The 72089-nt window shown below is 34.3% G+C and overlaps 1 long non-coding RNA gene across 1 annotated transcript; it reads right to left on the bottom strand.

Moving 5' to 3' along the window:
• Positions 1-23390: 23390 nt before the first annotated feature.
• On the bottom strand, positions 23391-31807 carry LOC147654085 (uncharacterized). The gene is made up of 2 exons (XR_015285448.1): positions 27292-31807; positions 23391-26762 (listed from the first exon to the last, which is right to left on the bottom strand). It is a non-coding gene; the product is annotated as an uncharacterized LOC147654085 (long non-coding RNA).
• Positions 31808-72089: the final 40282 nt, after the last annotated feature.

Here is a 72089-nt window from a genome sequence, read left to right on the forward strand (position 1 = left end):
AACATAGGCTGTAAAATGCATGGAATGAAAGCTAATGGAATTTGAGAAAGCCAACAGAAAAGTAGACAAAGTGGGCGATATCAAGAGAACTTGGGCAAAAAATACACAGTGTAGGACTGTATTATCTTTTTCAGGCCTCCTACACTTGCAGCTGTTGCACCAAAGAACTGATGTCAGTAGAACTTTAATTACCTTTCAAGTACCCTGTATCTTTTTTTACAGAATGGAAAACACTTTCCATTTTGTGAAAATATGGTTCACATTGCCTTAATGAAAAAATAACCACAAACTAGATGCCACTAATTTTCCTTTCAGAATAGAGCAGATAGAAGAAACAATACTAAATAAGAAATGTCACAATCTTTAAATACTTTAGAGTATTTAAAGGTGTATTTAAAGGCCTTTAAAGACTATGTTGTATTATTAATCTTGAACACAAAATTGAGATATAATTTTCAATAGCCCTTCTGAGGTTGTTGCATCCAAGAGAATTATTATTCTAGATATATTCTAGATATTCTAGATATTATCCTAGATAGAATTATATTATTAATTCCAAATACAGCTTTTTCTAGATTAGACTATTCTCTTGTCTCCATTGGAAGTTTTTCAATTTAATTTTTCCATTCTATCTTTTTTAATGTTTTTCCTCTAATATACCTTCTTTCAGAACTATTTCATTTTATTTCCCTCCTATTTCCCCTTCAACTTCATAGGAACTTGTGGTTCACTTGCTGAAATTTTAGCATTCACATGTCCCTCTGAAATCCTTTGAACCTTGAGGGATTATTTTCCTCTCATATTCCTCCTAATTAACATCTCAATAACCTGCTGGCTTTTCTTCCAAGTACAGCCATGATGATATTTCTATAACCAGAGTAAAAACAAGAGAAGAAGTATTTTGCTTTTATTTCTGGCATTCAATGCAAAATTGCTTCAGTAAACAAGTCAACTGTACACCATCTAGTGCTGGTTGGAATATTGTTCAAGAAATCAGAATATATCTGAAGAGCATTGTTTCAAGTGGTTTTTTTCGTTCAAAGAAATATTTTTTTTATTTACAAATAACACGTATGCTCTTTTCATTTCAGTATTGTTTTCCCTACAACAAGAATTATGTACAGTTTTTAAATCTGCACAGCATACACCCTCAGAGAAGAGCTGCATGAATATATGCTACAACAGGGCAGAATAGAAAATTTGTATTCTTAGACCAAATAAGCCCATTCGAAAAGTATAAGACTGAAAAATTCACCAGGGAAGAAAGGTAGACTGTCTCCACTTAGAAGAGAAATTTCAGGTTTTTTTAGAAAGTTATTTTAGAGGTATTTTAGAGGGTTTTTTTAGAGTTTTATCTCCTAAAAAGTATAAATTTATGACCAGAAAATAATACAGAAATTTTTTCACTAGTATGTTTTAACGATTTTGTGCTCTTACATCACAATAAAGCATCCTTCAGCAAAGTTTGGCATGTTTTGCACTTTAATGAAAACTGAAAAGTAAGTGGATCCAGTGCAATATAAAGTCTAGATATGTGTTATGAATTTATGCAATATTTTATAACTTTAAAAAAAGGTCATAAGAGATCTGATTATGTGTCATAACTGAAATGGTTACCCAACCTTCAAGTGTATAGAAGTTGTGACCGTGAGTTCGTAGGATGACACAATCACAAAACCACAGCTTTATCCTCTAAATTTCACTACTTTATTTCAGATTGCCACCAACGTCACAAAAATCATTAGTAGTGGATACACCTATGATAAGTAAAATGAATATGAATTACTATATGTCAAACTTATACCAATTGCTATCAACAAACAGTAGTGTATAATCAATCAATAATATGGTATCAATCAATAATATCAATTGGTATTGTCAAACAACCAACAGCAACAGTGAATACCTAGAGGCTATTAAAAATGACTACAATTTATCATCAAGCCAACTTATCAACAATATAACAACAGATATCCCTATTATAGATTACTTTTATGACTATATAAAAACACAAAAATTAATTCAAATCGGTTTCAAAAGGAAACAAACAATCCCAAAAGTGAGTGTCAAACTTATCCCAGATCAAGAGGACTCTTGATGTGAAAAGGTAAGGATAGACCAAAACGGTAAGATAACAGACAAAGTCTCCTTTTAAAAATTATCCATGTCACAGAGTCTGGAACCAGTTAGGCATCCCACCTGGTGAGGTCTCAGAGAGAGAGAGAGAAATTCATTTTTGGAAAAAAAATTATGTCTTTTATTTTAAAAGAGCAACATAAGATACTGTAGGATGTCCCTCTTTGAGAAGCTAATGAAAGTTAAATAATTTCTATTTCTCACCCTTAACAGAGAATAAAAGATGATGTTTGCTGTTGTTCCTGAAAAAATGTATTTTTTATGAACTGTTTACCAACTCCTCAGACAGTAAGTTGTTACTAGTGCCCCGTGGTTTTGTGTTAAATGGTAGTATCTCAGGATGTCTCTGTTTCTTAGGAACCCTGTCTGCATTTCAAAGATGCCAGCTGCACTTTTCAAGGGTGTTTCAGGTTGGCAGGTCTGGCTCCCAGGCTCCCAGTTTCAGTCTTTCTCTGTTATTATTTTTAGCACACAATTTCCCCCTTCTAACCAGGCCACATCTACCACTGGTCACATCACCACATCTGACTTTTTATTTGCTGATGGAATATATTTCAGAGGTACTCAAATCTCCAATAGTCTGTTTTACCCCAGAAATATTACTTCACTGAATTTTCTTCAATGTTAGTTTTTTATCACAATAGAAAAAAAATACTTTCCTGAAAGTCTCACTTAAACAGAAGAATTTCTATAGGGAAAATAAAATGAAATAAAATAAAATAAAATATAATATAAAATAAAATAAAATAAAATAATACAAAATAAAATAAAATAAATAAAATAAAATAAAATAAAATAAAATAAAATAAAATAAAATAAAATAAAATAAAATAAAATAAAATAAAATAACGCTGAAGCTTTTTTTACCTAATTAATTACTACATCTAGTGTTATCCAAATTTTTGCTGTATCTCTAATGTTTCCCATATGGCATAGTTCAGTAAACATTAGTAACTTATGTTTTTGCTGTCCACCTTTGCTTTCATTGATAGAAATAGATGAGGACAAAGATGAGGATGATGAAATGGCCTGATGACTTTTTGTTTGTTGTAGCATCTCCAAAGTTGTTTGTAGATAATACAGCATCAGTGAATGAGAATAGTTGAGAAATCCAGTTTCAAAGGAGAAAAAAAAGGAAGGAAACAAAAAGTTATTTTTTCATGTAGAAGATGCAGGTTTGAGTTTGAGACAAGTTGCAGACCAAGGTTCACAGAGCACTCCCCTATATAAGAGAATTTTAGTGAAAATTAGATATTATTTTAGCATGTCTTTTTGAAGAAGCCCTTACTTCCTGTGGCTCTTGGACACTTAAAGAGCCCAAAAAAGGAGGAGATCAAGTCTGTTGAATGCTTCTCTTTCTACAAAGAGCCTGACATTGAGGTAAGAGAATTGTAACGTTTTCTCACATTTGTCATCTCCCTTTCCCAGGAAAGGATACTACTTTGTGGAAGCACTAGGTCACACTTGTCAGATACCAGGAAAAATTGTATCTTATATCCACAAGCATAAATACCTGGGGGAAAGATGTGAGGAAAGCTTTAGAAAACTGTCATTCTGTCAGGAGATTGAATCCTACAAGAAATGTAGTAAGCGTACAAATGTATTCTAAGTGGCAGATTCACAAGAAAAAAAATGTCCATTTAATTAAAATAGTCATACCTTCATACCTTAAATCTTAAAACATAATTAAAATTAGAGCTATTTGTTTTTTAAATGGATTAATACTCTATAAATCCCAATGAAGTTGCTTGTACACCATTCTTTACAACTACACTGAATAATGCATAGTATTTAATCTGTACTGAATAGATGGCAGGCTATAAACCAAGGTTTAGGTTCATCCTTTTTGCGGGTTAGACATGATCTAAATTTGGCTGGCTTCTCTCTGACACCTTTTGATGTATTACAGCTGAATAAGTCCAAGTTCATGTCCCATATTTCCTTCATTATCTGTATACCTACAAAAGAAGTAACTTTGAAATGAAAGCAGTTCTATTTTCACTGCAGATTAATAGTTTTGGTGGTTAAGGTGGACAACTAGTTGCAAAAAACAAGTGTATAAAGTATTCCATAAAAAAAAAATATTATTATATCTCAGAGAATTAACTATAATAGAAAATGTAAATGAACATGTTGCGTAAGGAATATCAAAAAGACCCTCTACACAGAACACCCACAGAAGCCTCCATGAGTAAGCCTTGATAGAAAATCCTTGATGCAGATACTGTATAAAAATAGGTTGAGTGAGACAGGTATTAGCATTGATGTTTCAGGGAAAACACTAAAATTTCTCAGAATTTCTCCAACAATATTGACACTCATTTTTTTTTTTTTTTTTTCATTTGGATGAATTCTATAGGTATCTATTCTGCTATTTAACTTACCTTAAGAGACAAATGGACTGGCAGAACACACTTTCCAGAAGTTTGGTAAGTTTGACCTATATAAAGTGCTTTAGATTTTCATTTAGAATTGTTTTGAAGAAGAAATTACTGAAAAAAAATAAATTATATATTTAGGCCTCTAACTGATTATTGGCTACTTGAATAAATTATCAGTAAAATTATTATATTTATGCACTAATTGTCACTGGAAATTATACTGCATCTGTGAGAACATCATCTCACTTCTGAACTGCTGAATATTGTAAGATCAGAATTCCACCAGGTCCCCAGATAATAAGTCATACAACCATGTTTCAGCATTGTCATATCTGTGATGATCTTTCATGTTCTCAGGACATTGTCTCATGGCATGATTATTTTTTCTTAGATTATTTTTATTTTATTTATGTCTTAGTGTTTTTAATTGGTAGACAGTTTTCTAAACAAAGATATTTATCAAAAATTTGATTGCTTCTAATTCTATGATGCTGCAATCACTTGAATGAACATTTAATATGCTTTGCAAATGTATTTCCTTTAGATATTAAGAACTACTTTTTGATCATCTACTAGTATCTTAAAGATAATTGACTGTAAGTTTCCAATGTGAACCTTGTTGATCAGGTCAGGTTTTCTAAAGTAAGTTGACATCTTTAAAAGTCATACTGTCAAAGTATATACATGTCATCTATTTATCTTAATCCTTTAATAAAGTGGTTAACACTGGAACTTCCTTTCACAAATAATATAATCTCAGAGCTGCTTAATGGCATTTGAATAACAGTAATAAAAGTTTGCAACTCAGCTCAGGAAGCAAAGAGTAGAAAGGACAGCCAAAACTAGTTCTAGATAGCTGGTTGCTGTATTTATAATTGTGTCCCTTTTCCCATTAAAATTCTTTACATCAGGTTTTGTATTTAGAGACAGTATTGATTGCTTACTTTTTATTTGTCCTCTGCCAAAAGTACATGTTTATTTGACCTTCTCATTCATTATTCCTGGTGATAAGAGAAGGATGACACATCCAGAAAGATATAGCACAGCTGTTCCATCTTCAATGAGAGTTTTATAAAGGAATTATTGTTATATGTGGAACAACTCAGAAAATAATATTGAAATATTTTCTCATAAAGAAATAAGTCTTACTACTCAGCTTCTTCATGAAAACTGAAAATACCTTTGAAATACAGAATAATGAATACCCAAGAATTTATTAACATCACATAAAATTAGTTTCAAAAATATCTGTCTCTCTAGTAAACATCTTTACAAAATATTGAACAGAATACATCTATTTGAACCATTTATTTAAGAGTTCTGTGAGGTTAGGATTTAAATTTATAAACAGATTGTTACAAACAGAAATTAGGGCATTTAAAAATAACAGTTAGAGTGTGCACATGCCTATTTTTATTTCTGGATTTAAGAAGTTATTCAAGTGGCAACACTGCTGAAGGCTTTTTCACCCTTTAAATGTCTATTAATTTCAATGAAATTATTGGTAGGGAAAGCACGCAGGGTGCCTTAAGGTCATGGATGTAAAAATGAAAAAATTCTTTAGAAATGCAAAATGTTTGAAATAAATTTTTAAAACAATAAAATCAAAATATCAAAATCATCATATCAAAATAATAATTTATTAAAAAATTAATCAAATGAGATACTCTTTAGGGCATAATTTGTGTTGTCATTTTAATTTAAAAATTCGTGTCAGGGAAAATCTCAAGAAATTATGCACAGTATAATGGAAAAGAAATAATTCTTTCAAAGACCAGTTAATGTAATGAAATGAAATTCATTCCAAAGGAGAGGGTTAGGACCTTGGTTGAGCAATGAATGACCTCAACATGTACCAATATTTTATACACAAGAATTAGAAACTTCATGCGAAGACTCTTGGAAATATAGCTGAAAGATGAAAAGTAAATGCAAATAAAATACGACTCATAAAATTTATATGTTTTTAAACTATAACCCTTTATTTTGTCATTTAATTTTTTTATTAATATTTCTGAACATTTTAAGATCATTTTGTTTACATCATTACTCTCACATTTTCACTATTTCTGCTCTTCGAGGACTCTCATACAAGAACCATTTATGACATTGTCACCTTTATTCCATGGTGAATATATCTTCATGAAGAAAGTATTTGCCTAAAATTGCCACTTCTAATAAGGATGATTTAATATAAAAAGGTTAATTAGATTAGCAATGCATATCATGATCATTGGTCCTCTACACCCTTACAGTTCTTGATGTCGGTAGCCTTTTCTGATCAGTCTGTCTTCAATCATTCCATCTCCCATATAGGTAATTTCCTGAATTTCACAGTAAGTCTCTCATGTTTTATTGCCCCTCAGACTATTATGCAGCCTCACTGTTTTCCCCCCAGAAAACCCAAAACAAACAAGTCCATTATAAAATTAATCTGGTATGTCTTTTCTGAGTTTTCATCTTCCATAGAGTCCTCCAGGTGGTGACTTAAAGACCTGTCTTGTCTACTGCTTCCCCTCATTAAAACTGAAATGACTGCCTTATTACTTCCAAATGCCCTCCTGTGGTTCCTTTTCCTTATGTATTACTACACAGCCAAATTTGATTCAAATTTATTTGAAGAAGCCTTTCTTTACTGGAAATATTTTTTCTCTTTACAGTATGTATTCCTCCAATTTTTCTTCTATTTCTTTATATATACATTTATACACATTATATATATATATATATAAAGATATACATATATATATGTATATATGTAAAAGTGTGTGTGTATATATATATATATATGTATATATTCATTCATTTTTTTTCTTTTTAAAGTTGTGAAGAATCACCACTAAATTTTGTATTCAAGGTAAAATTTCACATCACATTTTGCACAAACTGTTGAGTGTCTCTTCATCTTTTTGAATGTAAGAAGAGGTGATTTCTCAAATGAGTCTGAAAGAATTTTTAATATATTGAAAGAAGAGAGCTATTTGCAACAGTCACATATGTTGAATTGCTCTACCACTAAGACGTAGGTGTACTTAAATACTTTCCAGTGAAAATGTCTTGCTTAAAGACATTATTTACTGTTTCATTTCTATATTCATTTCCAGTTAAGAGTTGTACAAGTATGCATGCTCATATTAGTCTTTGTTGACTTCTAGTACTACAATTCAAATTCCCACTTGAATTGTTCTAAGAATTGTTTCATGCCTGTGACAATACAAGAAATCCAGGACTAATTTGTCAGCCCATCTATGTGATATACTTGAATGATAAACTTCCAAATTAATGTAAAAGTTATTTTTATTACTTGGTGTTATTTTTAATAGTCTTTACCGATTTTTAAGACACTATCTTAACTGGAAGTGTTTTCAGGGAACCAACAGGATGCCCAGGTAAAAGACTGAGTCACTGTATCTTCAGGCATTTAAAAGATGTGTAGATGTGGTATTCATTTAGTGACATAGTTTAGTGTTGGACTGGGTAGTGTGAGGTTAACAATTGGACTCAATGGTCTTGAAGGTCTTTTGCAATCTAAACATTGCTGTCATTGTATGAATATGTACAAGGATGTAATGTTTATTTTATTAAATGAAATTTTGAGAGGTGCCTTTTTTAGAAAACCTGAGTTTCATGAACATGACATCTTTGACTAAGTTGTGTATTTGCATATTTCAATTTGCTATTTCAAATCATCTTAACACTTTTTATTATTTCCTGCATTATAGCATATGCTGAAATCTACAGTAGCTGCTAACTAGCGTACCTATGATAGAATATTTTATGGAAACGTTTAATTATATACAGTAAATGCTCTCTAATAATAAGCTTTACCAGTAAGAAGTCCCATTCTCAAAGGAGGCTTAGTCAGTTGGAAAGCCAGTTTCTATGAAGTCAAAAATATAATTTTCAGTGTAAAAACTGAAAATTCATTTTTAACTCACTAGACTGTGAGTGACTGCACTATATGTAGTGAATATTTAATAGTAAGTGTTTAATGAGATGATCTAAAGCAAACACCAAAGTGAGTAGTCATCCACCTACACACTTGAGAGGGAAAGAAAGATCTCTGAAACTTGTACAGAGGTTTCTCCAGATTATGAAAATATAGAACATCATCCTGACTGTAAAATGTTGGAGTTTAGTTTTTTCATCTTTTTTTTTCCTTTTTGTAAATCACATGCAAACTATTTCCCTTAATTGTCCAGTACTTCATGCACTTGGAATAATTTCTTGCCAGTTTGGAGTAAATGTAACCTATTATCTGTGTCCTTCAAAGTGGATATAGCTTTACTGTCCCTTATTGTGTGGGGATCCCAGCAGGGCTCCTTTATTCTGCTCCCATCTCACATAACCATTCTGGAACATGAGCAACTGACCTGTCCATTGAGTTTCAGGTGAAGTCCAAACAATGGCACCGAGTAAGGAATTTTTTTACCTATTTCTCTGAGGAAATACAGTACAAAATCTGTTTCTCATATGACTTCATCATACTCAGTCATCCCACCAACATACTTTATCTTCAAGTCACATTGTAAATGATTTCAAGAAGGCATCTTATCCATCTGCTCCTTCTGACAAAGTGCAGCTATTGTTGTTAGGTATTTTCACTTTCTCATCTTCAAAATTTCAAAACCATCTCTTCTTCAAACAATCTGTTCTATCACATCATTACTGAAACCACCAGAAAGTGTTTCACAGTTCAAGCCTGAAGTTTCTGATTTTTATTCAGTGTAGGTTCAACGCCAAGTCTTATCTTTTGTGGATTCAAAGAAAGAGCTATTTCCTTTTGCTTTTCAGAAATACTTTATTTGTTTGAAGTCTGTGTGATTTTGTCTTAGTCTCCTATCTTTTAGGTTAGTGAACTTAAGTTTGCTTTCTCCATTATTTATTTTGTGTTTCTCTAGATGGCAAATTTCTAGACTGACAATTTTAATACAACACCTCAGCCCTTGGTGTAATAAAGCACACAAACATCCAGCTCCAGGTTTAACTATGGTAAGATATGACTTGCTTTTTACAAAAATAGCAGGTTCCTGGCTAGCATGATCTGAACTTCATTTTTCCAATGGACCTGCTGTATATGCTTGTCTTGGCATAAGAAAAATAAACATTCAAAAATCCTTTATGTATTCTTTGATTGTCGTGGAAAAGAGACAGATTACCCTACATTTGAATGTCTAAGTTTAGGACACGCAAATTTGACTGTGTGCACTCTACTTCAGATGATAAAATAGAATTTTTATCCCTGGTTATCAGCAGTCAGAGGAACCTAAGCAAAGGCAGCACAGGACTGGAGCAAACTTTCACCGGCAGTCAACAAAGAAATGTTCTTAATATCTCCACAATTTCCTTTTGAGCTCACAATAATTATGATGAAAACAACAGATATAGTTAAATCAAACAAGCTCTTAAATATGACTATTTCCTTAAACTAAGAACAAATAACAACCTTCAGAACAGTCTAAGAACATTTTGTTACATTTAACTTAGATTATTTTAATTTTTTCTTCACTGCTTAATTGATTTGACAACTGGTGATGTGAGAAGTGGGTAGAAGGTTCAAAACTGGGTTCTCAGCATGGTAACAGAAATTTTTTTTAAAAAAAGAAAACTTTTAAATGCATTGAACTTAAGTAGATGGAGTAAACTGGTGGTAGGATGATGTGTTCAAGTACTTTTATGTTGCAAACCTTATTTAAGAGGTGAATAGATTTTAGGAAGCAGATGGACCATGTTCCATTTTAATATAGAGGCACCCAGTTTTTTCCTTCTAGTCTCTGCTTTTTGATTTTTCTGTTAATCTTCTTTCTTTCACGTTTCACTATTCTCTTCCTAAATCTAGGGAAGTCTTTTCACTGGTTCCTCATGATTTTATCCACGAATGGAATAGTCATTATGCTTGTTAAGAGTACTTTTATTTAATTTTTTGCTGTGAACAAACTTTAATGAACCATGTTTCCTTTGCTAGGAAAATATTTATAACCAGAGAGTGAAGATGGTAGTATAATATCAAATACTTTGCTAAATTCATGTTGCAACATGCTCTATTCTCCATTTCCTTTGCTGTCTTCATCATGTACTTCAACAATTGCTCTAAAAGCTTAAATAAAACCCCTATCAGGTTAATGATCCTTCAGTTTTCTCAATCACATCTCCATTAAGTAAATATTGATATTCCATTTTCTATTATTTCTTGTTCAAGACAGGTTCATTAAAATATCTTGTTTCTGGATCTATAATTTCCTATACAAGTTTTTTCCAGTTTTCATATGTTAAATATCATAGGATCCCCTTTAGTCTGAGATCTTGAAACTTTGCTTTTACCTAAGAGGTATTTTTTTTTTTTTCACATATTAATTCCATGAGTTAACCTGCCTTTTTCATGCTGTGTCATGCCTTCAGTCTTACTGAAAGGGGAGAGAGGCATTCTTTTAAGTTTTAGATAATACACAGATTATTTTTAATCTCTACTATATTTTGGCCTCATTTGTCTTGTATGCTTGTTCTCTTTTTATTTATATAGCAAAGAACTTTTATTATTTCTATTAATTTTCTCTTTGTGCTTTAATTTTATAGCAATACTCTTGATTTGATAGCAGTACTCATTTTATCCCTATGTCTAGGACTGCAGTTTGGTTTTCTGGTCAATGTTGCATTCTATTCCACACAGGCTTTTTATTTGCTCTTAATACCACATCCAACTGCTGGGCTGACCCTGCCTGGATGCCAGATACCCACCTGTCCTGTTCCAGTGTTGGGAACTGCGAGGAGTTCTTTTAATAATGGATGGTTGGTAAAGAAATTAAACCAAATGAGGCAAGCGCTGTGTCTGAGAGCCGTTTATTGGTAACGAAAAGACAGAATAAAAGGAGTTACTCTAGTAAAGGGGGCTAGAGAAGACAGAGCTAAAGGAAGACAAATGGGAGGGAGAAGAGGGAGAGGGGAGGCAGAGGGAAAAGAGGGCTTTAGCAGCAGAGGCCAGGGAGTGCGGTCAATGTCCAGGAGGCAGGGCTGTGCATGCTGCCTGCCTGGACACAAGGTGATGGAGGATTCGGCAGGAGGTCCAGGCTGGGCAGGGTCATGGCGAGGATCACAGTGGTGGGCAGGGTTGGAGGCGGGGGACTCAGGCAGGGAAGCACAGATGGAGCAGGAAGGGTGTTGGTCAGGAAGAGAGGGAGGCAGGCGAGCAAGAGACAGCAAGGGGAAGAGAGCCAAAAGGCAAGACTCCAAAAACAAGTTGGAAAAGCCCCCAAAGAGTGTCAAAAGGCAAAGGGCAGAACAGCCCCTGAAGCTTGGGGTACGGTTAATTTTTGTGCCCCTGGCTGCCCCCAAGCCTGCCTGCTGACAGGAGACTGACTACTGGCCCCATCCAATGTCCCAGTACATCCATTGCTGCAGACCTTCTCCCATCTGACTGGAGAGTGTCCCTGGTGTCCCCTGCTGGCTGCCTGTCCCACATGAAACATGAAATGGTGGCAGGCAAAGTCTTCCCATAGACAAAGCTTTCCTCCATCCTCCCCTGGCTGCCTCCTGGACATGGCACATGTGCAACCCCTCCCCCAGGTGCCTCTGACAACCATTGCTGAGGCATAACAAAACTGAACTGGCTCCTCACACCGCCATAACCATCCTATCCTGTCCCTCTTCAGCTAGACAAGGGAAAGAAAATATAACAAATATTAAAACTAGGTTGAGATAAGGACAGGGAGAGATTACACACAAGTTTCTGTCACAGGCAAAGCAGACTTGACTTGGGGAAATTAAACTAATTTATTACCAGTCAAATCAGAGCAGGATAATAAGAAATAAAACCCAAATCCAAAAAATATCGTACCCCTTCCCTTTTTTCCAGGCTTAATTTCACTCTGTTTTTATTACCTCCATCCTCCAGTGGTGCAGGGAGGAGTTTGGAGAATGGGGCTGTGCTCATGTTGTCTCTGTTGCTCCTTTCTTTTCAAGGAAAGAACTCCTCACACTCTTCTCCTTATCCAGTGTAGGGTGCATTCCATGAGAGACAGTCCTCAGTGAATTTCTCCAGCATGAGTTCTTTGTACAGGCTGCAGTTCTGCAAGATCTCCTCCAGCATGGGTCCCTCTCAGGGGTGTAGTCTTTCAGGAACAGTCTGCTCCTGTGTGGGTCTCCCATAGGGTCATATGTCCTGCCAGGAGCCTTTTCCATTGTGGGCTCCCTTCTCTGTGGGTCAACACTTCCTGTCAGGAGCGTGTTCCAATGTGGGCTTCCCAAAGGACCACAGCCTCCTTAGGCAGCCACCTGCTCCCTTGTGGGGTCCTCCACAGGCTGCAGATGGGTATTGACTGCACAGTGAACCTCCATGGGCTGGGGGTCACAGCTGCCTTCACCACAGGCTGCTGGGGAATATCTGCTCTGTCACCTGGAGCATCCACTCCCTCTTCTTCCTCACTGGCTCTGGTGTCTGCAGAGTTGTTTCCCTCATATATTCTCTGTCCAATCGCTGGTTGCAGTTGCTGTTGCACTGTAAATCCCTGCTAAAAACCTCCTTCTTATGTCTGCTGTCCCTGAGGTGCTGCCACCATCACTAATGGGCTCAGCCTTGGCCAGTGGCATGTCTGTCTTGGACCTGGCTGGCATTGACTTTTTGTTGGATATGGGGGAAACTTCTATCAGCTACTCATGGAAGTCATCCCTTTCACCCTACTGTATCAGAACACTGACACACAATCACATTACAGAGCCATTATTAAAAATTTGCTTGCTTCTCCGGCAACACCAGCCTAAAACTGTTTTAATTCTATATACTTTATCTCATTTTTAATTAAAATATCAAGGGCAAAAATAAGTTCAATTAAGTTTTAACACTAAGGCTCAGGAAGTGGACTCCTAAAACTGAGGTAATGCAAATGTGGTGGAAAGTTCTCATTTGATAGTTTCCTGCATCTGCTTTTTGCAATCATCAAGTAAAAGGGAAAAGCACTGAAAATTCTGTCTTTACAATTTTAGCTTGCACTGCTGCTCATCCTGGGCCTTCTATTACCAATAGTTTGCATTGAACCTGTCACCTTAGTAAAGGTAACTGAAATAAAACCAGATCAGGAATAAGGTGTTCCTGTGGTATGTATTTGTTCCATGAAACTTATTGGTCCATAGAGGTGAAAAATAGACATAGGCTTTACTCCACAGGGATGAAAAGCTCATCATTCTCTTACCACTTAAATAGTTCTAGCAAAATCAAACTGACAGACCAAACACAGATTTCAGAAGAGCAGTGAGTTACAATTTTATCTCCCAAAAGGTGTAGTTTTGCCAGAGTCATATTATGAGCTTACTGGTTAGAAATTGAGTGAAATATGGAGTGAAGGCTGTTGCTATGGGTTAAATTTTCTTTATAAGGGTGATATTTTGCGTGTTCATCAGCTTCTTCATTGCTGTTATTTACCTTTATGAGAAAGAAAAGAGAATATCTCCTTCCTCCCTTGTGTTTCCCTCAGTTAGTAATATTGCCTCCCACAACCCACAATAAATAAATTTCATGGGAAAGAGCAACTTCTTAAGAATGCAAGAAATGTTAATTGCATTAACCTTGGTCTGACTGATTACCTGGCTCAGTTATCACAATGAACATATAGCAAAAACCTAGAATAATTATTTCTGAAGTTGCCTGTAACTGCACTTCTAACTGCAGTAGTTAATGTGGGTAATTGTACAAATAATTATTTCTAATAACAACTAGATAAAAATTACAGGTGAGGTCTGGAGCAGTAATTGCTATCTGAACATAACAATATAATTTTATTTTTTTTTTTATATTTTGGGAGAGGTAGTTTTATTGAAAGTGGAGAAGAGAAACAGATCTCATTCAAATTATCGAAACTGAGTATTCTTGTTTTCTGGGTTCAGTTAGGCATCTTATTTGCATCCTGTCTGTTGGTAGGAAACTTGACAACTTTGTTAATGTTACTACACACACATACAAACCAACAAATTCATGTTTCTCAATGCTCAAATTTTCACTAAAAGCAACCTTAGGTGCGCAATAGATGACAAGCTCAGGTAATGTTCAGTCTTGATGAACAGGTGAAACAACGTGGAGTGTAACATATAGTAGACTTTCCTCAAAGTTGAAACAATGCCAAAACCCATAGATCTGCATATTGGGACACAGGGATACGGAAAGTTCTGAAATTTCACAATTGTGATAAAATTATTAAATTTGAGGTTCTTGATTCAAGATAATGGTAGAGTCAAATTTAACCTGTTTTGAGTGCTTGAAGAAATAGATATTCTGCTATAAAGTTTGGGGTGTTTTGCCTAAAATTTTTTGTAAGTTTACACTGAAATTAGTATTCACTTAGTAATTTTCTTTGTGACAGTACACACTCTGTGGTAATGCTAATAGCTCTTAAAATTAATCATAAATGTTTTAATAACGAGTACTGAAAATAACCATAAAATAAGAGCTACATTCTTTGCATTTAAATTAACTGACATTTTCTTTAAAAGCACTGTTTTTTAATTTATAAATTTTCCCTCAATATGTCTTTGTTCTAAAATATGTAGAAGATGTTTCTTTTCAACTAAATTTCAATTAAATATTTGGTCTTTGGGAACATGTTTATAGATTGACAAAATCATTCTTAATTTGCACCATTTTGAATGCATAATTTAGCATGACATTTTTTGATTAAACTTTTGGTGATGACAAAAAATAAATTAATATTTTCCATATTCCTCTTCAAAAAGGTAGATAATCACTTTATTTTTCTCCTTTTTTTCCCCATTTAAATCAAAGTCATTATTGTTCTCCCATTAATCTCTAGTAGCTAAAAGTTTGGATTTTTTTTTTTTTCTTTATGCATGAGGTAATAGAGTTTGAAGGGATAGTGAAATATAATACTGTTGCCCCCCAGGGAAGATTATAAACAAAATGGAAGAGCTCAATTACTTTGTATCAGCCATTTTTCTTAAGGTGCTAATTTGCCAAAGCATTTCTGAATTATTTCATATACTTTGAGTATTGTATTCTGGTATTGGATAAGCTTTTATGAAGAGCTTTAAATATATCACTAGTAAATGTTTACTCAGTGTTTTGTGTTTGATCTTTTTGGTACAATCCTTATACCAAAGCTGGAATTTATTTTCAATGACTACATATAAATGCAACACACGCTCTGTGTCCTAACAGATGCCATCTGTAAAAGCATTTACTTTAAATTAGTGGAATAAGTAATCAAAAGGGCTTTGTACTTAATGCAGAACTTTTGGTGACTATTAAATACTCATTAGAGGGTGTTTTTGCTGTATGACTGTCAAAATCAGCAGGACATTTATGTTAGATTTCCTGAGTGGGTCAAGATTGAATATGATTTTACAACTTAAATAACATAAATGAATGCAGGTTATTTCAGAATCTCCAGATGTTCCTTAAACTCCCTGCCCCTAAGCAAAACTTACAACCAATTTAAATTTTGCAGCAATATTACAGTGCAGATTTTTGCTTAAAACACTTAACAATTCTCTTGTTACATTCTGATGCCTTAACCATCACAAATGAAAAAGATGAATGCTATTATATTGGGAGTTTCTCTCTTTAAAACTTGTATTAATAGATTGTTCAGATCAGTCTATCAAAAAAAAAAGCTTTTAGTGGGATAAAAGTTCTGTTCAAAAGTTCCTTATAAAATCTTCATACACATTCCCAACAAAATCAGGTTGACTTTCCATATTTCAGATGTCTTGGCTAGTCTTAACAGAACTTAATTTAAAAAATAGGTGACTGCTGAAAGCATGCTCTAAAGGTAAATAGAAGCTTGTAAGTTAGCTGTACAGGCATAAGAATTTTCAATACCGTAATACATTATTATATAAAATCTATGATACAATGATTTTTTTTTTCAGTAGAAGATACATCTACTTGTTATTTTTTGGGGTTTTTTTTTACATTGTTGATACATATCTTAATTTCAACCTTTAAAAATGGCAACATCTGTTAGTAAGAAAGCAATAAACATGGATCAAGACCCATCTTAGAAAGTGTAGTAAAACCTGCTTAAAAACAGCCTTTAATCAAGACACTTTTCTTAATAAACTTTCACTGGAATAAAAACAATTCAGAGGTTTTGCAATGGTAAGATAAGATAGCCTGATCAAAATTATCTTTTAATACCCAAGCTCCAGTAAAAAAACTTCACAACATTAGAGCTTTTTATACTAAAAGCAATTTTTAATAATTCAGCTCCAAGACAAGATGAAGAATTCATGACAAGAAGAAAATAAGCTAGAGAGAGAATACCATAGACCATTAACCCTCTCTCCTGCTTCAGGTGTTGGGTCCCAGATCAGGACCTGCAGGAACAGCTCCCACAACTTTAAGTATCACTGTGTAAGATATGTAAGAAATCTTACAACTAGATATTCAAGAGATTCAATCGTTAAGTTAAAATATGGTTTCTTTTAACTAGTGAATGAAAAGAATAATTGTCTGTGGAAATGATGAAGACAAGTCAGTTTACTCTAATTTCTGTCTACATATTTTAAGATAGTCAATGTCCACATTTGTATCTCTTCGTTAGGAACCTAGGATAATTCATTTTGGAGACAACTTCCAGCATGGTTAGCCCAGATCCTGTGGACTTTAGCCAAATATCTAAGGCTAAGATATCTAAGGACAGAAAATATCTAAGGACAGAACCAATATGACCTCTCGTGGCAGCGTGTCTTTTACTTAACTGTTGCGAAAAAGCTTGTCCTATCCAGCCTAAACCTCTTTGGTTTCAATTTATCTCTGTTGTCCCTCATCCTGTCACAATGAACCACTGTGAGGAGTGAAATTGTCCTCACAGTTACCTTCCTCCTTCAGGAGAGTGTCTGTGAGGTGCTCCAAAGCCACTGGGGCACCAGGCTGTACAAACCTCCCTCTCCCAGCCTCCCCTTGTGGGGCAGCTACTCCAGTCTTATCTTGGTGTTTTTCCACTGAACTTACTGCAGAATGGTACTTCCAAACTGGACATAGCATGTGTGAGAGCTAGATGAGGCAGGTAAAAATTTTCATTGCTCCTGCTGATGCAGCCCCAGATGTTTTTTTCCTGCCAGGGTTTGCTGAAGGTTCCTGTGTGGCTCACTGTACCCGGTGCCCATTCCCCAGATCTGTTCTTCCCTCAGTACATCCCAATCCTGATTCTTCTTCAAAGCTCTGTGAGTTCTAATTTAAACAATCAAAAGTATCTCAATCTTTCTACAAAATAATCCAAACCTAAGAGAAGACATAGAAAACATAGAAGAAACCTACAATCTTAACCATTTGCTGTATAAACCATGGATGGATACATTCTTCTATTCTAGAAAAATCCATACTAGATTCTAACCAGGTTATCCAGCTGACTAGAAATAGAGAACATGCAACACTCATTTTTAAGGCACTCAGACCGATCCCTACATTTAAAAAAAGAGTCCTAGAGGCACTGGATTATTTTTACTTTTGTTTCCAGGACATTTGTTACTAAAGGACGTAAACTTTGTAGCTAAGTCTTTCTTAAGTTTAAAAGGTAATGAAGGAATTTATGAGAAATCAAATAAGAAGTTTGTCCCAGGGGCAGACTCGGAGTGTGTCTCTAAAACTAGAACCACAAAAGTTCATTTCATCTGATTTAGCTACTTCAAGTTGCTCAGATTTCAACTATGTATTACAGCTGCACATATGCCTATTGCTGAACAAAATATCAGCAACAAACACCTTTAATCAAATAAAAATTATTTATTTTTGATACAATTAAAAGCAAATGAAACACAGAATCAATTTCAATTAGTCTCAGTTGTAGGAGATTTTACACCAGCTCCTAACTGCATTCTAAATGTCTGTCCTAACTATCAAATTATAGGATATTATGTGGAAAACATTTAAAAACCATCAGTATCCAGCATGGATACTGATACTAGCTGGTTAATTGAAATAGGTTGTGGAAGATTATAATTTTTTCATTCCCTGTGAAACAGATATTTGAAATGGAGAGTAAGGTCATCCTGTTGCTGTATTTTTTTTCCCTCTATTCCTCCAACAGTCCTTTCTTGCCTCTCAATATTTGTTCTGTAAAAAATAAAAGGAACCAACAAGAATACACTTCCTTAAATATTTATGATTGCTTAGGCCACATATTAAGCCATTTTAGCTCAACTTAAAGGTAATTGTTTCTCTCTCTCATGAGGCCGCTAAGTATTACAGGCTCTATTTCTTTGGTTTTTATCGTTAATGCTGGAGTCTGAAGAAAAACCATCCTCAGTAAACCAAGAAAATAACAAATTAATGCCTTTTAAGTTACTAGTCACTGCCCAGACAGGTCAGACTTGAAGTATGTCATTGAAGTACCCTTTAGAAAGCGGAAAGAATACCTCCATAAATAGGGACAGGAGCTCTCTGTGGAATATACAAGGAGATATTACATAATTTGATGTAAAAGGACCTTTTATGAAAAGTGGGAATTTTAATTCCTTTAAGTTCATCTGCGACTCAGACTTGACTAGCCCTAAATATACTTAAAGCTCAAAATACAAGAAAATAATTGTTATAAGTAGTACATAAAACCTAAACCGTGTGGTGATGGTGGTGGTTTTGATTTTCTTACCATTTATTTTTCTTTTTTCTAATTAAAATTATTTTGGAAATCAAATATTTTTGCAGTCAATATAATATAGTGTTAAGAAAACCCAATTCTTAAAATTGTTTGTCAAGGACTCCACTGCTAAGTAGACAGTTTAAAGTTCTCCACTCTTCAAATAAAATATGGTTTTAATATATGGAGGAATAACAAAAATTAATTTGCTTTATCCAAGAACTGTAATTCACTGCCTTGTTGAACTGACTTTTCCGTCTTACATTAGTTAAAATCAAGCTTGGTCTGTGCACTAATTAGTACCTGTTTACCTGAATATTTCAAATGATATTTTAAAAATTCTACAACTACTTGTATATGTATGTTTATTTCAATATAAGAGTGATTTGTTGAAAAGGAATTTTATTTGAGCTCCTGTAAAGAAGGGTCAAAGAAACTGAAATAAATAAATTATGAAATAGAAGACACCTTTCTGTACAGATTTTAGCACCAAGTTACTATGATTGACATATTTATTTGTGTGTAGATAATGCCTTTCGAAATGGCATGATGCAAATATTTTGCACTAAGTAAATATTGTTTCATTTGAATATAGAAGAAACATACAGTCAACAGGAAAACATGCTGGATGTAAAGAAATAAGGGAAAACTGAAAGCAAACACCTTTTTTTTTGCATAAATTTTCTTCATATTAAGTCTATTATATTTTGTTTTGGTTTGTTTTTGTCACTTCTTCAGAGCTAGCATGTAAGTTTGAATAAATGTTTTTGGGCTATGTCTCAGAATATATGCCATTTGAATGAGAACTTTGAAAGAAAAACAACTTTTATGTTTCTAAACTGGCCACGCATGTGGCCACACGTGTTTTATTATTAGTTATTGTTATTTTTTACCTGCTTTAACATTATTAGGTTATTTTCTGAAATATAAATGATGCCCTAATCAATTTGTGCAGCTTCAGCAAAAGTCACTGAAAAATTGAGCCCTATTATAGTCTGAATATTTTGTCAAATACAGGGTACAGGTGGCCAGTCTACACATATTTTTCAAAAGTAGACCAAGTCACTTCTGTGGAGGGCAAGTGTTTGTAGAAAGCATTTCCTTTTCCTGAAAGTGAGATTTAACTGCTAGTTGTCAAAAGTATCATGGTCAGATGAAAAACAACTTCAATAACCTCCCTCCAACTTCTCTAATCTACATTTTTTTTTAACGCTAAAATTTGTTTTTTAGGGTAATGATGAAAAAGTATGTGGAAGTGTCATGCTTGGACAGCATAAATGGAACTTTATATTTCTTTAGGTTGCAGTTTTTAGTTCAGAGAGTCCATTGAGTCCACCTATTAGAGCAAGGAAATTTACACACACAAAAAAAAAATAAAAAGATGAAGGGAATAAATTATTTAATATGCTTGTGGGATCCCTAAGATAGATGGTGATGATGATGACAATGATGATTGTATATCGTGTTTCAAGAATGCTGCTGAGCTTTGTTTTCAAGGTTTAGTAAATATTATGCACTCAGATAGTAGACACAATGAGGGCAGAAAATAAATTTCTCCGTATGAATTTAGATCTTCTCCTCTGTCTACTTGTATCTACTTCAAACTTTTTCTTTCTCAGATATTTCTTCGAAAACATATAATTTCTATTTCCTAATATTTTCATTGAATATTAAAGAGAAAGAAAAAAATATTTTTAAAGGTTATTCCAACTGTTTTAGCCAAATGTTGTCTCATACTTTAGTAACTTATACCTAGCCTTCACTACCAGTTTGCAAAACATCCTTAGATGAGTAGAATTGGCATGACTATGACTCATTTAATCCAAGTCCTTCAGGGAGAAAATTAAAGATTAGGCAGGAGGTATCAGGCCACAGAGAAGTAACAGAACACTATGATACGGGTCTGACCAAAGGTGAATAATATTATTTAAATAATTCAGTTTGAATAACTGATTTATAAAATTCTCTGAATAGCGGTTCAGTAGGCTCCTGTATCAGTAAACCAGCTTGATTAATCAAGTACAGGCTCACACAGACACACCTTTTTTTTCCTGCTGAAAGGCAAAGGGTTTCCTGGGCTGTTCTTAGTTAAATCCAAGAAAACTATTAAGTGAAATTCAAGAGGAACATTTTATTTGGTGGAATTAATTTATTAGTTCATTAGTTCTTTTATTAAGATGTTCCTTTTTTTAAAGAAACTCCTTGTAAAAATTAGTAGGTAAGTAGAAAAAGATATTAACTTTTCATTGCATCAGCTCTTGATTATTTAGGGCATTACAGTCCTCTTAAACTTCTGTTTAATGTATAATAATTGTGTCATGTATGTTACATATATTTAACAAAGTTAGTCAATTAACTTTTATCATCCAACTAGGGTTAAGATACATTTATTTAATAAGTAGGCTTTCTTTTAGTTCCTCTGGTTTTACTTTTTTCTTAAACTTTTTCAAGGATAAGAAATAGAGAAGTCAAAAGGAAATAAGTTTTTGAATTATATAATGATAAAGAACCACACAGGGTTCCTTCATGTGTAACAGTCATAGAACCATAGAATCATAAAGGTTGGAAAAAATCTCCAAAACAGTCCTACCACTGACCTGACACTGCCAAATCCAGAACTAAACCATATCCCCAAATGCCATACCTACACATCTCTTAAGTACCTCCAGGGACTCCACCTCCCTCCTGGGTAGTCTGTTCAGTACTGTCAGTACCTGACAATCCATTCAGTAAGTAATTTTTTTCCTAATATCCAGTCTGAACCTCCTCTAGTGCTACTTGAGGTTGTTTGCTCTTGTCCTTTCACTTGTGACTTGAGAGAAGAGAGTGGCCCCCAGGTGGTTACATTCTCCTTTAAGGTAACTGTAGAGAGCAATGAAGTTTCTCCTGAGCCTCCTTTACTCCAGGCTAAACAACTCCAGCTCCTTCAGCCGCTCCTCATAATGCTTGTTCTTGGTCACATGGGAGGACAAAAAGCCACAGCCCCAGAAGTCCCCCCTTCCTCCTTTTTCCCTTCTCATATGCTGACCATGGTGCCTTATGGTATAAAGTATCCCTTTGGTCAGCAGCGGCCAGCTGTCCTGTTTCTGTCCCCTGCCAGCTCCTTGGGCACCCCCAGCCTGGTCACTGCTGGGATGAGAGGCAGAAAAAGCCTTGATTCTGTGCAAGTGCTGCTCAACCAGAACTAAAATAGTTAAACAGCGCTGTTTTCATCACAAATCTAAAACACAACTCCCTACCACATACTATGAAGAAAATTTTATCCCACACAAAATCATACACTTGATCTTACCCGATTATACTGGTCTCCAGGAAAAGTAACATACACAACAGATATAAGTTATACTTCAATGGTATAGATGATATACACATATTTGTATGATGCACTGAATTTTCAATCCCTTTTTGATTAACATAACTTTTGAAATCCAGAGTAGCTATTCACGCTTGATAATTTTATATTCTCTATCTAAAAGTGCTTTCTAGTATTAGGCTAAAATTTAATGCATTTTATTTTCTTTGCATATATGTAAATTAATTTGTTCATTATGTTTTTCCTTAAGAATAAGAATGAATGGATATCAATAAAAAAATCAATCACTTCTTTCAGAATTAAGATTGAAATTAAAACATATTTCATTTTTGAACTATTCTCCTTAGGTTCTAAATATTTTCCCTGTGGCTCAGAAAAATTAATAGTCCTGAGTCACAAAACAGGTAGTTTTACCATGAAGACAAAAAAAGTGTTTAGATCTTCTGTATTCCTCTGTATTTTACATGAACACTGTTTTCAGTCTAATATTATTGGTGAGATAAAATTTTCTTCCTTTAAAAGATTCTATATGGCTACAACAACTGCTTACCTATAGTTTTATTTTCTGCTTGATTATTTGTGGATTTAATTCAATATCTGGTTTAAATCAGTTTTACTTCAAGATCCTTAGATTATATTGCCATATGACTGATACTTGAAGTCAATAGTAAAGGTTCACTGCAACGATGACAGGCATCACAGAAAAATAAATGTCGGTTTTATAACGTAGTTAGTTTAAAATGAATGATGAAGATATTGTACTTTAAAATCTCAGGTCCAAAGCTGAAGACTATATAAACAATTAGCCAAATTGGCTAATCCTCAGTTGAGTGTTGAATGGCTGCAGTTTATATGAAATATCATCATATTTCTTTTGGTAGAACAACATTCAGTTCTTCTCACAGTAAATGATACATTTGCATAATAAGCTGATCAGTAGAGCTATGAAGATGTCTCTGATATGCTTCAAGTATCATACCATTTTCTTTTTTTTAATTCAAAACTACTACATTCAGGAACAAATGGGTCATCACTTTTTTAAAGTCATGACTATAACATCAGCAAATTATTAATAGTATAATAATTGATCTGTAATCAGAAGGCTTAACCTTCTTAAGCTGATGGTGAAACAGATGTCTAGGATCATAAAAACAACTTCTTTTTTTTTTTTAATGAAACATCTGAATTTGTTATTAGGGCTTAACACAGGTGTAGATTTTAAAATACAGTGGCAAAAAAAGAAAGAAAACACTGGCTATCATATAAATCTGCACTATCTTATATTTGTTTAAATGTTGATTCATTTCTTAAAGAGAACAACCAACTATTTCCGTTGAATTGACCAGGCAGAATATTTAGGCTTCAAAAATCTGTAGCTTCATTTAGAATTTCTTTCTAAACAAAGATTTCTAAGTGTGTGTTTCAGCAGCTGTCTTGTCAGGTTTCTGAAAGAGAAAAATTAAAGCCCTACTATATTTATTCCATGTCTTCTCAGTGAGTGATCTAATATGGGAGTTAATTTTATTTTCTGTTTATCGGGAATAAGGCTTATCAAAGACGCCGTATGTAAGTAATTATGAGAAACTGTCACACAGATGGTGGATAATAATGTGTAGCTGGGGAGGATAATTTCTTCCTTTTGACAAGCAAAGAGAAATGGCATTTGACTTCTCTTCAGAAATGATAACACTCAGCTCTTGACAGAGATAGTCTGCTTCCATTTTCCTAAGCAAAGGAGGTCTAATGTTGATAATAGTCTGCTTCCATTTACCTATGGAAAGGAGACCTAATGTTGGTAATCAACATGTCTTTCAGAGAGCTGGCCGTTGCCCTTCCTCACTTTAATGTTTCATTAACTTTCAAATTCCCAAGTGGTTACTCTACCTTTGGGGTGTCTAATTGTGGAGTTGAGCCTGGCAAGGAGAAAATGGGCAGTGAACTGTGTTTACATGGTTTGCATTGAGAGGAGTTAGAGAATGAATATGGCTAAATTTATCTTTACTGTTGTTCAGATGCCTTTCTTATATACATTCCATTCTGGAATATCTGTACAACTTGCAGAACTTTTGGGATATTTAAGCATGTTGGTATTTATTTCCTGGACTTTACTGATGAAGATTAGTAAAAAGTGAAATTGTAGTCAGTGTGCATGGTCATGTGTTAAAATTAATTTTTTGATGGGAAGCTTGTATCTAGTGTCTCTGGAAGGGCATTAATCTCTCCCATGGTAAAGGCTGAGACAAACTTTTCGGTGACTATTTTATTCTCACTGACCCAAAGGTGCGTGCTCTTGCCAAGCTAAAAACAAGCTTCCTGAAAGCCAATGAGCAGGAATCATCTCTAAGGGATTTTTGCAATGTGAATCAGAAAAGGCATTTTGGGGGACAGAGACAATTTCCAGAAGAAATTGTACTGGTAACTAGAACATTTTGTCTAAGATTTTTTACGTTACTGCAATTTTGAATCTCTGCTTGATTTTGTGTTCCAGGAAGGTGGTTCTGTTTTTGAAATATATGTCCAGCTTGTTGTGAAGAATTAGTTGCCAGTGTTTGCTTTAACTTAAGTAAAGTTATGCAGACTTTCTATATATTTCTAGTTTAGAATGGCTCTGATACCTAGAGATGATTTTACTAAGTCTTTAATTTCCATTTATGATTCTTATCATCCTAAATGATTCTATGAAATCACTAAGCTATTATTTTTTGTTTCATAGTTTCATTTTCAAATACAGACTTTAGCATATATGTTCATATATCTGCATTTATATTTTATTATGTCATGATCACTTCTGTTACAGTGGTTGAGAAAAAAATATTTGAAAGAGAATGATAACATTTTGAAAACTTTTAAAGTTTGCATAAATCAGCCTTATTGCAGTGGTAAATGCTTATTCAATCAAAGGCAGTAAATTAAATGGGTTGCAAGGGTGAGAGAGAGTTAAAATGAGAATTGTTTTGGGCCCCAAGCTAAGTGTGTAGTTCTGTACATTACGTGTAAGTTCACTAGCAAGTAAAAATTGTTAAATAAGAGGAGTAGCTAGTAGAAGGAAAAGGTTATCTTCAATGAATAGTGAACATTACACATTTAAATGTCAGCCTGGGCTTCAGTGAAGCTTTTGTGCTCAGTGAGAAGGTTAACAAATCACTAACAAATACTGCTAAAAACATGAGATAAGGCATCACTTGAGAAAAATGCACAAGTAGTTTTCTTACCAAGAAGTTAAAATGGGAACATTCAAGTGATAACACTTTAATGAGAAAAAATAAACTGTCCTTCTCCATAATCTTGTTTTTATTTGTGTTCTGTCTACTTTCTCTCAAAAAGAAATCCATGTTTCACTAAGTCACTTCATTAATCTTTTGAGAGCAAGAATAGAAAACTCATAGAGCACATGCTGCTGCTTTGGATTCTCAGGTGCTTTGATAAGAGCACAAGCTAGTGTTTATTACTGATTCTCCAAAACTTGATATTTTGCAACTGTCAAAAACTGAATAGTGGAAGGACTTTACAACTCACAACACAGAGTAACATGAATTATATTGTAGATTTCTGTAGATGCAAACTACTCTATCATCATATGTGGGTGAGTCTTATGACAGTTGAACTATGGCCTTCTAAAAATTGTCATAGTGTAATTAACAAGCAGAATATCCCAAAAGACAGGAGCTATATATAAAACCAGATATTCTTGGATCTAAGATTAAATAAGTTAAGGTATTCTAGTATGTAATATAGCAGAAATTATAGAATTATAGAATATCCTGAGTTGGAAGAGTCATATAAGGATCACAGAATCAGAGATTTAATGAGGTTGGAAAAGACCTCTGAGATCATGGAATCCAACCTATGACAGAACATGATCTTGTCAACTAGACCATGGAGTGCCACTTTAGTCAATCCTTAAACACTTCTAGGGATGGTGACTCCACCACCTCCCTGAGCAGCCCATTTCAACATCTAATCACCCTTTCTGTGAAGAAATTCTTCTTAATGTCCAAACCAAACTTGCCCTGTTACAGTTTAAGACTATGTCCTCTCAATCTATTACTTGTTGCCTGGGAGAAGAGGCTAACTCCAGCCTGTCTAAAACCTACTTTCAGGCAGCTGTAGAGAGTGATAAGGCCACAGCTAAAAAAAAACCCAGGTCCCTCAGCAGCTCCTCAAAGGACTTGTGCTCCAGACCCTTCACCAACTCCATTGCCCTTATCTGGATATCCTCCAGCCAGGACCTCAATGTCTTTCCTGGATTGAGTGGCCCAGACCTGGACACAGGGATCATGCTGTGACCCCACTAGTGTTGAGTACAAGGGGACAGTCACTGTCCTGTGGTTGTTGCTGCTGGACATGCCATTGCTTGTTGGGAAGGTAGAATTAGAAAGAAATTATAAATATGACTTTGTAGCCAGAAAGGCTAAGGAAGAAATACAAATGATAGCACGGTTTGAATAATTCAAAGAAACCGGGCTGGTATGCCAGAACACATTCTTTCCTGCAATAAAACCAAGCTGAGACCCCTCATCCCAGCCTTATAAGGAAAGGTCTGAAGGACCCTGAGATAACTAAAAATATGCAAAAATAGCGATTTCTATAGGTTGTACACAAATGTTACTATATTAGTATACTTAGAAAGATTGGTTAGTTAAGGAATAGAATATTCAAAGGTATAGGTTATATAAGTAGTGGTATAGAAGAGCTCGGTCTCTTTTTTCTCTTGCTTGCTCTTTTTTTCCGTCTCTCTTGCCCTCTCTCTTGCCCTCTCTTGCCCTCTCTTGCTCTCTCTCTCTACCTCTCTACCCCACGCCCTGAAATAAACTTCTAACACTTAACTCGATTATAGAGGTCTTTGCCGTGTCTCTGACCGTCCCCAGAAAGCGTCTCCTACAATTGCTGATACAGGTCAGGATGTCACTGGCCTTCTTGGCTACCTGGGCACACTGATAGCTCATGTTCAGTGGCTGTCAACCAGCACCCCCATGTCCTTCTCTTCTGACCAGATTTCCAGCCACTCTGTCCTGTCTATCGCTCTGTATGGTGTTATTGTGGCCAAAATGCAGGACGTGTAGCTTGGTCTTTTTAAACCTCATACCACTGGTCTCAGCCCATCAATCCAGCTCCCTCTAGAAGGTCCAGATCCCTCTACAGAGCCCTTACACCCTTCAGCAGACTGACACTCCCACTTAGTTTGGTGTCATCCACAAATTTACTGAGGGTAAAATCAATCTTCTCATCCAGACCATCAATAGGGATTGAATAGCCCTGGGCCCAATAATGATCCTTAGGGAACACTACTAGTGACCAGAAACAAAATAGATTCCATTCACCACCACTTATTGAGCCCATCCATCCATCCATCCATCCATCCATCCATCCAGTTTTACCCAGTGAAGAGTGAACTTATCCAATTCATGGGCTGCCAGCTTTTCCAGCAGCATGCCATAGAAGATGGTGCCAAAGGTTTTTCTCAAGTCCAGGCAGACAACATCCACAGGTCATTGCGTTCAGCTCCTGGGTATTTACAGCACAACCCAAAAATCACCATGTCCCTGAGAACATTGTCGAAGTACTTGACAAGCTTGGTGTCACCACCACCTCCCTGGGAAACCTGTTCCACTGTTCCAGTTCTTAACCACCTTCTAGGTGAAGGACCTTTTCCAGATATCCAATCTAAACCTCCCCTGACACAGCTTTATGTCATTCTCTTGGATTCTGTCACTGATCACTGAAGAGAAGAGATCAGTGTCTGCCCCTCACTCCTCCCCATGAGGAAGTTGCAGACTGCAATGAGATCTCCCCTCAGTCTCCTCTTCTCCGAGCTGAAAAAGCCAACTGACCAAGGCTGCTCTTCATACAGCTTCCCCTCTAGATCCTTCACCAACTTCATGCCCCTACTTCAGACTCTCTCTGATAACATTAGATTCTTCTTATATTGTGGCACACAAAACTGCACATGATCTGGAGAGGTATTTCCAGAAATGCTTTAATGGCTGTCTAAACCCACTAAGTTTAATGCAATCATCTTATAAACATTTATTAGCAAAAGGAAACACTTGAGAAAATTTTTGAAAGAAGGGAAGTGGTCACAAGGAGTAATAAGTAGTGGATATGGACTCAACTAAATAATTTTTCTTCTATTTTCTTCCTAATCACAATGATTTGCAGTAAATGTGAAAAAAGTATGCCATGGACAGATTACAAAACATGAACATGAACATGAACAAAACCTCTAAAGATAAAAGTCTCATAACACTGTAAGAGTTATCTCAATAATATAAATAGAGGAAGTCAATCAATTACAGCCAAAAGAACAAGCTTAATATGTTTCCCACAAAAAGTACTTAGACTTCCTCAGGAAAAAAATCCAAGTGTATCCTTTGTGTGTATTGTTTTCCAAGCAGAAGCAAAACTGAAATACAGCTAGACATATCAAGAAGTTTTAAATTAAATGGATGAACTCCTGTCTACTGAAATTAAAAACTTTTCATAAAGTAAATAAATTACCAGAACAGAAATTAACAGCCTAACAATGAATTGTGGGAACAACGCTGCATGGAAGTGAAACATGAGTTTCATTGGTTTTTCTACCACAAATTTAGCTGCTGAACATGACGATTGTTACTTGTTACATTCAGAGATGAATGAATAATTAAAAGACAAAACCAACAATGAATAATTTATTCAATGAATTTGGCTGTTGTTTTTTTTCTACAGCCTAATTATCTCAACTTTCTTAAATGTATTCATTATGCAAATTAATTCAGCTAATAGTCATTTACATTCTTAAGAGATTGGATTTAATTATCCAAAGGGTATGTTGCTTATAGTATTTGTGACTGGTCAAAAAAAGTCAAACAGAATTACTTATATCACCTGACTGGTTAAATAAATACCCAGTTAGTGAAACTATACAGCAGTAAAATTATCAGCATGTATGGCCAAATACAAGCTTTGAAATACACCTTTTAAAGAGTTGTGCTGATGTGTAAACCTTCAGACATTTTCTTTCAAGAAACAAAAGGAATTAATTCAAAACCTGAAAAAGAAATATTTCTTTAGCTCTAACTCTCTTTCAACTTCTGCAAGCTGAACGAGTTTTTTAAGGAAATTAACCTTGTATGTTTACACTGGTACATTGTAATAAACTGTTTCTGACCACTCTTACAAGCATAACCCTTAGGTAGAGGGACCATTGGTATGACTCAGGACAGTTCTAACAGTTTAGTAACTCAAATTCCAGTACAGTGATATTATGATCCTTTAAAAGTGTTGTCTATGACCAAAGGGAAAAAAAAAAAAAAAAAAGTCCATTACTATTATAGTTCATGAAAAGGAAACTGAAAATATTTCAAGACTTATCTGTCAATGGTTTTCCTTCAGAGCTATGTCTGCTTTTCATTGAAGTGCGTCTCTTAAGCATAGTCAAATATGTTGCTACTCATGACTGGCAACAACTTCATTAAATAACTACCTTATGAAGGTCTACTACACTGATTTGCTGAAATTTCAAGTTTGAGCTTCAACAGTAATGTCTCAGAAACAAATTTTTTGCTCACCCATTGCCAGAAACAAGAGGTTTTCTTTGTCTTACAATTACCATGACAATTAATGCTTACTTTTGAAAAAGACATCAGAACTTAAACAAAATATTCAACAAATAATCCTAATGTTTTGATCTGCTAGATTTTATATTTCTTCCCTATAAGTAGAATTTTTTGTTGGTAGTATTGTCATAGATGGTCTGAGACATTTAACATTTTCAAAGCATATAAAAACATCAACATTTTTAAAGTTTTTAAAACAGTGGTAGACCTTTTCATAATTCAAAACTCATGATAGCCTGTATCTGATATCAAAAACTAAGTAACAAGTTCATAAAAAAATCTTCAGCTAATAAAATTTCTCCCAGATGATAAAGTGAGAAGGAAAACAAAACTGATTTCCTGTAATATAGAGCATCAAGTTTTCTTGATTTTAAGTGGTCTAGGGAATTCAAAAATTCTTAGCACTGCATGTCATTTGCAGTTTAAAGGTGTTGTGAGGAAAGGCAAAGAATGCCACAGCTGAAAGCTTGAGCTCCTTTGAGCTGTTAAAGTCTTATTTAAAAGCAAAACTGTTAAACAGAAGCAGAAAACATTTTACTGCTTTTCATAGTAAAAGCAGATTCTTACTTGATCTGTAAAGTCTTTTTGAGTCTGGGCTAAGAATTAAGTTATATGATTAGTAGGAAGCTACTCCATGTTGCTGTGGTGTAGGTCACATGTAGCTTTCTAGGTGTTCTAAACTCTTCAGAAATTTTGATTCAAAATACCTATACGTTTCTAGAAAAGGACCTGAAGGCAACTTATCTATCCAATATTGGTCATGTCTCATAAATGCAATGGCTGGTAAAACCCAGAGTATGAGAAAGCAGACACAAGGCTCTGTTGTTAACACCTCTGAAGAACTTGTGTTAAGCCCAGATTTCTCCACTATTGTGCGCTATTGTTTTGCTTTTGTACAAGGCACCTGAATTTCAAAAGATGTATATGTCACTTGCAGGGTCAATGTTCTCTTAATCTCTGCCTGATATTAAATATGACAAACTGTCTTTCAAATTGTTTACTATTTAACTGTATAGCATGTTCAAAGTCATGTACAAACTACTTATAACCAAAGAAGACGATTGAGATTTGACCAAATAATAACATCAGAATCCCAAAAACACTGACCTGAAAAATTCAATGAGCCAGGCAGATATTACACACCTGTTTGCCACAGACAGTGCAAGATTAAAGAAATTAATTTAAAGCATATTAAAGTGTAAGGCTTTATGCTTTTCAGTTTTGATCTTATTTTTAAATGATGCAGAGCAATAGAGAAATCAATAACATATGGACTTACCTGATTGACTTCTTGGCAAACAGCCTCTTCTTTTTAGATATGTTTTTATAGAAATAAATGAGGATGTCTTACAAATGTGCAGTTTACTATTTTAATACACAATTTATGAGATTTATTATTTCAGTTTCCAAAAGTAGTTTGTAGGACATAAGGCAGCATTACTTATTCAAAATGTGTGCCATTATTCATAATAAATTCAATAAAAGAAATATAATATGTAGTTTAGTTTTTATACTTCAACAGCCTTTTCTATCCTAAAAATAAAAGGCTTAAAAGGTGAGAAAGAATCATTTTGACAGTACCAGAGTAGTCTGAAACAGGCCAGTGGATGGGTAGCTCATATTGTCAGCAGTTATTGTGGAAAACACATTAACTTCTAACAATGTTATAATGTGACCTTATACTTGCAGATAAAGTTTCTTGTGTAAGAAATGTAGCCTAGTAAAGATCTAAAGCAAAAAGCTCCTATAGCTCAGGAAAAAAATTCAACGTATTATATTATCTCAGATAAAAAAAGAAAATATATTCCTGTATTACCAATGGCAAAATTCAGAAGATCATTGAGTACTGAGAGAAAAGTACCATTAGAATATCCAGGTGAAAGAAGTCTGCTAAGAGGGTTTTCTTTCACTTTTAATTGTTCAAGTATGTTTTCCAATGCATTCAAGGCACTTTTAACTATGAATGCATCTTAGGTTATAAGGCTTCCCAGAAGACAAAGAAGTTACTCACTGAAGCTGTTACTGCCTTGTGCTCTGTGTAGTGGATGATTTCTTAGCAGTTTAAGAGTTGCATTTGGCACATGAGAGGAAATAATAAAGTATCTTTAGAGTAACACATATAATTTATATTCGATTTTATTATGCATTATGATCTCTTTCGAACAATATAAAATGCCAAACAGAAAGAGTCTGAAGTGGTTGCATGATTATTCAGAAATATCTTCAGACTTGAAGGATAGAGATGATGTCAATAGATGTCAATAGATGTGTTTTGGCTCTGCTTTCCCCCAAAATGTTGCTGTATCATAGGAAGTGCTATCTTACTTCCAATGCATTGTTGTTGCCAGGGCCTGAATATGAGACATTTCATTTATTGTTTTAAATTTCTGGATGAGATGTAAAATATTTTTATAATGGGAGAGGAAGAATAGTAAGGTAACTCCTTGCTCTTAGAAATGATACAATTCATGGAAAACAAGCCCAAATGAATACAAATCACAGAGTACACTACCTAAAGAATGATAAAATGCTACAGTTCTATCTGGATTATTATAAAAGTACTTGGAGGGAAAAAAAAACAAAAAAAAAAAACCCTCAAAACAAACAGAACAAAATGAAACCAAACACAAACCCAGCAATAAATGGAAGCACATATTAAATTCAGAAGAAGTAGTTGGGTAGATGAAAGCCAAAAAGGATTGGAAGACTTTTATTTAGTAATGATATATTTGTTTGGGTTTGGCTTTTATAGCTATGCATTTTAACTACAATAGCATCTTTTGACAAAAATTAGGAATTACATTATCTTAGTTCAAAATTCATACAGATATTTATATTGGAATTATAATTTAATTGATGTAATTAATTTAATCATCATTTTCAATTAATTAATTTTCTCATGATCTGTAGGAAATATGGTATTCTCAAACTGAATTTTTATATATAGGGTGCTTACTTTATGTAGATTAGAGGAAAAGATATTTTTCCTGGGGAGAAATGTTTAATTATTGTGTTTTAGAGATCAGTAGGAAAAGTGTAACCACTAAATTCAATTAATTTAAGCAAATTTAAACAGAATTTAAAGCAATTGGGGAGGCACAGAAAATTGAGAAGTGGAAGCTGTAGCAGTAATGCCTAAAGCTATGCCTAGGGATAAGCTTCTAGCTGGCTAAGATCAGAATTAGTAGGTTAAACAGTACATGTGTCACTACCATACATTTCTTATCATGAAGAATTAAATGACATGTTCTTCAGACTACAAGAGGAAACCTCACATTTACTGGCCTGACTCCTTGTGGGGGTCTGCAACCACCCCATTATCTGCAGGAGGAACAGAGCAGGGCATGAATATCCAGGAGATTTCACAAGTGATAGAGGAGCCAACAAGGAGGAGTGTTCTTCTGGATCTCCTACCTGTATAAATATAGTAAAATATTCTGATGATTTACATTATATTCACTTTCCTACTTTCCCCTGCTGATGTATTAAGCCAAAAATTTTTATTTCATGAGCAACACTTAACAACAGCACAGTACCTGCAAAATGTTGTTATGGATATAAATAGCAAAATTTCTCAGATACAGAGGGGTTTTTTTGGGTAATAAATAAATTAAAAGTAATTTTCACCTTGGAAAATATCATTATTGTAGGTAATAGTTCATGTGTTTTTAAAGGTAAACATCTTTTATTTTCCTACCAGACTTGAATTTTACACATAAATTTTTGACAATTGGACTCATGGAATGTAAATGTCCCATATTCTAATAACTTTTGACAAAACATGTAAAAAGGAAATAGTTGCATTTATTTACTAACACAAACATTTATAAACAAAGACATATGAATTAAATAATACCTTAAAATGGAACCCTGAACAAATAGATGTCTGGTTAGTTAAGCAATATACACGAGCTTGTTCAGGGTATGTTTTAGCACTTCATTAGTGCTCTGATCACTGCTTCTGCTCTCTTTGGCAGCACTCTTTCTCATTTATTTTTTATACTGCAGTAGCTTCCACATCTCTCACACACCCCTCTTTAAACTGTCAGCTATAGCTGTGACAGTTTAGTCTAGTGAATGGGACATGGGAATGTGCCTAAAACTCCTTGACTGGCATTTTGGCAGCTAAATATAAGTTTATGGGTCTATGTGCAAAAGGGAGTGGAGGAATGTATTCCCAAGGGACTTTCCACAAGTTGATCAAGCTGAGTTCATGGTGATTGCTAAAATTTTTATATTGCAGCTACTTAGCTGGGATACCCCATGGGTATCCCATGTGATAACTTTAACTACAATCAAAATTATATAACAGGCATTATAAAATCAGTAATAAGGTATCCCAAAATGGATCTAAGATGATTAAGCATTGGACATGATGTCCATGTCATAGTCTGTATATATTCTTAGAGAGAAAAACTTTGCCAGACATCTCCTGATCCCCTCTAAAAAGATGTGGTTTATATTTATTAGAAGTGGCAAACTGAATGGGGCAGAAGGGAGACTCTTGAATATTTTAAATTTCCTACTGAAGCTAGAGAGTGAATAATGTCTTAGAAAACATTTTTGTTTATAAAAAATATTTGAAAATGTGCACTTGAAAGTGCACATTTAACACTTATTTCTTTCAATTTCAGTATAAGCCATGGAAAATTCCTTCAGGAAATCAAAACTACTAATAAAGGACAGATAGAAGGGACCTTATCTTGACTAGAGTAAAGGAGACCCCACTATGCATATCTGTGAACACTCATCCCACTGGTCCCAGAGATAAAACCTTGTAAAGTCCCTGTAATGTCAGCTGAAGTTGTTGCAACTACCTGTACATTTTCAGCAGGCAAAATATTGTTTGAGTGCTCTGTAATTTGTTTTAGATAAAATCAGACACATTGAATCAGGTTACAAGTTGAACTTTTTGATCTTCCTCGGCAGAATGAATATCATTTAAACCACTCCCACACCAGTTTTAACCACTTCATCAGTTCCCTTTACAGTATCATCCTCTATCATTTAACCAGGCTTGCCAGAAAGCACAGGATCTTTAATCTTTGGAGTTACAGTTCTTGCTTTCCTTTGCTTCTTTCCTTCAGGTTGAACATGAGGAAATGTCCTCTTTGGTAGAGAAGCTTACTCACATAACTTAGTGCTGACATACAGTGAACAGTTGACAATACCACTTAATGCCAACTAACATCTTTAGAGATTCTGGGCTGGATTGAAATTAAATTACTACATGACAATAGTTCTATTTGAATATGCTAATAAAGATATATGATGTTGGAGCTATCCAGAGCTGAGGCAGATAGGCAGCCTGTGAGATTTCCCTTCAAAAAGCCAACACAAATTGACAGCATCTCTCCTGATTATATACTGCTTTCTGAAGGATACCTGACCCAGGCATTCTTCAGCTGTGTCATGTACAAAATAGCTGCAGTTGGGCTGACTGGGTAATACAGTACTGGGAAAAGGTTAGAGACATATTTCAGGGAGTATTAAAGAACTCCAAAGTTATTTGTCTCAAAAGCAGCTATTGTGTTATCTTTAACAGTGATCCTCCTTTTCCTGTGGACAGCTGTGATTGCTTCTTCTGACCATTTTTTTTTTCCATTGTGAAGTTAATCTCAAGTTAATAGAAATTAATAGAAATACTAAACATTATTATAAATTGAATTAAAGTGTATAAATCTTTCTCTTTTATAAAACTCCTGCCTGCACAGAACAGCTGTAATCTGAATTAGTAGATGGCTGTTGATATGGTGAGAATGAGCAAGAGAGGAGTATTTAAGCCAGGTACAGACATAAGAAGATATCAGTGAATCACACAGTGGGTTTCAGTTTTTGGTCATGTGCCACGAGTAATTTTAGCAAAATAAATTGCATCAATTTACTTAAGTTTTTTACTGAATGAAACTATCAGTACGTAGAGAACTAATTTCAAATTAGGTTCATAAATTTAATAGACCAATGTAGCTCTTCTGTAAGGACAAAAACTGAAGTGCTATCATCTTCTATTAACAAATACAAGGTCTCAAGGAATAAAGAGCTGCACTGACCATATGTATATTTTTTAGAAAATAATGGAATCTTTTTATTTCTCTTAAAAAATGATACAGCAGTATTGATGCTATTTCACATAGTGATGTTCTGAAATGTTCAAGCATCAGAAATGCTACCATTGTCACCATTTAAAACAGCTTCCAAATTAGATTTGCAGATGTAAACACAGCAACAGTATGATTCTTTCTGGGATAAAGAACAGATATGTTAGATAAGTTTGTAAAAAATATTTTCCCAACCATGATTTTTTTTTTTTTTTTTTGTACTTGTATTCATATCTTTTCAAAACATTTAACTGTTTACAATCTTGGTCATGACTATACAAAACACATTAATGAACCTGTCTCCTATCTTAAAACATTATCAAATTAATAATTTCTGCTGAAAATGTCAAATTTTGTCAGAGTACTGATGTTCAAAAGGACCTTATTATCATTGTGTCACTTTAACTATCAGAAAAGGAATTTCCTGAGATCAGGAGAAATATTTTTTTCTGTATAAGGTAAAATTTGCCTCTTACCATTAACACAGACTCTTTCATCTCAAGGTAGGTTCATATATTTTGTTTATTTGATTTTTTTCTGCTTGCATTTTTTGCCTTAAAAATAAGTCACAAAGTAATGGGCTTGGGCATTTCAGGCTATCTTTAAGTGGTATGACTGGTTTTCAAGCTGTATCTTACAGGAAACAAAACAAAGTGCAAGAAAGTGAGTACTATTTCCTTATTTCAACACAGAAAATATTTGGTCTCTAAGCTTGTCTTATTCAGACCTTATAGCAAAATCAAACAAGTAAACAACTACCAACAAAACCCCCCAAACCAAAGCAAGCAACAAATCACTAATTTTAGCTTTTATTTATATTTCTACTTTCTCAACATCATGAAGAGAAATATTCTCTAGATATATCTATAACCCATGTGAGGTAAAATAAGCTTTGAATTTAAAACCAGACTGAAATAATATCAATTTACTAAAAATATTTATTTCAGATGAGTTTTTCAGCAATAGCTAAAATGCAGTAAAACCAAAGTTTTACTGTATTTTAAAATATTCAAAAATATAAAAATATTTCAAAAATATTCATATTGTATGATTATTTTGAATGATTCTTATTTGACAGTATGATTCTGTCAAAATTCAGATGTTACATACATTGAGCACGTATATTCATTTTTGATGCTATTTCCACACTTTCAGTGCATGTCAATTAAATCTTTAGTTTGTAATTTTATTAAAATCTGGTTTTTACATCAAATACGTCCTGTTATATATGCCCCTCTCCTTCCTTCCTTCCTTCCTTGCCTCCACTGCTCCCAAAAACCTAAGGAAACAAAATAAACTTGAACCCTGCTAAGATTGCCTTCTACAACTTGATTAAATAAGCATTTAGTTGTTGATACAACTGACTGGTTAACGATTGACACTCTAAGTCTCCTCTGTTAACAGTTTGTTATCACAAGCATTGTAACCAATTAGTGTCAAGCCTTGTTTGCCCAAGATTAATTTTCCAATATCTGAAGTTCAAAATCAGTTTTTCCTGAAATTAATAAGAACACTTGGAATACTTTAACTAAGCACATAGCTTTGAAACTAAAACTTTTGGTGGGTGAATAATGTTTGTAGGCTTTGGTTTTTTTTCTGATTTAAGTATGCCTTTAGAAATAGCTTAGACCATATAAGCTACAAATTTGATAAAGTAATTCATTGTTCTATACATATAAACTTATTTTCTAGAAAAGTTTTTCAAACATTTTAATTTTAAATTTAAAGGGTAGAAATATGGCTAGCATTTCACAAATGGAAAAAAAATTATGAAAGTAAATATCAGTTATGTCCATCCTCATTATTCTAACTACACTGAAATAGGAAATTTTCTAACTAGTTTCAGATGAACAGTTTGATTCATTATTAGACACTATTAAAAAATATTTAGTTCTTAAAGGTAGAAAAATCTTTATATTGCAACAACGATGATTTTTAAGAGCACAAAGTTCATTCTTTTTTTGGTTACATGATTCATTTTTAATTGAAAATGTTAGTACATTGAAGCTAACAAATTCAGTTTCACAGAAAAAAAAGTAAATTTGGGGTTCAGTAAAACTTTGCCATTGGAAACTTTTTGGCTGTTCCATCCATTCAAAGAAAGTTTAGAACAGCCTAGTTGAATAAAATTCAACTTCTTTTTCTGTCATTTATAAAGGAGGCATCTGAATCTTGTTTTCTCTTATGCCTGATAAAAAAAGAAAATGAATGCACCAGATTTTAGAAAACTAATGCACCAGATATGCAACTAATGCACCAGAAAATTAACACATATTACAGGATAAGATGTGTTTAACCATTTGTGACTGTTTGTCTGTTTAGAATCTGGAGTAGAGGGTCTTGTTAAATCATTAGATAGGTAAGTGGAATACTTGTCTGTGCACATATATATCATATGTATTTATTTGTACATATGTATCTGTGTTTGTGTGTGCTAATAATGCATAGCATGCAAAATAAAATTTAGGACTTTGTTGCAATGCAAAGAAAATAAAATGCATGATTATACCCACCCACAAGCACCCACGCACCACCCTCCTCCCTTGAAACACAATTTTGCTGTTGGCCAGATGCACATTTTAATTGTTGTCTAAAGTTAGATCAGTCAATAGAGTATCATGCCTAAAGTTGTTACTTACTGTAATACCCATGACTTATTTTAGAAATATTATTGTTATTGTTGTTATTATTATGAGATTGAGAGAATATGTTATTTTATGACACATTACATAGTTATAACAATGAAATACCTTTTCAGTTTGGACAATTGTTTGTGATTTCATATGAATAGTTCAGATTTGGCCTCAGCCAATCTTAGTCAAGAATTGGACTGTGAAAAATTTCTATATGTAACAGGAGAGATGTCTTTTTTTCCTTGATGTGAAGTGCAAGCTGGGAAAAAGAATGTTTGAGGATCAAGGTGGATGCCTAGGTGTGATTGCAGGTGCCTCACACTGAGTACCATTCCAAGCCTTTCTCACTGGTGCACTGGAACTACATGGAAAGAAAGGCCTGGTGTGTACCTGCACTATTGAATATGTTCAATATTGCTACACCTAAAGCTTTTCTCCCTTTCTTACAGAAAAAAAAATATAAAAAAAAAATATATGTAGAAGTAAGATAAACAGTGGATAAAAAGGAGTTTTATGAGATTTACAGAAAGATCATGAGATCTTTTTGTATCTTCAGATATATATTTTTGTGCTTACAGTGCAGTACAGATCAAAATATTTTTAAAATTCAGTGAAGTATATTTTAAGTGTAACCTACTTTACAGTATCTAACAGCAGCTTCCAGATCAACTGAATGTATAGGTAAACTTCTGAAAGATTTCAGCCATAGTATATTTATTCTACATACAGAGACATTATCAAATACTCAAATAAAAATCAAAATTGTTAAGATAATTATAAAATTATCTACCTACTGTTTAGGCATCATATCAGCATATATTGTCCATATAAAAGATCTAATGCAAGAAATCAAGCACCATTACTAAGTTCCAAATTTATTTTAGAAATATCTTCGTAATCTGCATGCTAAACTCAGTTTAATTTCCCCTGCCTAATATGTCTTAAATTGGTACTTAATTATCCAATTCTGTGGTAAAAACCTGAATGGAAAATAAATGAAAATACTGTAGTCTTCTAGAGTAAAGACAAGCAAGAAATTATTTCCACAACTTCTGGGAGTGGTTAATTCCCACATCCCTGTTAACATCATGTGGCATTAACATTTCATGGGTTTAACTTTCTGACACAAGCATTTTGAAGCAGATAATATGTATCAGCAATAAGCAAACTGTGGTAAGTGAGAAAAATGGAAAAGCCTAAAAAACTCCTCTCTTAAAATGTTGAATGGTTTTGGGCTTTTTTGGGGGGTGTGAATTTTATGACTTCACTCAGTAACGACACTGATCCAGATCTCAGTTGGAAGTGTCACTGTTGTGATTAATTGATAGCCATAATCTAATTCAGGGAAGCATATAATTTTAAATGGAAAACTCATAGATAGAGGACAATTATTACCATAGTAAATGATGAGCAATTCCAATATCAAGTGTCATTCAGGGTCTTGTTATGTCATGCCCCTTCTTTTTTCTTCTTCCCTATGCTCCGAAGCTCGTCCTCATTTCAGTCTTTCAGTATACAAAATATCATTATTTATAAAATTTCTGTACAATTTAAGCTACCACACTGATGCTTAATTCCTTTAAGTAAACGAAATAACACTGAAGATGAAGAGAAAGCAGCCTTCTAAAGAGTCAGCAAAGGCCTACAAGGCTGGTTGTGAGTACAAACACTAAATCGTGGATGGGAACACACACAGTACTCAGAAAGCACCATCTGAGACCAGGGCCAATCTTGCTGTGTACCTGTGTACACAAAGAGGTGGCAAAAGGCAAAGAGCTTGTATTCCATGTGGATCCAGCCTGCAGTCTTTCACAGTTCCTTCACAGGGTGTTGGATGCCACATGACAGGTAATGCAGTTTATGAGAGGTCTCAAAGAAGAACAGACAAAACCTCCCACACAAAAACGTACTAGATAATTTTATTGTTGTTGTTTCCTTTGGGCTTTTGTGAGATCTCCTGTGTTTTCCAGAGTGTCCTACTGGGGACAGTGTGGTACCAGAATCCATCAGTGTGGTTCCACTTGCAGGATCAGGGGCCTATTTTATAAATATAAATTGGTAATGTCTATTTACTTACAAATCAGCATTTAAGTGACATTGCAGCAAGCACTATGCAAGTGTTTATTAAACACCAATTAATTTAAACAGATAGACTGCACCATGTATAAAATAAATACATTTTAGATTATATTAAATGCCTGATTTAATGAGCTACGTTATTGTGCTTATTCTATTCAACATATATTACCTTTGTAAATGCAAGCTTTACTAGGCTGATGAGGATGGATGGAGGATTATCAAGGTATTATCTTTTGTGCATAGTTTGATTCTGGATCTTGTTTTTCTGAAATGCATAATTCATGAGGGATAAGTAGAAAAGGTAACATACTTAGGTAACATACTTTTTATAAGTAACATATATAACAGACTGATATATTTAAAAGTACTCATATAAGAAATGAATAAATATTTTATTATAAACATTTTTTATCTCTTCTATTATTCTCTTTTTGTACACACTTAAGGCTCAAATTTGTATCAAAAGTGTAAAAATATATGCAGCAGTCCAAAGTTAGTGGCAAAATTAAAACGGAAGACAGGCAGAAAGTAAGCATACTGTGCTTGTAATAAAATCATATGTGTATTGAGGCTCAAAATCTGGTTTTATTTGCATTTTTTTTAGCATTTACATTCCTCCAAATATGTTAGAAATTGTCTTGTGCTTAAATATATTAGAACTTCAAGATATACCTTTGATTATATCCTACTTGACAGCATAATTGGAGAATTTAAGCCCAAAATTTTCCTTTAGATCTTTTATCTCTAATAACTGTAAATTAGATGGGGAGAGGTTTTGAGAATCAAGAGATGCATGAAATCACACAAACCGTAATATTTTTGGGGGAATTTTATCTCAACCAAATATTGTTCATATCATGAATACTGTTTGTATTGCACTCTTTGACCAGATATTTCATATAAAACAATTAAGTGATAGCAAATTTAAAATGGAAATCCTGCATCACTAGTATTAGCACTCTCTGAGCATTCTTAGTCTCATTGCCTTCCTCCACTTTCAAAAGGAGGTCTTGCAGTGTGTGACCTGGCTGATTGTCAGGTCATATAATCAGGAAAATGCTGTATCTTCATCAGTATTTCCTCCAAAGATGATTTTGTGAAGAGTTCCATCTAATACCAATATCCTTTGTTTTTGCCTCTCAAAAGCATTTATGACTGCTGCTTGCCCCTGAAAACTTCCCTCTTCATGTGTCCAAAACAAATATTTCTCAGGACATTTGATCTTATAGACAATCCTAATCAGATAAACCTATTAACTGTTATGCCATGCAGGGTTAGTTTGGTCATAGAAGATCAATTGTTCTCTATATAACATCTAGTTCCAACATTAAGTGTTTATAGGAACAGCATGGATTTGCCAGGGTTCCCTGGATATAAAATGTAAAAGTGAAAAACCCTTATGCCTCCTCTCCCAAAATTCTTTGCATATTCAAAGAGCACGTTGAGAAGAGGGTGTACACAAGTTACTCTTACACTGTTTGTTATTTTAGGTGTCAGCTTCTTTTCTCATCCTGCTCATTTCTTCCTCCAAAACATATCTGTTTTTCATCTCCAGATACTACCTTCTACATTCATTAAGTTATTTCTCTTCAAGTAGGTTTTGTGTGGTTTAGAAGGTTTCTTGGTTTGCTTTGGTTTGGTCAGGTTTTTTTGTGGGTTTTTTTTTTTTTTTGCTTTCACTTTGCTATAGTGGTAGAGTTTGCTTATTTCAGTAAGGAAATTGGGGTGTATCCAAAATTAAGCCCAAAGATACTAATTTAAAGTTTAAAACAGTTTCTTTCCTATAGGTTGCACTCTCATCAGGAAGTAAGAAATAATTCAGTATAATGGTCTGGACTAGGCAGAAACAGCTGATGTTTCAATGCCCTTCATTTGCTAATACAAAATAACTTCTACAAACAGATGCTTATACATAAATAAAAAGTACTATCACAATAATTAGAATGAAATGGAGGGTGTTTTAAAAACTTAAATAATAATTTCAATATCTGGATAATATTAAAAAACACTTTATCATATTCTATCATGGCATCCTAATTAGTCTAACACTTATATTTATTTTCCAGCAGTGAATGATGAAACATCTCAGAAGCAGATGTTACATCGTGTAAGTTGGCTGCAAGACAGTGTTGCATTTTCATGTGTGTTTTTGTGTTTCTAGTGATGTAGGAATACTTTTAAATTTATAGCCTCCATTTCAAATGAACAGCATCCACTAATAACACCAAAAAGCCATTTGTCACTTTTGCCTACATAGTGGAACCCATTCACTGACGTTTGGTTAATATGCCCTGTGTCCATTGGACATTCATAAAATCACAAGATGTCAAAAAAGAATGTTTATAAACTAATTTGCATTACTTATGATTTGTGCTTGTGCAAGAGGGAACACATCCATATTTAGTCTAGGGGGGGTAGAAGGGGAGAAGCTGGGGGTAGGCGTTATTATTGGCTCAGTTCCACACATACCAAATGTGAATACTTATGTTCTTCCCACAAAGCATTAATTTCTTCACATACTGTAGACTTTATTCTTTTACCAGGTTCCAGATAGCAGACAGCTCTTGTTTTTCACTTATGTTTTCCTTTTAACAACAGTCATTAATTTACTGATATGCTGTCTATCAGAACCACATCATCTTGATTAGAGCTGTTATCCTAATCAAAAGGCTGATAATTAAGACTATCCATCTGTAGAGTTCCAAGTGCTAAGATGAGCTGAAGATCCTAATTAAGATTATTTAGGTGTTACTTAAATGCCATCATTTGATTCAGCTAATCATACCAGCAGGTACATTAGATTTGCATTAATGTTCTGCTGAAGCCAGCAGCTCTTTAAACAGATCAAAAATGTAGATTACAGGCACCATTTTCAAACATCTTTATATCAATATAACACTGAGACAATGCATTAAAGTAAATGGAATATTAGAAGAAAGAGGCAATTTCAGTGTTTCTCAGTCTGCTTTATGATAATCAGTAGAGTATTTAAAATAAGTAATTTATTTAGTGAGTTTGTGTGTCATAGCAGCTCCAAGCTTAAGTTTTCACTCGTGCTTTGAATCTATACTGTCTGGATGACTTTCAATTTAATGTGTATTTTTCTAGTCTAAATGAAATAGTACAATGTGGAAGAGTTCATTAGTTCCTGCTGATAATTTATTAGATAGGTAGTTTGCAAATAAGTTATTGGAGAAGTCATAATACTTACCTAATAAGGAATTTATATGGAGCTGAAATTCTCAGTCATGATTGTGTTTAAAAGAGAGCTATGTTAAAATGTTTTTCTTTTTTCTTTTTCTCTATCATCCAAAAGATAAATCTATTTTCATCAGAATTTGGTACTTCATGATTTTATAATCGAAATAATTAAGTTTCTATTTCAAGTTTAACCCGTAGATAAATCAGTTTCTAGGAAAGAGATCAGTACTACTGTTAGTAATGTGAAGCCAGTACAATCCAAGATCTTCATACAGGCATGTTCTTTTTCTACTTGGAGATATGAGAGACAATTAACATACTACTCGACTAATGCCTGTAAATATGTTTTATGAGAGATCTTACCTAAAAATGCAAGGTACTGGTTCACACATATAATAGGTTGGACATAAAAGAGGCCATGAGTGCACTTCAGAGAGTGCTCAGGCCCTTAATAGAAGGTTACCATGACAGCTCTAAATGTATATAAATAAATAAATATATTCAAATACATGCTTTATCTAAGACTGTTCATTCATAGTAGGGTAAAAGAATAGGACATCTTTATTCTGTCTTTAACTACCTAATGAAGATGGAGCCAGGCTCTGCTGAAGGAACATTTTGCTTGGAGGAAAGGCAATGCACACAAAGAAACTCTAAACAGACACTATAAATGCATTCACTCTGAATATTACCAAACAGTCTGACCCTTGGCTCCATGCAGAATTTTACTTAGCCAGACCCTCATCTGAGATGGAGCCTTTTTGTGCAGAAATTCACTATTTCAGTCCACCAGACACATCTCTTTTAAGAACTAGGGGATGGTTTAATCTCTGGAGGTGAATCATTTGGTATAGAATGTGTCTAGGCTTGGAAATCTTCTTAATGTCTGAAGTGAAAAGCACCACATCCTTCTAGCTTATTTCTGTTTTTCAGAGTCATATTACTCTCACAGAATTTTTTCTGGAAAATAAAAAATTCCTGTACACATGAAGTACTCTCCAGTCCAACCAAATACTTAAACATGGAGATAACACCATCATATTGCTGAATTTCCTTTGAAGAAGCATTTGCCTGAAGATAAATTGGACTTCACTACCTAGTTCCAAAGAGCACTCAGGACTCCAGAACTCTTTAAGAATAATATGCCATCAGTACTGTAAAATACTCGCCCAATTCACAGAATACAGATGTAGATTTTGGGCATAAAAAATATTCCAAAACTATAGTTTCTGGGATATATGCTTATCATTAATCTGTAAAAGTGAACATTCAGTTTATGAGTTCAATGTTTTTAAGGTTCCTTCAGGAAAACCAGACTCAACAATCACATAGATCACAATCATGTAGAGAGGAAAAAAGAAAATGTAAGTGTAAATGTAACCCTCCCTCTATAGAGGGAGGGTTAAGCCAATTTGGAACTCTTAACTTTATATTTTGTTCCTTTAAAATGTTAATTTTGCCTGTAACTCTGAAGCTCTACCCTATATTTTTCACTGTTTTTGATGTTTTTTCAAAGAACTTTGCTTGCAAGCTTCTGATGCTATCCTTAATTTTATGTTAACAGATTCTATTATCTAAAATATGCCCAGCACCGATTTGAGATGGACAGAAATTTTCAAAGAAATTATAGCAATTACACCAAAATAACAAAGATATTACAGTGTATTTTAGTAGTTACATTTAAGATGTGAATCATCTTTAAAAAAATTCCTTTTCTTATATTCTGTTTTATTTGCATATAAACAGACATATTCACACAGAATTTGCATAGAAATAGATGCATTCAAAACATCTTTACAGCAATCATGAAATCACAGAAGTTACAGATGTAACAGTGTTATTAGTTCTGATTATCTAAACTGGGCATCTATTTTTCTGAGTGATTTTTGGGAGAGTTACTGATTTTACACACCATTTTGCACCTGCAGATTCAGACAATGGATTTAAATATTTAATTTAGATTCTGCACACACAGCAGGCAGTAATGCCCAAGTTTTACAGACTGCACTCAGGTTAGGAGAGAATGTCTAGAGTGTTCAAGTAAATGATATATGTATTTAATTTTAGAGTGTCAGAATATTGGAGACAATTGGCAATCAACACTTTGAAAAGTATCCCTTGCAGTTTAAAATCTTGCCTTATGCTCAAGAGGACACATTCCATATTAGGAGCTTAAAGATTTTGATTTAGATATTCCAACAGTAGAATCAGAAACACTACACTACAGTTTGTTAAAAAGTTGCCCAGGCTAAGAGCTAAGACAGTTATTCCTTGCACACAAATGTCTCACATCATACCACTATTTTCTAAATTTTTAATGTTTCGAGGTTTTAATAATGTATCTATTTTAAAATTATCTCCCTGGCTGTCATTTGCTTTGGATAAGATCTCGGTAGAGAAATGGGTAACATGAGGGTGATCTTCAGGTAAAAGAGTTATAGGTATTGAATCACCAGGTCTATAACATTACAGCTTGTCTTTCTAGTATTATTTTCATGGGTGGGCAGCAGATAGATTTATTATTTTTCTTCATACCTGGACTGAAAACAGCATGCCTATAACTAGCTATCTGAACATTTTACCCAGCCCTTGTTTCAGCTAAAAATGCAATAAATTCTGGGATGAGCAAAACCAATATGCAGGAAAAGATATTTTTATTCCATAAGTTCTTAGTAAGTTCTTTTCCAGTTTACAAGTTTTATAAATTGGTGGAGAAATTTCTCTCTAAAAGAAGTCATGATTTTTCTCAAGGTCAAGGAAGAGAAATCTTTCTAATTTTTGCTTTACATTTACTATAAGTTCTCACATTTCTGAAGGGACAGTGCTCTCCCATAGAAATGATTAACTGTAAAGTGTTTTATTTTGTGCTCTGAGGAAGCAGAATTCTCTCAAACTATTTGACCTAACAACAGAGCTTTCTTTAAACAGAAACTTAACCAGATACTTCTATTGACTGGTGCTAAAGAATCTTCTAAAAATATAATGTCTATTGACTGTACCTGGGTACTTCCTAACAAATGCCTAAAACACTTTAAATGTTATATTTTAAGATTGTGGTTTTAAGCAATATTTCCTGTTCTGATATTTTATTCATGCTGTTAATGCTAAGTTGATTAGCTGTCACTATAATTTCTTTTTGGAACATATTTCTTTAATTACCATTTCATCTTTCTGCAGTTTTTATCAGTCTGAAGCCATAAACCTGTTATTGTTTTTACTACACTGGTGTGACAGTGGAAATTAGATAAACTGTCTGCAAAAGTACATATTTGGTGGAAAACTGCAGCAGGTGGACCCTCAATCAAAAATTTCATAAATTCATGTGTGTAAGACTTAAGAAAATGGGCAATGTGCGACCATGTATTCAGTCCTTCTTTCAGAAGTGTTAGCAGGATATGCTACTTAAAACTAGCATACAAGCCTGGCTGCAGCAATCTATTTCCCTTGTAAATTCTATCATCCACAATCATTAAATTAAGAATGTTATAAAGTACATTCCTATGCATTCACTTTAGTATCTGTCTCTGGACTTGTTATCTGTGAATTTGTCTAGCCACTTTAAAACCTGATATAATTTTCACCCACAAATTACTGTAACAATAAATTCCAAAACTGTATTGCCTCATGTTTTAAATACTTTTAAAATGTTTATCTTATACTAGCTTCAGTGACAGCCCCCTATGCTTATTAGCATGGGATTTAGCAAATAACTGTTCTGTATCAACTTATCCACTAACTTGCTGGTCTTTTGAAATCTTACTAATTAGCCTTCTCCTTCTCAAATGAGTGTTCTAGCCTTTTCAAATTCTCCTTAAATTGTAAGTGTTCTGTTCCCTTATATGTTTGTTGTCTTTCTCTGTAACTTCTCTAACTCTTTCTTGATTGATAAGAACAGCTCTTAGTAAATGCTGATATATAAATTTACATATTTTGAAAAAAAACCCCAAACATTTCCAAATAATATAAAATTAATTCCTCAGTATTCATAGTTTGTTTAATCAAACAATTAAATATCAGTTTATTGGGATGAGGGTCTGATGACCACCTGCAACCTGAAGGAAGCTAGTCCTTCCTACAAATTACATATTCTTCCAAGAAAACTAAACTTGGTCTGAGGGCTCAGATCTATATGGGACTTGCTGAATTCAACAACTAAAGAGGCATTGCTGCAGAGCTCCATGCCTCTGAGTTGAATCAGGATTGAGGCTGAAAAGATGCTCCTGATGGGCACAACACAAACATCTGGATATGGCCAGACAAGTGTCCTTAGCTGCCATCTGCCTTCACGCACTCTGTTCTCTTAGCTCCTTATACTTCTATTTGACCATACCTGCCTTCCTAACCAACCTTGCTACTCTTATTACCCCATGGTCTGTTTATCTGCTAAACATCCCCAGATAAGAGTTACACCATCCCAAAATATTTTTTTACTGTGTATCCAATAATGTGTCTCATCCCTATCTACATAGGGATGACACATATGCAGTAACACCTCTCTATTTAAAAGATGCTCCAGGGAGCTGCTGCAGATGATGGTGGTTCAGCCCATGGAGTTGGAGACTCCCCAGAGACAGCTCCAGGAAGGAAGATGTTGAGGTCTTATGTCTCTGGTTGTATTTTTTGGTCGCCTCCATCTCCTCTCATATTTCTCTATTCCTTTATGTGTCTGGAGAAGCTTTTGGCTTTTTCTGGAGAGCTGGTGGCTCTCTTATGTGAATGGAGAAGACTTTAATGGCTCCCTTGTGGTGGGCATGGAATAGCCAGGGAAAGCTACTAGTTTGGTCTCTACTTGCCTTTTTTCCTCTTGGCTCTGTGGTCCTTTATGTGTTCAGGCCAGCTTTTTATTAATATAGCCTATCAAGGACCTTAAAGATTTTCTTACACCACAAAAATGTAAGAGATGCCAGAACATCTTTTGGAATCTCAGGGCCACTTACCACTTGTGATGACTTGCAAATTCTGGAGTCAGCACACTTCAAATTTCATGAACATTGCTCTATGCCAGTGATATTTCTGAATAAGTAAATATATTGAAAAACCTTTTTAACTGAAAAAAGGGCACTCTTATAATCCTGTTTGTTAATAAATATTTTTTCAATTAGGTTATAATCAGAGCCAAACTTTGCTATGCACCTAAACAACACAATTTGCTACTTCTAGCTACAATCCAGATAAATTTTCTAAATGAGATCTAAAGCATGTAAAATATTTGCTGACAGTTCATCATATCATATACAAGTTCTTTCAAACACAGAGGGGAAAAGTGCCATAAATACAGGAATATAGTTGGTTTTCATTATGTATTTTTTTAGTTAGTAATATTGTCCTTATTTTTGCAGACTTACTAGCATAAGACAAATATATTAAAGACACTTGAGATGCCAGTTTTCCTATTATTCATTTTTTTGTGCAAATATTCATGATGTATTTTATGTGTAGAACATGGAGAATTTGTTGAAATCTTTCCCAAGAAGATACTGCTACTCCTCAATTACCTAACTCTCAAAAACCTCATTTCACCTGGTGAAAAAAACAACCAAACTAACTAAAAAAAGCAACCAAACCCCAAGCAAAAAAAACCTTCTAAAATTTGAAGTCCTCTTGGTTTAGAGCAACAAGAAAATGTGAACTGAACAATGACATAGACATGATTTGCTTTTTCCCTCCTCATCACTTTGTTCTTCATCAGATTGAAATAAAGATGAATCTTAATGACTCAGTTCCTTAAACAGTTCATCCTATCATTTTTCAAAGTAATACTTTTGTCCCTGTGTTTATTTCTGAGCTATCATTTAGCAGAATTTGTTTTACTGACACTTTTAGAAATTCAGACTTCACAGGCTTCTCCAACATGTTTCTACAATTACAAAACCCATTAGAGAGAATATAATTGCTGTTAGTGCACAATGTTTGTAATATATATTAGACATCAGATTACCAAAAGGCATACATATTTAATGAACTAACTCTGAATACAAGGTTACTAATGATTAATAGCCTGAAAGGATACAAAAAGCAACATGCATTTTCCCCAAGCCATTATATGGTGCTATACACATCTCAGAAATTATGGGTGAGGAAGTAATCTGATGGGGCAGTGAAAGTCAAAGGAGAGAAACAAAGTGTTCCACGAAATTATATCTCAATGAAGATATTCTGTGCAGTATAATTTCAACGCTAGATTATCATGAAACTTTATGAATCACTATGTAATGCTTTGAGTTAAACGAATGGTAATTGTCTGCATGATCTTAAAGACACTTTTTTCACAGGCTTCCTGCAGAGTTTTAAGTGCAGAGCAGAAAAAGCAGTTTGGATGCTCAGTGTGGAATATGAAATGTCATAGGGTCTGACTGCAATCTGCTTATATTTTGAATGGAGAGAGAAGAAATATGGTTTTATATTCCTTCTAAAAGCCTTGCATTAGAAAATGATTAAACTTGATGACCACTGTGTGGGATAGTTAAATCATGTATTGTCTGATACTTTCATTACCAAAACCTGAACATACCTATATAAACCTGGGTAGTTTGTAGCAAATTCTAGTCCCACATTTGAAATCCTTGGATGCCAGTACCCTTTGATTCCTTTCTGTTCTTTACTGCCATGATTGCAGGAGGTGGAGGAGGAAGTAAAATTGAAAAATAGCAGTGAGAATGAAATCGTTTGCTATGTTTCTTGGAAACTTTTATTGAAAGCAAGGACTATGTTGAACTAAATGTCAGGATGGATAGAATATTCAGTGGTGTGCGACATCAAGATAGGGAGACACACTTGGACTGTGTTTCATTTAAGTCCCCGTGACACTGGATGAGACTATGAGTTTCTGATGGTGCCATTTTACTGGTACTTACCCATTTGTGGTGTTATTGAGCTACAATCAGAATGGAATGTCTGGGAAAGTGTATTAAATATGAATTACTAGAACAACATCTTAAATACAGTGATATTTCATGGGTTTTTAGGTACGTGTACAGTTCCTGACTTGCAGTCACCCTGACAGAAGAAATCTATCATTTGCATACACCAGGTTATTTCACAAAACAAGAAGACAGACATAAAAAATGATCTTGATAGTTCTGGAAAATCCATTATGTAAAACCACTCATAGAATATACTAGCAAAAAGGGTCATTGAAGGAGTGGTATAAACAGTTTGGAAAGCTAATCTCTCATCTAAGAAGAAACAGGTCTAATATACTTGATACAGAGCACATATAAACAAAGAAGTCTGGCCCTCAGTCTTATGTGCTGTAGGATAACCAAAGTGAGGTGCAACAAAGATTACAATGCAATTAATAACTGTGACTTGAGAAAACAGCAACCCTGACTGGTTGCCAGAGTTATATATTTGTTCTCCTTGCACAGGAAGGAGTTCTGTCAGGTGATCTGTTAATCAAAGTGACAGGTCCTGCTTCCCTTCTCACTGACATTAATGTTGATGCATTTCTTTTCTGATATTTCATGTGTTTCTGCATGCCACAGATAAGAGTTTGCCCACAAATTCAGAGCTTTTTCTTGCATATCATCTGGGTGATAAGCATTTAGGCTTTCTTTGCAGAGGGAAAGCTGATTCTTGTTGATAGTATGTAAGATAAATGAGGCAAAAAAGTAAGCATTAGTGAAAGGTTCTTTGTTTTTAAGCAGACATTCCATCGACCATGTAGCCAAATATAAATAAATAGCAAAAATGAAAATTCTTTCCTTTGCCACTATGTCAATTTTAATGACAAAAAGATATTTAACATTTGCCTTTATATGCTATGGCCAGTGGATGAATCATTGCCTTTCCAAGGCTTCTGTATCAGTGCAAAATACAGCAATTACTAGCTTTTGAGGTTTTTGAATTTTATCTTTCCTTGTAAGTACATGTGTATAACATACATAAACAAGTAGGATTCAGGGATGAGGTGCGATGTCAAAAATTGAACTGTGAAGTTTATTATAACTGAAGTACTGAATTTATAGGAGAACAGAATAACAGAATACTGAGCATTACAGAGTTTCAGGTAAAACCATTAAAATAATGGATGCTTTACTTTTATATAAAACAGCACATTGTCTAGCCAGCAAACAATCCCCCATGAAGCTGTTTGCTCATTCCACCATCAGCAGGGTCAGGAAGAAAACTGGAAGAGTAAAGCTAGGAAACTGAGGTTGAGATAAAAATAGTTTAATAGGAAGAGCAAAAGCCATGCACACAAGCAAGGAAAACAAGGATTTAATTCATGGCTTTCCATGTGCAGGAAGATGTTCAGCCATCTCCAGGAGGGCAGGGCCTCATCACACATAATACTTGGGAAGATTCATCACTCCAAACATCCACTCCTCCTCCTCCTTCTTCCCTCCATACTGAGCATGCTGTCACATGGTCTGGAATATCCCTTTGATCAGCTGGGGTCACCTGCCCTTGGCTGTGTCCCCTCCCAACCTCTAATGCTCCTATAGCCTCCTTGCCAGTGTGGCAGTGTAAAAAGCAGAAAAGGCCTCGGCTCTGTGTAAACCTTGATTGGAAATAACAAAAACATCTCTCTACTATCAACCCTGTGTTCAGCACAAATCCAAAACACAGCCCCATAGCAGCAACTGTGGGAAAAAATAAAAGGTAGAACTCAGTTTTGGTATTTCAATTTGTTGCACATGTATCATTAATTCAATCAAAATAAGTAAATAATTTTTAAAAAATATAATTTAAAAAAATAATTAAAAAAAATCATTAGAGTGCATGTTTTGGACTTAAAAAAGCTAATTTAAACTCTATATCAGATGAGCTTTTTAGACTTTCAATCTGCCAGCTAAATTATAGGAAAAGTTGGAGCAAAAGGGTTTTTTATATGGCTTGATTTTCCAGTACTTTCTATTCTAAAGTTTATATTAACTGTATTTTTTTATCCATCTTATTTGGCATACAATCAGCATTAGGTAATTTCTAACCTACACAAGATGTCTTAGCTATCCTCTTCATGAAATCTGCTCTTACAGGAATAAAACATTTCTACTTTTGCAATGATCATGTATGGATGATTAAATTCAGTGCTTCAGTACTACATGTTGGCTAGGAGGTTTCTACTGCCCAGTAATATTCATTATAATACTGAATTTGAAAGTTTTATGTGTAAGTTGATATCTGCTTAAGAAGTCACCTACAGGCATTTGGGATTCAGGACATTTCTTTTGGGGATAGTTAGTCCCCGTGGGCAGAAATAGGGAGGAGACTTCTTCCTAATTCATAGCTGCATCTGTCATTATAGACCAGGAAGTGGGGTATGAAGTCTGGAGGGATGACGAGTGATGTGACCACTTTACTTTTTAGGGAAGAATTCTTATATCTGAATATGAGATATTCAGATATCATCAGAATATAATGACAAAGCTGTGCAGACAGAATCCTAAGCCGAACTGGTGTGTGAGTAATTAAAGCAGAAAAAAACAAGTATGGAGTACCCAGGGCAGTGATATAAGGCATTAGCCTTTAGTCAAAACTTGTTCTCAGCATTGGTTTGTGTTTCTGGGATCTCAGATTGCTATCCTTGATCAGTGGTTTCAAAACTTGAAATAAATGAACCCACTCATTAATAATTTTCTGCTATTACATAGCTGTAGGATTTATATTGTCCAATAAATTTAAAATGGATTTTGCATCTTTCACATATGCGAAGGTTGCATTTCCTTGATGCTTCAACTGTTTACATATATTGAATGAAAGAAACTATGCCTTTTATGCCTTGATTACAAATGCCCCTTAGATTATACCCTCTGCAAAATTATTTTTGGAAGCTATATAAAAACTGAAACTAAAAAAAGTACAAGATTTTAGCTGTGTGTCTCTTGGTTTTTTGGTTGGTTTTATTTAGGAGGATTTTTTTGCTTTTTATTGTTTTGGGTTTTGGGTTTTTTTTTTGACTTTGGGTGGGTCTTTTTTTTGTTTGGTGGGGTTTCTTTTGGGTTTTTTGTAGGGTTCTTTTTTGGGGGGGTTGTTCTTGTTTTTTGTTAATTTCTTGTTTGCATACAGTGCTTGCTCTAGGTAGTTCACACACGTGTACAGGCAGAGCAAAGGTTCTGGACATGTCTCCCAGGTTGTACCAATCCTGACCAAGAAAGCTGACCTCCTGAGCTCAGAGGGGCAGAGGAGTGCACAGGAGTGCAGCTTGCACGCCCGTGCAGCCCCTCCATCGCTGCTCAGGCTGGCAGCAGCAACATCAGCTGTGACAGTGCCATTCTGATGTGGGCTGGCATCCAAGAAGAACACAAAGGAGATCCTCAGCTTACTTCTCACAAGTCACTAAGCCATAAGATACTAACAAGTTCTGGTTGCTGTTGACCTCGGTTAAATTTGAAATAATGACCCAGAGGTGAACAGGCCCATATCCCATTTCCACCACTCAAAATCACTCCGAACTTCACAACAATGACATCTTTGAAGACCTTTTAATTTGCTTGAGCATGAGTTTCCCCTCTTAAACCTGTGGTGAATGGCTCTAATCAAATTATGTTTGCTCAGGCTATTACTTCAATAATATCTTAAAATCCTCTGGAACTTTTCCCAATGTTTTCTATTGCTCTCTTCATCACCCAGCAGCCAATGTGAAAGTGAGTTATATTTGATAGCTACTATTGTGACCCTTTCTCTATTTGATTTGCTGTTACTGGCTTATAAGAATCAACCCTGCAATCAGATGACATACTAAAATACCAATAAATTTCTAGCTTTTATTTAATTGTAATATATCTGCTGTCTAAAACTTTGTTGAAGGCCCAAAATTAGACATCAAAAGAAGGGAAATATGGAACAAAACACATTTCAGAGGCTGAATTGACTAAGTAGCAACTGATTTGAGTCTTCACAAATATATATTTAATAAACTGGTTTTTAGCTGAAGGGTCATTTCATTATATTACTTATTTCTTATCCATGGTAACTTACAAAAGCTGTTTCTGTTGCTGTCACGATAGATAGGAGAGCTTTTGACTCCTGCTACTTCCAGTTGCACTTATTCTCTACACAGCTTACAAAATGTCCATGAAATAATATTTTACCTAAAAATATATATACCCACTTCTGACAAATTTCAAGGATTTCAGAGAAGCACTGAAAAATGTATTAGTATCTGAGAGAGCACAGCTGGTAAAAGGAATCACTTATTTACTTTCAGAGTATACCACAGGCTGTAGCTGTATCTACCAAATTTACTTAATGGATTTATAATGACAAAGTCCCCATTAAGGCCTGAGTTAGTTTCATGATTCACACAATGCTGATTGGTGGCTATTTTGGAGTATTAAAGAACACTTCAACATAGACTGATCCTCTGATTTGCCACAGGCTTATTTGCAGTTTAGGTATTCTTCAACTCTACCCTCCTATGCAGCAATTCTAGGTTGAACAAGAGAAACTTTATTTTCATGAATGCTAGATATTCTGTGTCTCCAGTCCCCTGTATGTTTCTGTGTTAAGAATACTATGTTAAACATTAATTCAGTGAAGTTTTCTCTGGAAAATATAATTTTGATCCCCAACAAAAAAATAAAAAAAAAATAAAAAAAAGGGCTCATTTCGTATCATAAGCATCAATATTGGTCTTCAAACTTGTTCCTTCAAGAAAGGAACAGGCCTCACCATTTTTGTGTCAATCAACTTGGCCTGTGTGGGGGACTGGAAAAAGTTGAAAGAACTTTATGTAAAGTTCACTGCCAATTCTCTCAGCACTTTTATTTATACTGAAATTGAAGCATTACCATTTTAGGAGTATAGGATGTCTAAATTGCATGAGAATAAATTATTAATCCTAGTGGGTTTCATTTGCTTTTTTTAAAGCCATATGCTAATATTTTCATTAATTGTTATTTTTGAATGACTAGGCAGAAAAGACAAAAATTACTTTGAGGATGACAGTTGCTTGCCCAGCCTGGATTTACAGATGAGTCCTTCCAAAATTTTAGAAAGTTTAAGGAAGGAACCTCATGAAGTTCAAATCATACATCCAGAATTTTTTTTTGTCATGATCCTGACAAGGCAAGTAAAGTCATAAAAGCTACCTTTGTCAAACTTTATAAAGCTTCTATTTTATTTTAAGGCTTCTGCCTTTGGCAGAGAGCCTGACTGAATTTTTCTTATCAATTCCTCTTTAACTTAAACTCAACACAGAAATGAAATGAATCTGGCATACCAACCCATTGATCAGCATCTAGCAATATATTGCAGGTGCTCATCATCAGGAAGTAAGTACTGCCACTGAAACAACCAGAGTTTATTTAACTCAAGGAACAGTAAAATATTTGCATCAACATTTAGTGTTTTTCTTTTTCTTTCCATAATTTACACTCCTCTTTCAACTACTGTATTTATGTCAATGATTTTCAACATTTTTTCCCATGTTTCAGTTGCTGTGTGGTTTAATTGTTGGGTTGAAATTTGACTCTAAGCCTTCTGTTATAAATTAATTGGTAATATATGGCATTGACTTCAGAAAAAATCCAGCACTTCTGCTATGTGATTTTATTAACCAGTTCCTGGAAGCTGTAATAAACTGATTGACTGTATTTACCCTTTTCTTTTTAGTAGTGACAAATCTAGTTTTATAACTGCTGAACTCTAAACTTCATTTTCTTATTAATAGTATCTTCTGACTGGTTAAGGTGAGATTTTGGATTTGACAGATTTTTATTGAGAAGGAGCTCTGTTTCCTGGGGTTTTCTTTTTAGCTTTGTGGAGTTGGTTTTTTTTTTGTTGTTGTTTTTGGTATTTTTTTGTTGGTGATGGTAGTGGTAGTGGTTTTGTTTGGTTTTGGGTTTTTGGTTTTGGTTTTCGCTTTTTGTTTGGCCATGTTTGTTTTTGTTTGGGGTTTTTTTGGGTATTTTTTGAGTTTTTGGGTTTTTTTGCAACGAGACAGTATTTACACAAGTCTACATTCCTAGCAGTAACAAAGTAGGCGGCACCCGTGGTATTGGCTGCTTGCAGCTGTGGAAAAAATTTCAACAGTTAAGAAAACACAAACAGCAAATGCACACTATAGCCTAAGGAAACAGTGGGAAATGGGATTGTTAGTTTGGGCTGTTTCTTTCATAGGTGGATGGGTTTCTGCAGGGCCAGAAAATGATTGATTTCTCAGTCCTTTGCCTAACAGGTTTCTTTTATGCTGAGCAAGTTCCTCAGTATCATCAGGTAAAGCTCAAAGAAGTGAAGGGCAAGTCTTCATAACTGCCATATAAATGTCAGAACACTCTCAGAATTCTGAGTGCTTAAAACCTGATAAATAAAATAAAGGCATAAAATCAATATAATTTTTTGGTGTTCTGTATATTCTATAATACCGTTTATAAATAAATACCCCATGTTCTGAAACTGGTGCCCTCCAAAGGTGCAGCTCAATCAGATAAATCATCTCCTTAACCTTTGGCATCAGATAAGAAAAAAAATAAGGTATTCTCTGGCCATGGTGAAGTAAATCAATACAAATGTTATCAAAAATCTTTGGATAAAAATGTAATTCAGTGCATGTTTATTTGATTTCCTTACAAAATCAGTATCCTCAGTGGTGATACTGATCTATCCAATCAAGTTTCCCTTGAACATTTGCATATTTTTTCTACTATAAATAGTTTGAACATCTGCAGCAGTAATTTATAACCCTCATTTATATTATTTATAGTACTTTTTTATTAGTTTAACACCAGTTCTTTAAAAAAAGAATCCACTGAGATGTGCTGGAGAACTTTGAAATTAAGCAAGTGGTACCAAAACTATTTGCTTGACCAAATGGAGAAACCACGAAAATGAAAAAATAATGGACATAATAGACATAATAGACAACAGACATAATAAAGATAAGCATTAAACATATTTTTTCAATCATGAAAATGCAATTGTGTTTCTTTTTAATATTGAAATTAGCACTTGAAATTTGATTATTTTACCTGTATTTTTTGTTTTTTTTTTTTTTAATTTTGATATAATAAGAAGGAAACTCTTTATGAGTGACAGCCTTAATTTTAGTTGTTTTTTGCCAGTGGCTCTCTGAAAAACACTCTATGTAAATCTCTGTTTCCTTAAGGAGTTGTCTCTTAAGTCAAAAGGACAGCATAAATATCTTAATGTTATTTAAAAGCTTTTAAGATAAAAAACAATGACAAAGCGTGTAGAATTTTTTTTCACTCTATGAATTAAAATTAAATATGACTAGATGTGATTTCAACAAAATCATTTGGATCACTTCTATATTAAAAAAAAACAAAAACAGAGTAATGAGAATTAAGTCAGAGTTTTTATATCTTCCTAGTAATTCATCACACATTGCAGGATAATATATGTAAGTCCATTCTTACCTGTCTAAATTAAGTAAATTTATTCCACTCAAATGATTTCAAAAGTACATGCTTCTGTACTATTTTAAATATTAAAATGTTTTCAATTTACTTGTTAAGATTGAACAAACCAAGAGTTTCTGAAAACAGCTGATGAGAATATACAGAATAAATTGCAACATAACATTTTTCTTATACTGAGAATAAAATTAAATAAAGTAAAAGTATATTATATTCTCCAAATTGGTGGCTGCAGAGAGTTTTAACTTTTTTATGTCTTTCATAATGAGTGAGTAGGTAAGGTAAGGTTAGTATAAACTAGTAAAACAAGCTCAGCACTGTGGGCTGTCAAGATTTTCAGGAGCCAAATTTAGTAGTTCTTCATAGGCTGCTTCGCCACCCATTCATGTTTGAGTATTAATATTGGTGGTTCATTCCTCAGCCCATCTTTTTTCTAAGTTCACAGGAGAAAAGACAGATTTCTTGTCATGTCTACAAAATTAAACAGATGTCATCTTTTAAAGACTTTTTTTTTTTTTTTACTCTGTATTATGACCTATCATAGGTTAAGGCGGTGTACACAGAAAAAAAAGTCTTTCCATAATCAGAATAGAAATTAAAATTCCATAGAGATGTATGTTTAAGTTCAATAAAAAATACGGGATAGGTTAAAACATTGATAAAAGCAGAGAAAGATTTTTGTCTCAGATATGCAAGAATTACTACTGCATGGGTGTGGCAACAGTGTCCAAGGCTCTGCTTATACACAGCCTTGGAATAATGTCTTCATAAATGGAAAAAGTCAAAGAATACCACTAACTGTACTGTGAAAATGTAAAGGATGATCGGGAAAAAATGTGACTTTTGAGCAAAGAAAACAAATTAAAAACAAAAACAAAAACAAAAACAAAAACAAAAACACAGTATCTCTGTAATTTACTAGATACATTGTCTAGGAGAAAAATTTTCCATTTCACCAAAAAAATAAAAATCCATGTTTATAAATATATTTTGAAAGGATCTGTTTTGAAAAAACAACAACTATTTTACAAGTGAATAGGAGTAGGCAAAGATGGGAAAAGGATTGGGAAAAAAAAAAGGCAATATGTGTTTTTGAAGTGTTTTGGCTCCCAAATAGCATATTCAATCAAAGGCATCTGACAACCTCCACATTGGAATCTTCTGCTTGTCAGTGAGAATACTGTGAAAAAGAGAACAGTTAATATAATCAGTTCAGACTTTCAGAAAGTCCCTCCTGATGTTCAGTTTAGGAAGCCTGGTGCTATCGTTTTGTTCCAGGAGCAAAGCTTAGTTAAGATCACAAACACTGTCTAAATAAAATCTTAGAAATGGAAGATATGGAGACTTGGAATCCATAAATATCTGTAGTTGGTTCGTTAGTTGGTTGTTTTTTTTTTCCTTTTTCTGAATAAGGAAGGTAATGAATTTCATAGAACCATAAAATGGCTTGGGTTGGAAGGGACCATAAAGATCATCTAGGTCCAAGCCTCCTGTGCAAAGGCAGTGACATTTTTCACAAGAACAGGTTGCTCAGAACCCCATCTAACTTTGTCTTGAACACTTCCAGGCATGAGGTATTCACAAACTGCTCTGGGCAACATGTTTCTGTACCTCACTACCCTCACACTAAAGAATTTTTTTAATATCTAATTTAAACCTAAACTCTTTCACTTTGAAGCCACTCCACCTTGTCTTGTCATTACATGTCTTGTAAATAGTGTCTTTCCATCTTTCTTGCAGGTTCCCTGAAGGTTCCATAAGACTGCAATTAGGTCACATCAAAGCCTTCTTTTCCAGTTTGAACAAACCAAAATCTCCCAGCCTTTCCTCATAGGAGAGATTTCTTTAATTATCTTGGTGAGCCTCCTCTAGGTTCACTGCAACAGGTCAATGTCCTTCTCGTGCTGGGGACTGCAGAACTGTACACAGTGCTCAAGGTGGCATCTCACAAGAACAGAACACAGGGGCAGAATCCCCACCCTCAACCTGCTGGCCAAGCCTTGATATGGTGCTGCCCAGGAAACAATTGCTGTTCTGGGCTCCCAGCACATCTTGCTGGGTCATGTTCAGCCTCTCATCTACCAGTACCCCAAAGTGCATCTCAGCAGAGCTGTTCTCAGTGCCTTTGTATACCAGCCTACACTGATACTGAGGATTACCCCAAGCCAGCTGCAGTGCCCTGCACTTGGTCTTGTTAAACTTCATGAAATTCCCATGGGCCCACTTCTTGAGCTTGCCCAGGTCCTCTGGACGGCACCATGTCCTTCAGGTGTATCAACAGCACTACTCAGCTTGGTGGCATCTGCAAATCACCTGAGAGTGCATTCAATCCTTTCTTCTGTGTCATTAGTGAAGATATTAAATAATATCAGTCCTAATGCAGAACCCTGAGTGACACCATTTTTCATTGATGAGCATCAGGATTCTGAGCTGCTGGATATGACCTTCTAGCCACTTTCTAATCTGCCTAACAATCCACCCATCAAATCTGTCTCTTTCCAATTTCTAGAGAAAGATATTGTGGGGGAAAATGTCAGAATTCTGTTACAGAAATCCAGATAAATGACATCTGTAGCCCCTCCCTTGTCCACTGATGTAATCACTCCATTGTAGAACTCTTTTTCATCAGGAGATGATGGTTGAATTTCAAATGAAAGAAGTAATGCAATGATTAATATACAGATTTAGTTGATAATTTCCTTGTTTCGTAGTTGTGTATGTAGTTGTCCATTACTAGCTTATAATTTAATGTACAAAGTGAGTATTGCAATATTTGGAATGGTTAACATATAGGGGTAACAAATAGTTTACAGATAACATGATTTTTTTATTTACATCACTCAAATTACAAAAATAACTTGTGGGACATTGGGAGAATGTAGACAAAATAAGGAAATAACACAACAGAAAATCTTTAATACTGACAATGTGAGTCAAGAACACATATTTTGTCTTACACTTTGGATTATTTGTGACCTGGAACTGACAGAAAGAGTATTTTGTCAAAATGCATTAGCACAAATGAAGATTGATATAGGGAAAAAAGAGGAAGGTAACAGTATGATTAATTTATATAAAGATGTAATGATTCCTCAGTTGAAATACTGGGTTTAAGTTAGCCAGTTCAAGCATATTAGAATTTTGACTTTATCTGCATATATTTTTTAAGAAAATTATTATTACAAGACAAATATTAGTGTGAAAACCATGGTCTTATTTATGTAGGAGTGCACAACATTAGAGAGTGCCTTAAGGAGCCATATTGCATAATGGATGGTACAAGTTACCCTATGGCAATCCAAAACTTCTCTCTCCCTATTTAAGTATAATATAAGATCATAGAGACATAAACTGAACTGTGAAGTAAAAAAATTAAACATTCCATCATGTATTATATACTTTTAATTAACTTATGTTAATTATTACAACAAGTTACTAGAGGCTATGAATTGAAAAAGTAGTAACATTAATAATTCATATGATTAATACAAACAGCTATAGCTCTATTAGGCTTACATATTCTTACATGTATGCCTTTATGCTCTAGGGAAGAAATGAATGCAATATGGAGCAGAAGAAGTTTTCTATGTGGTGGTTGCATTCACACCATTCTAATCAACATATGGTCATAGTTCTGGTCACAGTGAAGGCAGGAAATATAAATATGGACCAATTAATTACATAGTTACATAGGGGTTTTGCAAAACTTTTGATGTCCAGCGAAGACCTGTTAAGGACGTAAGGGAAAAAAAAAGAAAAAAAAAGCGTGTGTGTGTGTGTGTGTGTGTGTGTGTGAGTCAGGGCTGAATGGTAATGCAATGATTGACTTTACTAACTGAAGTATATCTAAAGCATAGACAAGCTGAGCTGGTCACACAAAGCTCCTTTAGCAAGTTCTCTAGTGGCATTATACATACTTTCCTAAGACACTTCAAATAGGCTCAATGAAGCTGTTAAAATCCTTATGTCCAGGTCTTGAGGAGATTGTCAGGTGTAGTTGCTAAGCTTCTCTCCATCGTGTTTGAAAAGTCATGGTAGTCAATTGAAATCCCCAATTACTGGAGAAAAGGGAAACAACACACCCTTTTTTAAAAAGAGTAAAAAGGAAGATCCTGGGAAATACCAATTAGACAGTCTCACATTAGTGCTCAGTAAGATTATGGGACATTCCACATGTCCCCGGAAGATATACCCAGGCATATGCTGTGGATGATGGGGGTGATTTGGGACAGCCAACATATCTTCACCAAAGGCAAATTGTTCCTGAATGATTGGATAGCCTTCAATGGTGGACTGGCTGCATTGGTGGATAAGGACAACTGGTGCCATTCTTGAATTCTGCAGGGCTTCTGACATAATATCGTTTTTTTCTAATTAAAAAAGATACAGATATTACAGATGGACTATTTGATGTATAAGAAGCTGGTTGGATGGGTGTGCCCAAAGAATGGCAACCCACAGCTTAATGTCCAAATGGAATCATTGAAATCTGCTGTCCAGCAGTCCATGGGGTTGATATTGTTCAATGCCCTTATTAGTGACACCAAGTCTGCATCCTCATCAAGTTCACAGATGCCACCCTACTGAGTGGTGAAGCAGGAAGAGATGCCATCCAGAGGGATCCTAACAGTTTTAAGGAAATGATTCTCCCTTTCTACTCCACTCTTTTAAGATGTCACCTGGAATACAGCATCCAGCTCTGGGATATCCAGCACAAGAAAAACATGGATCTGTTAACTGTGTCCAAAGGATGGCACAAAAATTATCAGAGGACTGGAACACTTTTACTATGAAGTAATGTTGAGAGAGTTGGGGTCATCCATCTTGTAGAAGAATGTGCTCTGAGTAAGCCTTATTGTGGCCTTTCAATACTTAAAGGGGGTTTATGAGAAGGAGAAATGTGTTTCTCCAGGGTCTATATTATGAAATAAAGAGTTGTGGGTTTAGACTGAAAACTGTAGATTTAGATTAGGTCCAGTGAGGCACTGGAACAGGGTACTCAGAGAAGCTGTGAATGCCCCATCACAGGAAGTCTTCAAGGACAGGCTGGATGAAGCATTGACAAACCTGGTCTTGTGAAAATGTCCCTTCCCACGGTAGGAAGGTTGGACTTGGTAAGATTTAAAGACTCTTTCCAACCCAAAACATTCTATAATTCTATGTGATCGATCAAATACAACAACAACAACAACATTCTTAGTAGAATAATATAGTGCTTGTTTGATGTTATATTACGATAAGGAGACAAGAAATATTTAAGTAGCCAAAGACCTAAATACTGTAATTTTAAAACAGAAGAGCTTTGTTAAAATCATTTTATTACCTCTGTTCATTTTTCTAAGAGAAGATTTTAAGGAATTTTGCATAAACAAAATGAGCTATTTGAGTTTTAATCTTCCATGTACTTGTCTGATCCTATTCTAGGATTTTTTTTCTGTTCTGGGGTAAAATCATTTCCATTCTGTCTGTATTTGTATAATGCATGAGCTGTCATTTCCTTGTGTTACCACATAGAATAGATTTGACCATTTCCAGACTGGGAACAAGTTTTCAGAAATATTTGTTGTGTGAATTTTTATTTTGCTGTTTCAGAAATCGCCTCTTTGTCATTTTCTTGGCAAGTTAATTGAAAGTTGATAAAATGGAAATACTAAAAACATCCTTTTGTTCTACCACAGAAACATGGATTACATTTTGTATCTGACTCTTTTAAATCATACCTTTTCTTTTATTTTTAATATGGTTATTTATTGAAATTCAGGTAATATTTTAAGACATAATGCATAATTCAGTACATATTTTTTAACATTTTCTTTAATCACCATATGCCAACTCTTAAGTTTGAGAGCAAAAATAATCACTGTGCATGAATTCAGTTGTGAAGAGTAATATTTTTTTACCTAATCTGCTGTTTATATATTTTGGAATATATTTGCCTCATACTCAACAGTACATTAAATAGGATTCACATATTTAATTATTAGAAAATTTTGCAAAAAAATTAAAAATATTAGATAACTTTTGCAATAAATGGTCCACATAATTGTATTCTTTTCACCTGATTTTTATAGTGGCTTCTACTTTAGAGTTTAAATTTTTCAGATGTAGATGTAGACTGTAGACCAGTGCTCAACAATTGAAATATATTCTCTATAATGTCAAAGGACTTAAATTCCATGACTGGTAACATTATTCTTTTCTATCATTAACAGATTTTTAGTTTAAAAATAGCTTATTACAAATCAAGCCTTGCTGAATAACAAAGTAGGAGGAGCAGCTGGACTGAAGAAGGACGACATTTGCAAACAGCTCTTCTTGAGTAAAAATAGCACAAGAAATTATACTCTTAATATATAATCATAACAAAACTCTCTTTTTGATGCAGTCATGAAATTTGGTTTGTTCTTTATTTTCTTCTCTCAGACATTTCTTTAACAGACAGTTATTACAGAAGCACACACGTGTCTTTATCCAGGAGCTCCTCTCTTGAGCAGTATGTGTTTATGAGTGAAAAGCAGGTGCTCTCCTTTTTGCTTATCACCACTTGGACTGCTCTCAACTGATAATGCCTTTAAAAAATGTGAAGAACACCTGCCATCTTTATATCAGAACTGGTATAACTAGTCATATTTTTAGTTTTAGTGCCAAGAATATCTTGTTTCTTGAAAGCTTCTATTGGACTCTCCTACCACTGATGTCAATCTGGATCAGTCCAGCTGTACAGTCAGCATTTCTTGGCAGTACGTTGTGAGAAGCTGGCTATACATGCTCTTTGTCTTTGAAATACTTAAACTACAACTTAGGAAATGACTCATTTTGCTTTTCTTCCCTAAACCAGGGTTTTTCTTATTTTACTGTTATTTTTTGTTGGGTCTCGAGATTTTTACTTATTGCCTACAATGCAAAGAACAGTTCTTGGAATAAAGTATAATCTGTGATTATTTTGCTCCCAGGTTTATCCTGAGATATGGATTGAATTCCTGATTCTTATATTTTTAGGTGGTATTCAGCTATGTACTGTAAACATCTAAATGTTGATTTCTGTGTGTAAATGGAGTCTCCTGGGTTCTTGTTACAGTTCATGTGGACTGAGCCTCAGTTCAGTTGTGTATATTTCTGTATGCATCTAGATTCACCTGAAGAGTCTCAGGATACTTAAGTTCATGGTTTCCAAAGATGTAACTCAGTACCATAGTGAGATCTGTACCTGTCATGGGGTAGCTTTACCTTTAAGACAGCTTGGAGGGAGAGGAAGTTGAAGCTGCTGGTGGCTGATGGGAGTTTTTCCTCCTGACCAATTATCGGTCATTTCCAAGAATTGACAGCAGATCTGACCATTAAAAAGTGAATTTAACTTGTAAACACCCCTTTAAGAAGTACAGACAGAATTCTCTTGTTCTCTTTGGTTTCCGGCTTCGGACAAGGTAGCAGGCTCTGTCTTGGCCTTCCCCCCTCTCCAGGCCGCCAAGGCCGCAGTGGAGGGTTGGGGGGGGGAGAGGGAAGAGAAGCAGCGCTGGTCAGCCGAGCTTGGTTTTCAGTTTTTGTTGCTAGACTGAAACTTAACACCATGAACTCTTGCAGTTTTCTTAAAGCTTTTAATTATTTTACTACCTGGATAAACATACAGATTACTCCTTTTCTCAGAAAGACAGAGAGAGAGACAATCAACATAGAGGAGACATCATAGAACCACCAAAAACAGTGAAGAAAAGAGTTAAGTTTAAATAAGAAAGAGAGAATAAGGAGATGCTTTACAGCTGAAATATCTTTCTGTTAAAGCTATGGAGATGGACAATAATAGTATAAAAAGACTCCTTTAATTCATGATAAGAGTATTAGGAGAAATGAGATATTCAAAGTGTAACTTTTGAGCAGAAGAGAGAGAGAGTGCTTGTGATACTGTGAGTTGCTGGGATTGAGTTGAGTGAAGATTTTGAAGCTTTGGGGGGCAAAGAGAAAACTGTTTTCCAGGAAGGCTCACAGAGACAAATGAAGAAGACTTCTGCCTTTGAATAACTTATCCTTAAAAATAAGATTCCTAAACTCTGTGACCCATACACACCTCGGCGATGTGAAATGGGAGGAGAAGATCTAATGACAGATTTCCGGGCAGCTGGCATTAGAGAAATAGAAAACTATGATGAAAAATAGTTTTCTCGTGAAAAACTCCGTAAGCTAACAGAAAGAGACTTCTGTTTCTCTACAAAGAGTGATGAAAGACTGTAGCAAGAATTAAGACTGTTTTTAACCACCAAAGTCCTAAAGTTATTTGTCTCTATGTTGTCATGTGTACAGAGAAATAGTTAAGATGTAGAAGATAAGGGGGTTTTCTGAAAGTTTATTCTGATATTCTTATTCTTGTAGTTTGTTAATAAACTGTCTTTATTCCTCTTAAGTCTTAAGCCTGTTTTGCTCTTGTTCTAATCCATATCTCACAACAAGAAATAAGTAGTTTTTTTAGTTACTGGTTTAAAACGGCGACAGTACCACAGCAGAATTTGAGAATGGGGAGGAGACCACGCTCTGAATTAAACATTTATGTGTCTACTGCTAGAAGTTTAAGCTTCCATTATGATCTGGTGAAATATAGTTTGATTGAGTTGCATTACAGTAGTGTCTATTGCCATCTGAGAGGTTCCAGAATATCTTCCCTCACATCCTGGTTCCAATATAAGTCTGCTGTCCTGAAATATCTACTGGTCCCACATGGATATCTCTGATAAAGTCAAGTATCTTAAACATGAGGAGTGCTGGAATGAGCAATGAAGTGTGATTTTTATAGTCTATGATCTATACATTAAATAATTATTTTTAAAATGGTACATGTCATTAAATATTTTTATTTTAAAGAATATCAGTAGTCCTTTGCTTACTCACTGGAATGTTAGAATGAAGTTGAAGATTGACTAATTAATACTAAATCTCATTGTCTTGCAAACTTAAGTATTTCCAAACATAGAAAACCAAACCATTTTAAAATTACTAATTTTTTGTAGGAATCATAATGCATTTTTGCCTTTTCCTTTGAGATGGTTTCACTTGAGAGCTGAGAGGTAAATGGAGAAGATAAAATAATCCAGCAGTATTTTTTGACTCACCAAAGCCAGGGCATAATAAACATTTTCAAAATATTTTATTTTTATGTAAAATATCCAGTTTGTTTTGTTGAATTTCATAGATCAAAACTACTTGTCTTTCTGAACAATTTGCTAGCAATTTCATTTAACTTAAGCCATCAATCAGTTTTCAAGTAGCAGATGAATTAGGGAGTGTAACTATTTGAAGGATTCACTTTTGGAAAAAAATTGATCAAATTCTTATCTCTAGTATTGAGATATAAATTTATATCTAATCTAAGTTTTTAATAACTTTAACTAGAATTTTAAGAATTCAGCTAGAATTTAATCCTACTTTGCACAGATGTAATTAAGAACAGCATTCAACTTCCCATTTTTCTGAAAAAAATTATGTCCCCCTTGGGGTAGCTTCTCTTTTCCCAATATTGAAACAAATCAAAGCCAGGAAAGTTGTAAGTTTGTACTTGCCTGAAAGGAAAATGCTTAGCTCATGCTATCAACACTCAGCTTGAAGCTACTTCCAGAATCAATGTAGCCACTACTCTGGCAATGGCCAGAGGATAAAAACTTCCAGTTACAAGAGCAAAAAATGCCATAAGGACCTATCTTTCCTTTTCTTCCAGCCACATAATATTCCACCTCAAGGACTGAAGGTGGATCACGATGATGACAGGGACTGAGCTTCCTCATTTTACTCAGGTCTTCTAAATTTCATATCAGTCTGTATGAGCTGTAGTTTCACACATTTATATTGGAAGCTATTACAGCTACTGCATTAGTTAATCAGAAATGGGTGATTTTGGTGATGAAAGACAATCTGTAAGTCACTACTTATAAGTAAATTGTTAGTCAAAGGATATAAACTTATATACACTCATGTACTCTTACCAGTCAAGAAAAATACAGAGCAACAATATGAATATGCAACAATTTAACTTTCTTTGATGCTAAGTGAATCAGTACAAGCGTCTACACAACTACATCTTTAAAACAATTCATCACAATTAGCATTTTCTGACTTAAAAAAATTAAATCCTGAATCTGACGCAGAAAACGGTTTTGCAAGGGAGATGCAAGACAGATTTGGCATGAGGGAGATGTAGGCATAGAATCATGAGCAGAATATAAGAATATAACAGCTGGACATAAAGCAATAAAGAGACCAGTTAGACAAAAAAGATCTTTCCAAGATAGAAAATAATTACAGACAGCAGACTGAATATCTAAAAGTTTTTCCACCTTTATTTCTACAAAAACATACAAAATGTAAAGGTTTTCCCTGAGAAACAAACAATTTTAATTACCAAAGTAGAATCTATACTGTGGAAAAAAATATTTCTGGATTGATGAAAAGTATTGTCTTCATGTTTGTGGTTGCCTGTGATTGCCCATTTTCTTCTATTTAAATTGATGTGGGTGTTATTAGTTCTATTTAACATAATCAGATAATTACTTTGTAAATGCTTCAAGTTTTTTTTTCCTCATTGCTTATTGTTATTGATTTTTAATGTCAGTGTTAAATATCTTAATATTTATTTTAATTGGAATGATCAGAATTGCCAAGTTTTCTAGTCAATTTAGAATCAGAAAATAATTGCTTCAGGTTTTGGAGTCCTGAGGCTATGCAATCACCCCATATACTGAAATACATATAATCATAATGAAAAAAATTAAAATATATTAACAGCAAAACTTTCCTAAATAAGTGGTAAATATAGCTCTATTTTTAATGAATAATTTTTTGGTTTTTGTTCTGGAAATAATGGACTTCTTAGCTTCTTCCCAGATTCACTGTTAAAATAGCAGCAGTATTGATTATTTTAGTAAGTTTGCAGAGTACAGATATTAAAATAAGAAAAAATAATAACAAAATTTAAATATAAGAATTTAAAATGGGTGTCTAAAAAGCTTGGCATGCTTTTTTCCAGCTTTCTGAATTGATCTAATAAATTTAGAGTAACACTTGAAAATTTTTCATATTATGAGAGTCTGATTCTCTTCCAACTAAGGCTATTTATTTTAGGAATTATTGTACACTGTGGCCAGAGGTATGTAATACACCACTTTTTCACTGAAATCAACTTCCCATTGAGAAGTAAGAGAACCTTTGGAGATACGGATAACTCAAAGGAAATTAAAAAGATGACATAAATAATACTTTTGCATTTATGTTGTCACAAAAATCAAGTTACACTTTTAGGCTGTTAATACTACAGATGAGAGCACCATTTACAATTTTAAGTTCTGTGAATGGTAACATCACTAGAAGAGTGGTTTCATTCCTCTGATATTAAAAATCTTGAAACTTCTACTCCCTGAAACTTCAGTTTGGTTTAACATCAAATTTGGATGAACATACAAACCAAGATATAAGTATTAAACTGAAGCAACAAAAGCAAATAAAGAGGTTGAGGGTGGGAAGTAAAGGAGTAAAACCTCTGTGAGGCAGAACTGATGATGTTTTTGTATCAAATTTCCAGCTATGACCCAATTTATTGTAACGGTTGCCTATGGTTTAAATAAGTTATAGTTATCAGCATAAGAGTCTGCCTACTTGAATTCCACTTCTGCTGTATTTCTCTGCATTAATTTTATTCATCTGCAGTACATATGATATTATTTTAATAGTTTAAAAATATTTTTAAATTGGTATTTTATAATGTGGAACTCTAGATATAAAAAAAAAGACCAATAAGTATTTTATCTCCCTTTAGTAATGTCAATATTCTTATATAAATTTAGAAAGCACAATGCTACATAAATATTCATAGGTTATACTTAAACTGGAAATGTGTAGGAGGAGAGCATACCTTATTTCAATAATGACAACCTGTCCTATATATGCAAATTGCACTTGAAAGAGTTCTAAATGGACATACACAAGCCCAACTCTCCCCCTAGCTCAAACACAGCACAGACACAGACTTCATCTCAGCATGTAAAGAAACCTATAGACCCTATAACAGAAGATTTTATCCAGTTTCAAGTTCCCGGTTCCTTTTTCCCAAAAATTCCTTCCTTTTTGAATGTCACTTTATATTTAGATAACACAAAACAAATCTCAATGTTTTTATTTTATTTTAAGACTTTTTCATAATACATTGCCTGTAGCAAGTGCAGCACCCTCACCTACTACATATTAAAAGAGTTTCTCTGGTATTAGTAGAGTTAATACTCAAACATTTGTACTAGGGCAAGTAATTCTCAAAACCAATGAAGAAGACAGATGACCTGGTTTTAGAACAAATTTTTAGAAATGGTTTTAGGACCATGTTTTTAAATTTAGCCTAGCTGATATAACACATAGAGAATTTTGCATTGCTATGAAAAAAAATCCAATATTGCTTAATCAGACTTCAGCAGATAGAGATAAGAAACTGCAACTGTAAAGTCCCAGCTATTTACTCCAAATCATTTAGCTATACTTGGAATTTCTATCAAATGTTTTATGCTGAGTTATACTGAAAACTGCCACCAAATAAAAATAGTGATAAGTCTCTTTGTCAGTTTATTTCAGTGTCAAGGCTTCTATTATTCGTTATGGTCTCTGCTGATTATAACTCAGTGATAGATCAGCATTTGTCCACTAGAGAGTCAGTAAGACTAACACATTTGTTTCAGAAATACTGGAGAATAAAATAAATGCATTCCCCTGATTGCATTTATGTATTTCATGTGTCAGACGTGAAATGGAACATTAAGTTAGAAGTTAAAGAGAAAAAAAAGATGCTATGACATCAGTTGTGACAGAAGAATGAAATATAGCATATTAATATCACTGTGTGTAGTTTTTATGCGAAGTGGGCAGGATGCAATGGCTTGAAAGGGTTAAAAAATTGTCTTTGGGGACAGAAATTTCTTGTATTCTCCATTTACTTCTATTTTAAAACTTCATTTGCAATATTTCAGCAGTCCATGACTTTCTCTGAAAGCACATTTATTCGTTAAAAACTCAGCACATACGTGTTATAACCAAAAAGAATTAACATCGTAAATAGAATTTTAACAATGGAAGTATTTGCAGAAGTATTAGGTATGATGGTTTAAAAAAAACTTTGTTATCCTACTGTGTCTTGGGAATCTCTCTGCATATATCTATGCATTTAAGATTCATGTGAAGTAGTCAAAAATTGTAAATTTTAAAATTAAGTAATTTGGCTGTACAGTCATTGTTCATTTCATCCTGGATTGTGAGGTACTCCATATAGGTGTATTTGTAGTAATATATATATATATATAGTACTCATCTTCCATTCATATTCTTGAGAGAACTTAGAGTACTTTTTGAATGTTTAATGAATATTTCTTCAAATTCACAACACTTAAGGTGTGAGCCTGAGTATCATTTCTACTCTCCTAATTGTCCTCTGAAAATTTTTAGATACATATTTATCTTATATATAAGATATATATTTCAAGATAACTATAACATATATGGTTGTGGTTTCACCCCAGCCAGCAACCAAGCCCCACAAAGCCACCTGCTTACATCCCCATCACCAGGTCGAGAATTGAAAGGGTAAAAGCTAGAGAACTTGTGGGTTGACATAAAGACAGTTTAGTAGTAAAAGCAATAGACACATGTAAAGCAGAACAAGGAATTAATTCACTGCTTGCCATGGGCAGACAGGTGTTCAGCCATCCCCAGAAGAGCAGGGCCCGATCACAGCGAC

Source organism: Cyanistes caeruleus, chromosome 3 (genome assembly GCF_971803275.1).
Source record: "Cyanistes caeruleus chromosome 3, bCyaCae1.hap1.1, whole genome shotgun sequence".
Classification (NCBI taxonomy): Eukaryota; Metazoa; Chordata; class Aves; order Passeriformes; family Paridae; genus Cyanistes; species Cyanistes caeruleus.